This window comes from Mustela erminea, chromosome 17 (assembly GCF_009829155.1).
Source record: "Mustela erminea isolate mMusErm1 chromosome 17, mMusErm1.Pri, whole genome shotgun sequence".
Classification (NCBI taxonomy): domain Eukaryota; kingdom Metazoa; phylum Chordata; class Mammalia; order Carnivora; family Mustelidae; genus Mustela; species Mustela erminea.
Genome location: NC_045630.1, coordinates 3191725 through 3255573, shown reverse-complemented (window position 1 = coordinate 3255573; position 63849 = coordinate 3191725). Strand labels below are relative to the sequence as shown.

Below are 63849 nucleotides of genomic sequence, written 5' to 3'. Positions count from 1 at the left end.
ACCTGTCACTGTATAAATACAATATTATTTTCTATAGTATATATATCAATAAATATAAATAAATCACGGTATATGTGTATATATTTATTTATTTACTTTGTAACTGAAGTTTATACCTCTTAATTCCCTTCCGTCTATTTTACCCATCCCCTACCATCAGTTTGTTCTATTTATGAGTCTCTTTCTGGTTGTTTTGTTGATTCCACATTTAAGTGAAATCATGTGGTATTTGCCTCTCTGTGTCTGACTTACTTCATTTAACATAGTGTGCTCCAGGTCCACCGATGTCATGAATGGCAAGGTTTCATTCTTTCTTACGGCCGAGTAGTAGTCCGTTATTTATACATGCAGGAATATACATGTACACACATACACACCGCCACTTCATTGGTTTTTGTTTGTTTGTTTGTTTAAAAAAAAAGACTATTTATTTGACAGAGAGAGAGGGAGCACAAGCAGGGAGAATAGGAGAAGGAGAAGCAGGCTCCCTGCTGAGCAGAGAGCCCATGTAGGGCTTGATCCCAAGACCCTGGGATCATGACCTTAAGCCGAAGGCTTAAGACTGAGCTCCCCGGGCGTCCACCCCCACATCAGCTTTATCCATTCATCTATCCATGGACACTTAGATTGCTTCCGTATCCTGGCTATTGTAAGTAATTCTGTACTTTTAAGCTTCCTATAGAAAGAATTTCATGTGTTACAAAGTATCAGCAGCCCATGCCTAGTTGAGGTTTTGTTTGAATTAGTTATTTCAGAATTATTTCTTGGAGTTGCTGAGAGTCTCTGTGAGGTGCTTGCTTCACACGGGAATTCATGGACCAATACTCCAGGGACTGGGCCATTTTTAACCTCATAGGGCACAGTCTTAATAGGAAGAAAAGAGAAAAAGGATAGTGATTGAAAGCATTGAGAAAAAATTTCTCAAAGTATTTAATAGTTTCTCTTCATTTCAATATTCAATATTACCTATATGAAGTTTTCAACTGGGAAGCCTTAATCATTGTAATGATTAATAAAACTGTGCTACCTTTTAGGCTACATGTAGCCAGGTTACTTGTCCAACTTAGAGAAGGCACTAGTAGAGTGGGTGACCCATCATCCCAGTCTGCCTGAGACTGTCAAGGTTTTAGTAGTGAAGGTCCCATGGCCCAGGAAACCACTCAGTCTGGGGCAAAATAGGACAGTTGGTCACCTTCTGCGGACTACAAGGAAGGGGGGACACAGATCTTAGCTCCAAGATACTTCCCCAGTAAACTTTCCTTTGGGTCCCTATTATCTGCCTGAGAAGATATCCTTGCTGGAGACCACCAACAGGAAAGGAGCTTTGCCTGATGCCAGAGAAGATTCTTTCAATCCTGGAGGTTAGCCAAGCTGCAGACAACTAAAACGTTAGTCCTGAAGAGCCCCTGACATCAACTGGACACATCATTCTTGTGGCGTTCACCTGGCGGTCACTGCTTTATTAACCCCTTCCATCCTGCTCCAGGTGCCAGTCATCAAATGCGTAACTGAGGGCCAGCAGTGCACAAAGTCCTTCGCATACATCATTTTACATGGCAAACTGCTATATGGATTATATAAAACTGGTTAAATTGGGGCGCCGGGGTGGTTCGGCAGGTTAAAGCCTCTGCCTTTGGCTCAGGTCATGATCTCAGGGTCCTGGGATCCAGCCCTGCATCAGGCGCTCTGTCCAGCGGGGAGCCTGCTTCCCCCTCTCTCTCTGCCTGCCTCTCTGCCTGCTTGTGATCTCTCTCTCTGTCAAATAAAATCTTTAAAAAAAATTTAAAAACCCAATCTGGTATAGTATTTGCAGCTGGTGCTTTCATAATCTGTAACGGTGTTACCAACCTGAGGAACAAGCGTCCTGTGACCCAGTGAGAGGGCTGTCAGCTGTGGAGGACCCTGAGCTGGGGTGCCCAGACCTCCCTCTAGAGAGAAATGACTGATTTTACCAGCTCCTGGGAGTGCTGACTGCCCTCAGGTATGAGCCCTCTTTGGGGATTGCCTTTTCTAAAGAAAGCTGCCTTGCCCAAGGTTACTCCTTCCAGAGGCATCCACCTTCCCGATGTCTGATTGGTGTGAGGGTGTAGGGGTCTGGCTCTCTCATTTTCGTCTCATCTGAGGACCCATTCTGGAGGGACATCTCCGTCCAGAACTCCGCACGGTATGTTGAGACTTCCTTGGGACTGTATGAAGATCAGCTTCTCAGTCCGTCTCACTCTGCTTCCTCCTTTCTCGTCCACTGGTATTGATCCCCAAAGCAGTCTAGTTAAAATCCTGCCTCATTCCTGTGTATTCTCCAGTCAGCGCGACCTGCACTCCTACTGTCATCCACCCGGCTTGCTCAAGCCAGAAATCTGAAAAGCCCCCTAGGTGCCTTTCCTTTACCCCCAAACACCCTCCCCATCCAATCACCAAAGCCCCCTCTCTCTCCGCTCCGGTCGCAGCCATCATAATCCAGTTCACCCCCATCTGTCATGCGCGGAAACTATTTCAGTAGTGGCTCATTTCTTTTCCTATCTTTACCTTTGTCTGGATCAAAGTGACTTATTTTTTTTAAAAGATTTTTATTTATATATTTGACCGGGAGAGAGAGATCACAAGTAGGCGGAGAGGCAGGAGGTGGGGGCGGGGCGGGGAAGCAGGCTCCCTGCTGAGCCCAGAGCCTGATGTAGGGCTAAATCCCAGGACCCTGAGACCATGACCTGAGCTGAAGGCAGAGGCTTAACCCACTGAGCCACCCAGGTGCCCCAAAGTAACTTATTTTTTTAAATAATTTTATTATTTTCAATAGATTTATTGAGTTATACGTTACATACAGTATGCCAGATATATAGAGAGATATAGGTCTATCTATATGTGTATATACTTGTATATATTTGCATTAAATATATACATTTGTATATATACTTGTGCATAAAATTAATATATAATTTGTATATATTTGTATTAAAGATTTTATTTGAGAGAGAGGGAGAAGCAAACTCCCTGCTGAGCAGGAAACCCCACTAGGGCCGACCCGAGGACCCCGGGACCTTAACGTGAGCTGAAGGTGATGCTCAGCGGACAGAGCCAGCCGGACGCCCCTCTGCTGGATACGTGTGAAGTGCACAAGCTGAAGCTGCACCGGCGGCCGTCACCAGCCCAGGTTCCCCGGCTGCACGCGGCGAACGGCGGGTCCCCGAGAACCAGCCCCGCCAGCCGTCCACCAGCGCGCACAGGCGTGGGTGACAACTCAGTGTCCCAGCAACTCTGCGCCAGCCGCACCCCTTTCCGAGGTGACCCCGCGGCCGCTGCAGGCCACCGACAGGCCCGCGCGGGGCATCGTGGGGGCCAGGCCAGCTCACAGGCTTGGGTGCTGGAGCGAGAGGCCCGCCCGCACGAGCACCGCACGAGCACCGCGTGAGCACCGCACGAGCAGGGCGTGAGCACCGCGTGAGCACCGCACGAGCCCCGCGTGAGCACCGCACGAGCAGGACACCAGCAGGACACGAGCAGGGCGCGCAGAACCGCTGCCCCCGCGCATGCGCGACCTGCAGGCGGCGGCCGGGAACCCGCACGCGGTGCAGCACCACGACCCGACCCCAGCGTGGGCTCGCGCGGTGCTGCCTTTGCGGGCTCGAAGGCCGCCCCGCCCCGCCCCTGCCGCCCTGTGGGGCTGTGCTCTGCGCCCCCGCGACTCCCACCTCCAGGTCGGGGGGAAATGAAGGGTTTGGAGGGGGAGGAAAAGAAGTGCGTGCGGGTAAACAAACCTAGATGCGTGTGTGTCCGTGAGAAACTGTTGCACAACCGACGTAATAAAGTATCCACCGCTTTTATTTTATTTTCCAGATGGCAGAGGCTGTGCAGGCTACTCGGAAATGCATAGATAAGCCGTAGGAAGTGGAAAAAGAAATTCTCTCTCTCTTTTTTTTTTTTTTTTAAAGATTTTATTTATTCGTTTGACACAGAGACACAGCGAGAGGGGAAGCAGGCCTCCCGCCAAGCAGGGAGCCTGATGCGGGGCTCGATCCAAGGATTCTGGGATCATGACCCGAGCCGAAGGCAGTCCCTAAAGGACTGAGCCACCCAGATGCCCCCAGAAGTTCTCTTCACCCTCCCTTGGGGTCATCTTTTAAAATTTGAATCCTAACAAGTTTTTTCCTTGTCTTAAATTCCTTTAATTGCTTCAGTTGCCTTTATTATTTATTTACTTATTTATTCATTTTTGTATCCAAAATCTGTTTATTGGGGGGCGCCTGGGTGGCTCAGTGGGTTAAGCCACTGCCTTCGGCTCAGGTCATGATCTCAGGGTCATGGGATCGAGTCCCGCATGGGGCTCTCTGCTCAGCGGGAAGCCTGCCCCCCCCCCCCCGCCTGCCTCTCTGCCTACTTGTGATTTCTCTCTGTCAAATAAATAAACAAAATATTTTTAAAAAACAAAAACAACAACAACAACAACAAAAAACCACAAAATCTGTTTATTGGGATAGCCTTGCTGGTTGGTGCCTGGCTAAAGACGGTGGTGATTCTGTTCCATGGGGCTCACCTCATGTCGGGGAATTAGGAGCTGGGGCTCTGCTCCAGGCCCTTCCTCTCTCGCTTCCCCTTCCCAAAGTGGTGGAGGAGGTCCTTCCTGTGGGGCATGTTCTCACGGGGAGGTGGAAACTGCTGGAAAGGCAACTGCCTTTTCCCCCCCCTAAAATTTTATTTATTTATTTATTTATTTGACAGAGATCACAAGTAGGCAGAGAGGCAGGCAGAGAGAGAGAGAGGGAAGCAGGCTCCCTGCTGAGCAGAGAGCCCCACGCAGGACTCGATCCCAGGACCCTGAGATCATGACCTGAGCCAAAGGCAGAAGCTTAACGCATTGAGCCACCCAGGCGTCCCAAAGCAATTACCTTTCAATAAAGACAAAACATTTACCTGAAGGCTCGGTGCCATCCCCATACTCACCTTTCCTCGTCCGCTCATCTGGTGGGGCTCTCCATTTCCAGCCCTAGAGGATTGGATTTTCAACCAAATCAGTGTTGCCTTGCTCATCTTGCCTCAGGGCCTTCCCCCACTTTGTCCTTTTCCTCTGTTTTCATGCCCCCTCGTTAGCATATTCCTAAATGTGAATGAATATTTTAAATAACTGCTAATTAACAATTATTGAACTCTTACTTTTTGTCAGGTTCTATGCTCTGCACACATTGTATCTCTTCAGCCTTACAAAACCTGTGATGGGTATTATTCTCCTTATTTTGCGGATAAGGAACTGGGACTTTCCCAAAGTTGTGTAATTAAGAAGTGAAGTGGCTGAATCCTTACACTAAGGTAAGTTCCTGTGGATAGCCTCCTGTGGATAGTTTCTTGTAGAAACTGCTATTGCATTCATGATCTGTTTTTTCTGCTTTTTGTGTGTGTGTGTGTGGGTTTTTTTTTAAGATTTTATTTATTTATTTGACAGACAGAGATCCCAAGTAGGCAGAGAGGCAGGCAGTGGGGGGTGGGGAGTAGACTCCCTGCTGAGCAGAGAGCCCGATGCGGGGCTCTATCTCAGGACCCGGGGATCATGACCTGAGCCTAAGGCAGAGGCTTTAACCCACTGAGCCAGCCAGGTGCCCCTGTTTTTTGTGTTTTAATTAGGCTCCATGCCCAGCGTGGAGGTCAACGTAGGGCTTCATGATCCTGAGATCAAGACCTGAGCTGAGATCAAGAGTCAGACACTTAACCAACTGTCACCCAGGTGCCCCTGCACTCATTATTAAATGTCTGTTTTCCCATGTCAACTGGAGACTGTATGAAGACAGAGTCCATGTGTGCTCTACTGGGGCCCTAGAGCATAGTAAACGCTTATTACACCCTTGAGTGGAAGTATAAATGGCTAGATGTCGCCACTGCAATTTGTAGAGTGACTTAGTGGCAATAGCTTGGAGTACCTGGCAGGCTCAGTCGGTAGGACATGCAACCCTTGCTCTCAGAGTCAGGAGTTCAAGCCCCGTGTTGAGAATGGAGCCTACTTAAAACAAAACAAAACAACACAACAAAACAGATTCTTGTGTCTCACTTGTTGGAGTTTCTGATAAAGATCTGGGATTTTCCTGGGAACTTGTGTTTTAAAAAAATTCTTCATGTGATCCTGAAGCACTGCTCTGGGAAAGCAAACATACTGAAGGCGCTGTTTCTATTCACAGAGAAGATCGAGTGGGGGTGCTGGGGGCTCAGTCAGTTATATACCTGCCTTCTGCTCAGGTCATGATCCCGGGGTTCTGCGTGGAGCCCCACATCAGGCTCCCTGCTCAGCAGGGAGTCTGCTTGTCCGTCTCCCTCTGCCCCTCACCCCTGTTCATGGTCTCTCTCTCAAATAAATAAATAAAATCTTAAAACAAAAAAACCAGATTGGGTGAAGGACATAGTTAATAAGGAAAATTTAATCAAGTTGCATTGTTACCAAACAATCTATCATAGTTGCTAATTCAGGAAATGAAGGGGAGCCCTGGCATGCGTGCTGGGCAAATGGAAAGTGTAGCTCCTGGCTGGGTTTTCTAACACTGTTGCTGGACAGACTTGGATAAACTCATCACAAGAGAAGCCAGTAACTCAAGAGATGATGGTTTGGAAAAGAGAATGGGAGACATTCATTTCAGGTGCCAGCAGCGGGGGTGGGGGGTGTTGCAAGGCTCAAGCCTTAATAACTGGCCTCAAGATGGACATCTAGAGCTTGACAGAGAGCTTTCAGGGCTGCGTGTAAGAGAGCAAGGCAGAGAGCGCATGGTCACAGGTGCGGGTCAGTGTGTGTTTGGCCCATAATCGTGGGTGGGGAAGGGGATGTGTGGGGTGTGGTCTAGTAGACATTCCATTGCTATCACGGCTTTTCTAGTCTGGTGGTTGGAATGTTCTGTTCCTTGCAAAACATCTTCGTCAATGTCTCCAGAAAGTGCGATAAGAAATAAGCACAATAGGTTTTTAGTTAGAGCCTGAGTTAAGCAGTCTAGTCTCTTTCTGGTTTTAACTGTGGGGCTCTACAGTGGAGCAAGAGGGCTCACTGACTGTGTCTCAGGATTTCTTTTCCTTCAGTGCCTACGGTCCTTGGTGGCGCCGCTTTGAAGAATGAAGAGGTAGACCAGATGAGGAGTGGTGGGCAGCAAAGCCAAGTTTATTGAGTGATAGTGCAAAGCTCCCAAAGAGGGAGGGAACCAGAGAGGGTTGCCTTTGGAGTTTCTAAGTCTAGGGGCTCTTTTGCAGAACTATCTTAAGCAACCAGGGTGTGCTAAGGCACACCAGTTAGGGCTTTGATCGCGGGTCTACCTGTTGGGTTAATGTTCACATGCTGACGTGTTCTCGGGCTGACATCTGGGGATTTACGTCTTAACTGCCTCAGCTCATGATGATGACATGGAACTATCTTAAGCAACCAAGGTGTGCCAATCAGAGCTTTGATCGTGGCTCCGTCTCCCTTTTAGGTTAATGTTCATATGCTGATGGTCTTGTCTAAGCTGCAGAACAGGGTGTTAGTGCTGTTTTGTCTTAGCTGGTCCTGACTCCATGTTTTCTTGATGGGAATATATGTATCTATCTATGTATATCTTTATTTATGTAGGATCTATTTTATCTATGTATATCTTTATCTATTTATCTAGGATCGATGGATCTATCTATCTATCTATATTATGTGTATCCCTGCAACATAACTGCCCAACTAACTCCTAACAATAACATTAATTTCTTTGTTGTTGTTGGTTTGATTTTGGCTCTGGGTAAGATAAATTTATTTACCCATACCATCCCTCCTGCAATATAGCTGAAGTCTTCATGGAAAGGGTCAAGTGACATTGTTTTATTCATGTTAGCATTGTTGGGAGTAAAGATGTGCTGGTAGAAGAATTTGTGGGCTAATAGAATGTGCCAGTATACGAGCTGGTAGGTAATTAGAAGCTTACATGATAAAATAAAGTCTACTTAGGTCTAGTAAATTCCAGGCCAGGGAAAGATGAAATAAAATTGTCTGAAGAGGGATGACATCCTTACCAAGTAGGCTATCTCTCCAGAAGAATCAGCACTTCACTGATGTGTAAATATATCGATCAGTGCCTCTCTAGCAATATTTAGAAAACACCCACATTACCAAAAATCTACCCCTAGTGAACCCATCCTACGGCTTGTCCTCTGGCTCCCTTCAAAGTTGGGAATGGGAGATAGCAGGGGTGCTGCATGTCTTCACCCGCACACACACAAATTCAGCATGAGCCCCGAGTAGGGGTGTACAGATTTGGAACAGCAGGAAGTGTGCTGAGTGCGGAGCAGAGGCCCCTCTAAGAGAAGACATTGCTCCTACTCAGTTCCAGATGTGGATGGTCACGTATTTGTTGCATTTAACAGGTTGGGAATTTAATAAATGCTATATTCGAAGAGTTTGGTTCCAACGTTAAAAGCGATCAGATATGACTGAATTTCTGTTGTGTATGGACATTCTAGACATTCCAACAGAAGAAAACCATTGGTGCTTTGACTGAGTTTACCCACAGCCAAGCATGTCACAAGCTCGCTCAGACTCCCTGTTATTAGTGTCTGCTTTGAGTGTGGGTCCATTAAGAGAAACAGAGGCCCAAGGTGAAGTCACTTGCCCTCAGGTTAGCAAACCAAGATTAAGAACAGTTTCCAACTCTCCCAAGGGTGGAATTTTAAGACAATCAACCTGGAATTTTTCTGGTGGACCGGCTGAGGTAGTCTCTCCATCCCTCGCCGCCCCCCCCCCCAACAAAGGAAGATGAGATAATCTGCACAGGAAGTGCCCTGCTCTTCCCGGTAGGGGAAGATGAACTGGCCTGACCTGATACTTTTGTTTGGCTAATAATGTTTTGCCCCACCTTCCTCCCTATAAAAATCTTTCTGTACCTATTTTCGCGGGGCCGCTCAGTAGTTGCTGGGTAAAGTACCTCTCGTGCCCGAAATGCTTTGCAAAACCAATTTGGTCTTGAAATTAACTTGTTGAATTTTATTTTTTTAACAGAATGTGGCCTGTCCCCCAATTCCCATTTATTTATATACTTTTTGTGATTTTTGCATTTGTAGCTGTGAGTCTCAGGGTGCTTTGTTCTACCTCTGTGTGGCAGGTGATTGAGTCACAGCATAGACTGTTAACACCAGACCTTCCCAGTGACTAAGTAAGAGCTGCGTCCAAGGTCATGGACGTAGGCTCTGACAGTCACCCTACTACAGCTTGACATTTACCTTCTAAATTTAAAATTTTGGATGATTGACCCAAAAAAGCTTTCTTCCCCCTGAAAAAATATGGTTAAATAAATTAAATTGATGTTGAATTAAAATACCAGGAAGAAATGGCTAACTAAAAATAACAGGATATGATTAATAGTTTTGATTCATAGCCTATTTTTATCCTCTTCTGGAATTTGAATATCCAGATTTGTTTTTGCAGAGCAATAAGAGAAAAATGAGATTGGAATCTTTAGTTTTGAAATTCTCTTTTGAATTAGCTTTATCGAAAGACTATCCCTTGAGAAGAATTTGATCTTTTTTTTTTTAAAGAGATTATTTATTTATTTGTCAGAAAGAGAGAGAAAGCACTCAAGCAGGCAGAGACAGAGAGAGAGAGGCAGGCTCCCTGCCAAGCAAGGAGCCTGATGCAGGACTCGATCCTAGGACCCTGGGATCATGACCCGAGCCGAAGGCAGCGGCTTAACCCACTGAGCCACCCAGGCGTCCCGAGAATTTGATCTTAATTAGTGAATACTCTCAGTTATTTCTCTTGGACTAGAAGTTAGCCTATATAAGAATTCATTGTTAATTTTACGGGGTGTGATTGTGGTTATATTGTTTAACAATCCTCATCTCAGGGTGCCTTGGTGGCTCAGTCAGTTAAGCGTTTGCCTTAGGCTTGGGTCAGGATCCCAGCTTGAGTCCCGAGTTGGGCTCCTTGCTCAGTGGGGAGCCTGCTCCTTCCTCTCCCTCTGGGGCTTGCTTGCTTATGCTCTCTCTCTCTCTGCTGTCTCTCTCTCAAATAAATAAATAGAATCTTAAGAAAAAGTCCTCATCGGGGCACCTGGGTGACTCAGTGGGTTAAAGCCTCTGTCTTCGGCTCAGGTCATGATGCCAGGGTCCTGGGATCAAGTCCTGGATAGGGCTCTCTGCTCAGTGGGGAGCCCGTTTCCTCTTCTCTCTCTGCCTGCTGCTCTCCCTACTTGTGATCTCTGTCAATATAAATAAATAAAATCTTTAAAAAAAAATAAAAAATCATTATCCTTTAGAGATATATATATAGAATATGTGTAGGTAAAGTGATATAACACCTTGGGTTTCACTTCAAAAATATTCTAGCCAAGGCACGCCTGGACGGCTCAGTTGCTAGAACAAGCCCCATGCTGGGCGTGGGGCTTACAAAAAAAAAAAAAAAAAAAAAAACCACCAAAAAAACCCCAAACCAAAACCTTGAAAAATATTCCAGCCAGGGGCACCTGGGTGGCTCAGTGGGCTAGGCCTCTGCCTTCAGCTCAGGTCATGATCCCAGGATCCTGGGATCGAGCCCCGAATTGGGCTCTCTGCTCAGCGGGGAGCCTGCTCCCCACCCCCTGCCTGCCTTTCTGCCTACTTGTGATCTCTGTCTGTCAAATAAATAAATGAAATCTTTTTTAAAAAATAATGTTCTAGCCAAACAAGATAAAGCAAGAAGAAAATGGGGAAATACATAGGTGATAAGAATGGCAGAACCTGTACCCCAATGTTTATAGCAGCAATGTCCACCATAGCCAAACTATGGAAAGAGCCCAGATGTCCATCAACAGATGAATGGATAAAGAAGATGTGGTGTAGATATACAATGGAACACTATGCAGCCATCAAAAAAAAAAAGAAATCTTTCCATTTGCATTGATGTGGACGCAAGCAGACGATGTTAAGCTGATCGAAGTCAGTCAGTCAGAGAAAGACAAGTATCATATGATCGCCCTCATATGTGGAATTTAAGAAACAAAGCAGGGGGGATGCCTGGGTGGCCCCGTTGGTTGAGGATCTGCCTTCAGCTCAGGTCGTGATCCCAGGATGGGTCCCACATGGGGCTCCTTGCTCAGCAGGGAGCCTGCTTCTCTCTCTGCCTGCCCCTCCCCCTTATGCTCTTTCTCTCTCTCTGACAAATAAAATACTAAAATCTTAAAAAAAAAAAAATGAAAGGAACAAATCAGGGGCACCTCGGTGGCTGTTGGTTGGGCTTCTGCCTTCAGCTTGGGTATTGATCTTTGGGTCCTGGGATGGAGCCTGGCGTTGGGCTCCTTGTTCAGTGGGGAGACTGCTTCTCCTTCTCCCTCTCCTGGGTATTTACCCAAAGAACACAAAAACCATAGATTCAAAGAGGTACATGCCACCCCTATGTTTATAGCAGCATTATTTACAATAGCCCAAGTGTCCGTGGATAGATGAATGGATAAAGAAGATGTTATATATATATATTCATATCAAATAGAATATATATGTGTGCATATATAATGGAATATATGGAATATTGAATAATGGACTATTAGCCATAAAAAAATGAAATCTTGCCATTTGCAAGGACCGCAAGGACAATGGATGGAACTGGAGAGGATAATGCTAAAGGAAATGAGTCAGAGAAGGGCAAATACCATATGCTTTCACTTATATGTGGAATTTAAGAAACAAAACAAATGAGCAAAGGGGAAAAAAAAGACAAACCAAGAAATAGACTTTTTTTTTTAAGATTTTATTTATTCATTTGACAGAGAGAGATCACAAGTAGGCAGAGAAGCAGGGAGAGAGAGAGGAGGAAGCAGGGTCCCCGCTGAGCAGAGAGCCCGATGTGAGGCTCGATCCCAGAACCCTGGGATCATGACCCGAGCTGAAGGCAGAGGCTTGAACCCACTGAGCCACCCAGGCGCCCCCAAGAAATGGACTTTTAATTATAAAGAACAAACTCATGGTTACCAGAGGGGAGGTGGGTCAGGGGATGGCTTAAATAGGTGATGGGGATTAAGGAGTGCCCTTGCGGAGATGAGCAGGTGTTGTATGGAGCTGGTCCATCAGTGTATTGTACACCTGAAACTAATCTGTATGTTAACTAACTGGAATTAAGATAAAAAACAAAAAGAATGGCAGATGGTTGTTTAAGATAGATGATAGATATGTGGGAGTTAATTATGTTCTTTCCATGCATTAAAAAAAAAAATCCACAATACTAAGTTCTTAAAAAGGTTTTTCTCAGTAACACACTCTACATTATATTTTTGTTTTGCTTTGTTTTAGCCATCTTTTTATTTTTGGCAAAACTACCACATCTAGAACGTAAACACAATGAGAATGGCCCTGTCCCATTCTTTATTTAGCACCCATTTAATGAATAACCTATGTTTGGTGCAGTTGCTGCTTGAGGCAAAGGGATTTGAAAAGAGCACATGATCTGGTCACCAGAAACCAGTCACATTTCTGCTCTTCAGTTTCCCTATTGGAAAATGAGCAAACAAAATGGGATGACACTAGTAATCCCCTTACAGTTCTGTGTCTTTGAGTCTGGCTTCTTGAGAATATGAACTGTAATCTTTCGATGGAGACAGCATAAAACAATTAGATTTTAAATACCTATGCACTTAATAATAGGTGACTTCAAAGCACATGTCTGTTCCTTCTTGTGATAAGAGGACAACATGGCATTCCCTTCCCTGTGAACTATCCTTTGCTTTTTCTCCTGGTGTTGGTTTCTTTCCAAGAATAATCTGGGATTTTTAGGCAACAGTTGTATGGGAAAACTACCCTTCCAAAATTTATGATATTCTATGATAACATATTAATAAACATTTTTGGTAATTTAACTCAGTTTAGGGTTTTTTTTTAATGAGAGTTAATGCATTTTCAAATTTAATATGATAATTTTCCTTAGCTGTAAGGAAAAGTGAAATCAGAAACACACTTAACAGGATACGCCAGGTGCAATTTGATACTCCGTTATTAGGACATTGGGAAGACTTAAAACTTAAATTTTGACATAGCATAAAAAGAGCAAATTCCAGGCTGTTCTGAAGAAATGAATTTAAAGTAAATGTAGCGATTTAAAAAAAATGTGTTTAGCAGAAGCATGAGAAAAATGTGTTTACAGAGTTGAATGTTGCTGTGGAGAATTCAGAAGTTAAATATATACATATGTATTTATGTATGTATAACAAAAAAAGATAAACGACCTCCTACAAAACCATCTTTTCCTTGAAGCTTTTTGCACTAAATCAGAATTGTTATATCTCTGTATTCTTTGGTTGATTTTTGTTGGTATTGTTAATTACATATAACACTTTTTGTTTGTTTGTTTGTTCTAAGTAGGTGTCACACCCGGCATGGAGCCCAACACAGTGCTGGGATTGATGACCCTGAGATCGAACCCTGAGCTAAGACAGAGTCAGGTGTTTAACAGACTGAGCCACCCAGGTACCCCTGTAAGGAATAGTTCTGTTAAATACTGTCCAAATAGTATTCTACTGAAGGAGGCCTAGAGACATATTTTGTAGCCAACATGAGTAAATGTGTATCTTTTTCTCAATCTCTGCTTGGGGACTGGGAGTATACACTGCAGCTATATGCCTTAGTTAACTTTTTTATTGGTGAGGAGGTGGGATTATGTTCATAGGAACAAACATAGGTAAGTTGGTAACTAGCACTCTTCTTCTGACAAATGAAAGAAAATGCCCATTTTTTACACCCAGCCCCTTTTGTCATTCTTTCTCCCTTCCTTCCACAAACGTGTATTGACCTCTTTCTGTATGTGAACTTTTAGGGTTTAGGGAAGTGGGGATAGGGATGTGGAAGAGAGGAGAATGACACCGAGAAAGTCATGGATTCTAGAACCGAACCATATACCATTGCCTTATGGAGCCATGGCTCAGTGCTCTGATTCTCTCCTAAGCTCTGGAATTCCATTTCCAATTTTTAATTTGATTTTTTTCTAGCTAGCATTTGCTAACAATTATTGTTGAGGTTTACAGGCATTCTTCAAACTCTCTTCAGAAACCCTTATAAGACCGATACTCTGCCCACTTTGCAATAAGGAGATACAGATTTAGATCAGTTAAGTAAATCGCTGAGCTGGGATTCAAATCAAGTCTGTTTGTTGGCAGACACCTGTGTGTGTGTGTGTGTGTGTGTGTGTGTGTTTAACCAGCTCATCACTCTGTAGTACCAGGATCTTCATCCCAAATGTCTGTAGAAAAATTGAGGGTCTAGTGAAGACTGTAGGGGCCCTCAGTAGCTTGGAATACCTGAAGTGTTGGGAGCTGATGATCAGCTCTACCAGCTGAAGCCAGGCCATTGGTATCACATTGGTTTTGATCTTTAGAAAGTAGCTGAATACGGAATTTTATTTTTTATTTTTAAAGATTTTATTTATTCATGAGAGAGGGAGAGAGAAAGAGTGAGAGTGAGCGCAGGAGTCTGGGGAAAGGCAGAGGGAGAAGTTGACGCCCCACTGAGCAGGGAGCCTGGTGCAGGACTCGATCCTAGGGTCCTGGAATCATGACCTGAGCCGAAGGCAGACACCCACAGACTGAGCCATCCAGGCACCCCTAGATATAGATTTTTTTAAACTTTTTAATGTCTTTTCAGCGTAACAGTATTCATTGTTTTTTGCACCACACCCAGTGCTCCATGCAATCCATGTCCTCTCTAATACCCACCACCTGGTTCCCCCAACCCCTACCCACCTCCCCTTCAAAACCCTGAGATTGTTTTTCAGAGTCCATAGTTTCTCATGGTTTTTAAGTGAAATCTCCCAGTTGTTAAATGATGATATTTAATTTTGCACACATTTTTTTAAAATGTGAAGGCCAAACAAAGCATGCCAACCTTAACACTTCTGCAACTGTATTCATCTTTCCCCTTCAAACCTGTTCACATTCCTGCCCATGTCGCAGTAGGGGCATCTCTAGCTGCAGAATGTATGGGATTCAAAACTGAAGGTGTTTCTTCTTTCTCCACTTCATCCCACATTCCCAACCCCAGAATTATCTCTCAAATCTGATACTCCTCTCTGCCCACCCTGCCCCCAGCTACTGTCTTTGGTCAAGTTCTTACTTCTGTCTGCACTGTGGCAATACCTTTTCCCTGGTATCCTTACTTCCAAACTTTCTTCTCTGCAAAACTGCTGGTTAAATTAAAAAAAAAAATTGGCCCCAAATCAATGGATATAAAGGACAAACTGTTAAAAAGATAAGTTGGGGAAAATTGGCTCACTATATGAAGAAAATTAAAACTGGATGCCCATCTAACACCATATGGGAGAGTGGATTCTGGGTGGGTTAAGGATCTAAATGTAAAAGGTAAAATGATAAAGTTAAAAGAAGAGCATGTAGGAGAATATCTTTGTGATTTTGGTTCAGAGACGACTTTCTTAAACCAAATAAAGCAAAAGCCTCAAGCGTAGGAAAAAAATTGACAAATGTGATTATATTAAAACTGAGTATTTCTGTAAATGTTGTTAACAGATGAAATAATAAGAAAATGTATTTGTAGTGTCTAAACCAACCTAAGGATTAATATATAGAATACTTAGTAATACTTCAGCGAAAGATAGCAACGCCAGTGAGGGAAGAAATGGACTAAGGATTAAAAATACAGCCCAAAGGGGTGCCTGGGTGGCTTCATTGGTTTGGCGACTATCTTCAGCTCATTCAAGATCCCGGGATCAAGTCCTCCATAGGGTCCCAGCTTCATGGGGAGTCTGCTTCTCCCTCGGACCTTCTCCCCTCTCATGCTCTCTTTCACGCTTTCCCAAATAAATAATAAAATTTTAAAAAATACGGCTCAAGGAAATTTCTAGAAGAGGAAACTTGAAGCGATAATAAGCATACGAAGAGAAGCTCATCATTGGTGATGAAAGAAATGCAGATAAAAACAGCAATGAAATGTCAGTTTATATTGATGGGACTAGCAGATGTGAGAAAGTGTAGGTGGGGTGAGGGAATTCAGCCACCCTCCTGTAGTCCTGGTGAGAGTGTGAAGTAATGCAGGGGTTTGCGGGCAGCCTGGCACGATCCCATCAAACTAAGTACACGTACGCCCTGTGAACAGTAATCATGCTCCTGAGTATGAATTCCCAAGGACTTGTTCTTCAGATGCGTGATGAGACACCCGGAGATGTTTAGTGAAGTTGTTTTTTGTTCTGTCATATGGTCAGAACTGTAAGGAGCTGTGCCAACTGGGTGTCCATCCACGGGAGAGTGGAGAGTGAGACTCGAGGGATGTATACTCCTAAGTACAATGTAACAATATAATAAACAGATTAAATATACACACTGCCATGTGGCTCCATCTTTAAATCATAATATTTAGTTAAAAAAAAGAAGTAAAAGAGAATGAGTTATGTGACACACTACCATTTAGGTTAATGAAAAATACAGGCACCCTTCTATTTGATGAAGGGTTAGTATCTAAAATATATAAAGAACTTATACAACTCAACACCAGTAACCCCACAAATAGTCTAATTAAAAATGGGCAGAAAAGGGGTGCCTGGGTGGCTCAGGCAGTTAAGCATCCATTCTGAAGATTCTTTCTCCCTCTCTATCTGCTCCTCTCTCTCTTGAATTAAAAAAAAAAAAAATACGGGTAGAAGACAAGAACGGACATTTCTCTACAAAAGACATCCAGATGGCCGAAGACACATGAAAAACTGCTCAATATCACTCATCATCAGGGAAATGGAAATCAAAATAACAATGAGATAGCATCTCACACATGTCAGAATGGCTAAAATCAAAAACACAAGGATAACAAGTGTTGGCAAGGATGCAGAGAAAAGGGAAACCTCATACACTGGTGCTCAGAATGTCAGTTGGGACAGCCACTGTAGAAAATGTATGGAGTTTCCTCAAAAAATAAAAAACAGAAATACTATATTATTTAGTAATTCTGCTGTTGGGGTACTTACCCAAAGAGAACAAAAATATTAATTTGAAAGGATGTATGCACCCCTATGTTCATTGTAGCATTATTTATAATAGTTGAATTATGGAAGCAGCTCAAGTGTCCATTGATAGATGAATGGATACAGTGCATAAAATGGACTATCACTCAGCCCTAAAAAGGAATGAAATCTTGCCATGTGCAGCATGGATAGATCTAGAAAGTATAATGCTAAGTGAAATAAGTCAGTCCGAGAAAGACAAATACAATATGATTTCACTCACGTGGAATTTAAGAAACCAAACAAAGAAAAAAGAGATAAACCCAAACACAGATTCTTAACTATAGAGAACAAACCGATGGTTACAGAGGAGAGGTGGGTAGGGGGATGGGTGAAATAGGCAAGGTTGGCTAAGAGCACAGTTATCACAATGAGCACTGACTAATGTATAGAATTGTTGAATCACTTTATTTTACACCAGAAACTAAATAACACTGTATGTTAACTATACCGTTGTTAAAATAATAAAATAAAGACATGCACATTTTGTAAGAACACACACAAACAAGAACAAAAATACACAGATGAAAATATCATTAAATGTTAGGGCACCTGAGTGGCTCAGTTGGTTAAGTGTCTGCCTTTCGCTCAGGTCATGATCTCAGGGTCCTGGGATGGAGCCCGGCATCAGGCTCCCTGCTCAACTGGGGGTCTGCTTCCCTCTCCCTCTCCTCCTCTGCCTGCTTCATGCTCTCTCTCTCTCTCTCTCAGATAAATAAAATAAAAATCTTTTAAAAAAAGAAAAGAAAATATCATTAAATGTTAAAGGATTTAAGGAGTTAAGGGGATTGAGAGAGACTTTGAGGATAAAAAGAGAATAAATAAGAAAGTTTTGTCCAGAGCACCTGGGGGGCTCAGTGGGTTAAGCCTCTGCCTTTGGCTTCAGTCATGATCCCAACATCCTGGGATCGAGCCCCACATCGGGCTCTCTGCTCAGCAGGGAGCCTGCTTCCCCCACCTCTGCCTGCCTCTCTGCCTGCTTGTGATCTCTTTCTGTCAAATAAATAAATAAAATCTTTAAAAAAAAAATTTTCGACTAGACAAAAAAATGGTGATAGGCCATGCATGACCTGTCGAGTGTGATTAACTCATCCTTGTGCGTCTGAGGGCCAATAAAGATCATACCCACCCCCAGCACACAAACTCACTTTCCCCTTAGTACTCCCCAAATTAACTTTTCTCCATTGACTTTATCACCTGTAATTAAAAGTCAAATTTCATAATAATCTGTCCCTAATGTAGTCTCTTTCACCTGTCCCTGAAATTCTTGCCATTTGGGGTAAGTACCCCAACAGCAGAATTACTAAATTCTTGCCATTCCTGAATGTATTGTTTCCATCTTGAGTTTTTACTCCTTTATTGTATTATGATAATTTGTGTACTGTTTGTTTTCTCGTTAGTTTGTGAGCTTCTGAAGTTTCCAAGGGCACATAAATTAAATACCCTATGGGTTTTATTTTTGTTTCTTTGTTTTTAAGATTTTATTTTTAAGTAATCTCCACACCCAATGTGGGGCTTGAATGTACAATTCCAAGATCAAGAGGCACATGCTCTACCAACTGAGCCAGCCAAGTGCCCCAGTGCTACGTGGTTTTGCTCCTTAGGAAAACGGTGGCTTGTCAGATGATATGTCTGTTATCCATGTAGACAAGCATTTACTAAATGGTTTTTAAATGTTTGTTGAATTAAGTGATTACTCAGTGAATTATCAAATCCAGCTAAATCTGGATCCAGTCAAATCCCCAGTGTCTCCTGGAATTGAGTATTGCTGTGGAGAAATCTGAGGCCATCCTGACTTTTTTTCTCCCATATAAATGATTTAATCTCTGAGTCTGATAACTTTATTAGGATATGCCTTTTGGATGAGTTTTTTTCTGGTACTTAGTAAGTTATTCCAATATGTACACTCATGTCCTCATTCGTTTCAGGAAAGTTTTCTTGAATACCCTGCACTGTTTATTATTGCATTATTTTGATTTTCTTCTTCAAGGATTTCAATTATGTAAATGTTGACATTCCTTGTATTCTAGATGTTCCTCTTTCTTTTAAAGATTTTATTTATTTATTTGACAGAGAGAGATCACAAGTAGGCAGAGAGGCAGGCAGAGAGAGAGGGGGAAGCAGGCTCCCCGCTGAGCAGAGAGCCTGATGTGGGGCTCGATCCCAGGATGCTGGGATCATGACTGAAGCCAAAGGCAGAGGCTTAACCCACTGAGCCACCCAGGCACCCGTGCTCTTTCCTTTAAAATCTTTATTTCACTCTTCTTATTTTTATACTTTAGGAATCTTATGGTATTTTTCTTCTGGGTCTGTTCCCTCTCTGTTCTTTCTTTTTCATTCTCATCTCTCTTGGGTTTACTTTTCCCCTGTACTTCTTTCATTTTGAATTTTATCTCCTAAGATTATCTTATCATCTCTTCCCAGAAGTCTTGTATTTTTGCTTGGAGTGTGTCTTCCAGAGTTGCAATTACTTTATTGACATTTCTTAAATTCATGGTGAAAATTTTAGTTATACCTGTTTCTTTTAATTTTAATTTTAAAGATTTCCTTATTTATTTGAGGGGGGAGGGGGCAGAGGGAGAGAATCTTCAAGCAGACTCCTGAGTGTGGAGCCTAGCTTGGGGCTTGATCCCATGACCCATGAAATCATGACGTGACCCAAAGCCAAGAGTTGGACACTGAACTGACTGAGCTCCTTTAATTTTAATTTTCAAATTTGAGTATGGTTGATGTTCAATGTTACAGTGTTACATTAGTTTCAGGTGAGGAACATAGTGATTTCACATCTCTATATGTGATCCTCACCGGTTTCTTTATAGCTTTTTTTTCCCCCTTGGTCAGTGTGATTTGTTCATTGTGGTTTGTCATTGTTTTTACATTTTAAAAAAGTACATTTGTATCAATGCTGTGCTAGATCCTTCTTAAAAATTTTTATTATATCTTTATTTATTTTTATTAGTTTCAGAGGTAGAATTTAGTGACTCATCAGTTGCATAGAACACCCAGTGCTCATTTCATCAAGTGCCTCCCTAATGCCTGTCACCCAGTTACACCATCCCCCCCCCTCCCCTCCAGCAGCCCTTACTTTCTTTGCTATGGTTAGGAGTCTCTAAAGGTTTGCCCCCATCACAATTTTCATCTTATTTTATTTTTCCTTCCCTTCACCTATGTTTATCTGTTTTGCTTCTTAAATTCCACATGTGAATGAAATCATATGGCATTTTCTTCCTCTGATTTTTTTCACTTAGCATGATACTCTCTAGTTCCAGCCATGTCATTGCAAATGCAAGATTTCAATGTTTTGATGGTTGAGTGATGCTCCACTGTACGCATGTACCTACCTCTTCTTTATACATTCATCTGCCGATGGACATCTGGGATCTTTCCATAGTTTGGCTGTTGTGGATGTTGCTGCTATAAACATTGGGGTGCACGTGCCCCTTCAGATCACTATGTTTGTGTCTCTTGGATAAATTTCCAGTAGTGTAATCGCTGGGTCGTAGGATAGCTCTATTTTAAATTTTTTGAGGAACCTCTATACCATTTTCCAGAGTGGCTGCACCAGCTTGCATTTCTGCTGACGGTGTAAGAGGGGTCCCCTTTCTCCCCCATCCTTGCCATGAGTTGTTAATTTTAGCCATTCTGACCTCTGTGAGGTGTCATCTCACTGTGGTTTTGATTTGTATTTCCCTGATGCTGAGTGTTGTGGAGCATTTTTTCGTGTGTCTCTTGGTTGTTTGTATGCCTTCTTAGGAGAAATGTCTGTTCTGCCTCTTCCTTCCTTCCTTCATTCCTTCTTTCTTAAAGATTTTATTTATTTATTTGAGGGAGAGAGAGGGAGAGCCCAAGGGTGTGGGAGCGCAGAGGGAGAAGGAGAAGCAGGCTCCCCACTAAGCAGAGAGCCCAATGCCAGGCTCGATCCCATGACACTGAGATCATGACCCGAGCTGAAGGCAGACACTTCATGGACTGAGCCTCCCAGGCATCCCTTTCTGCCCATTTCTTTCTTTCTTTCTTTCTTTTTTTAAAAAAGATTTTATTTATTTATTTGACAGACAGAGATCACAAGTAGGCAGAGAGGCAGGCAGAGAGAGGAAGGGAAGCAGGCTCCCTCCTGAGCAGAGAGCCCGATGCGGGACTCGATCCCAGATCTCTGAGATCATGACCCGAGCGGAAGGCAGAGGCTTTAACCCACTGAGCCACCCAGGCACACCCCTTTCTGCCCATTTCTTGATGGGATTTTTTGTTGTTGTTTTGTTTTGGGAGTTGAGTTTGATAAGGACTTTAGAGATTTTTGGGTACCTGCCCTTATCTGATAAGACATTTGTGAGTCTCCCACTCCTTAGGTGGCCTTTTATGTTTGTTGACTGTTTCCTTTGCTGTGCAGGTTTTTATCTTGATGAAGTCCCAATAGTTCATTTTTGCTTTTGTTTCTCTTGCCTTTGGATTCCTGTCTAGCAAGAAATTGCTGTGGCCAAGGTCAAAGAGGTTGCTGCCTGTGTTCTCTAGGATTTAGATGGATTCCTGTCTCACATATAGATCTTTCATCTGTTTTTATTTTATCTTTGTCTGTGGTGTAAGGAAATAGTCCAGTTTCATTCTTCTTCATGTGTCTGTCCAATTTTCCCAGCACCATTTGTTGAAAAGACTGTCTTTTCTCCATTGGACATTCTTCACTGCTTTGTCAAAGATCAGTTGAGCGTAGAGCTGAGGGTCCATTTCTGGGTTGTCTGTTCTGTTCCATTGATCTCTGTGTCTGTTTTTGTGCCAGTGCCATACTGTCTTGATGATGACAGCTTTGTAATAGAGCTTGAAGTCTGCAATTCTGATGCCACCAATTTTTGCTTTCTTTTTCAACATTCCTCTGGCTATTTGGGGTCTTTTCTGGTTCCATATAAATTTTAGGATTATTTGTTCTAGTTCTGTGAAAAATATTACTGGTATTTTGATAGGGATGGCAATGAATGTATAGATTACTCTAGGTCACACGGACATTTTTATTCTTCCAACCCATGAACGTGGAATGTTTTCCCATTTCTTTGGATCTTCTTCAGTATCTTTCATGAGTGTTCTATAGTTGTCTAGTTCAGATTCTTTACCTCTTTGGTTAGGTTTATTCCTCGGTATCTTATGAGTTTCGGTACAATTGTAAATGGGATTGAGTCCTCAATTTCTCTTTCTTCTGCCTCATTGTTAGCGTTTAGAAATGCAGTTGACTTCTGCACATTGATTTAATATCCTGTGACCTTGCTGAATTCTTGTATCAGTTCTAACAATTTTTTTGCTGGAATCTTTTGGGTTTTCTACATAGAGTATCATGTTGTCTGTTAAGAATGAACATTTGGCTTCTTTCTACCAGTTTGGATGCCTTTCATTTCTTCTTGTTGTCTGATTCCTGAGGCTAGGACTTCCAGTACTATCTTGAACAACAGTGGTGAGAGTGGACATCCCTGTCGTGTTCCTGACCTTAAGGGAAAAGCTCTCAGTTTTTCCCTGATGAGGATATTTGCTCTGGGCTTTTCATATATGGGTTTTATGATAAGGAGGTATGTTCTTTCTCTCATCAAGAGAATTTTTAATCAAGAAAGGATGCTATATTTTGTTAAATGTTTTTCTGTGTCTTTTGACATGCTCATTAGGTTCTTATTCCTTCTTTTATTAATGTGGTGTATCACACTGATTGATTTGTGGATGCTGAGCCACCCTTGCAGCCCAGGAATAAATCCCACTTGATCACAGTGAATAATACTTTTAATGTACATTCAGAGTAATAAAAGATATGAATTAGTGCCATTGTATTACCCATAAAGTCACTTTTTTTTTTAAGATTATTTATTTATTTATTTGACACAGAGAGAAAGAGAGAGAATACAAGCAGGGGGAGTGGTAGGGAGAGGGAGAAGCAGGCTCCTGCCAAGCAGAGAGGCTGACATGGGACCTGATCCCAGGACCCCGGGATCATGACCTGAGCTTAAGGTAGACACCTAATAGGCCAAGCCCCCCAGGCTCTGTAAAGTCACTGTTTCTGTGGATTGTCTCTGTTGCTTTCTGGTCTTTGTTACTTCTGAGCTCTCTCTTTGCTTAAAGGATCCCTTTTAATATTTCTTGCAAGTCTGGTTTAGTGTTAAGAAATTCCTTTAGTTTTTGTTTATCCTGGAAACTATCTCTTTTTTCTATTCTGAATGATAGCCTTGGTGGATGAAATATTTTTGGCTGCAAATTTTTCCCGTTTAGCACATTGAATATATCATGTCAGTCCTTTCTGGCCTGCCAAGTGTCTGCAGATAGATTTGCTGCCAGCCTTATGTATGTATCCTTATAGTTTAAAGACCTCTTGTTCTGAGCTACTTTCAGGATTTTCTCTTTTTCTTTGAAATTTGCAAGTTTCACTATTATATGTCAAGGCGATGACCTATTTTTTTGATTTTGAGGGAGGTTCTCTATGCCTCCTGGATTTGAATGCCTGTTGCCTTCTCCAGATTAGGGAAGTTCTCAGTTGTAATTTGTTCAAGGAACCTTTCTGCTGTGGTTCCCTCTTCATCTTCTGGGACCCTATTATCTGGATATTATTTCACGTTATGGGATCACTGATTTCTTGACGTCTCCCTTGGTGGTCCAGTAGTCATCTTTCTTCTTTCCAGCTTCCTCATTCTCCATCATTTTGTCTTTTGTGTCACTGACTCTCTTCTGCCTTCTTTATCCTTGCTGTTAGAGCCTCCGTTTTTGACTGCCTCTCAGTAACAGCATTTTAAATTTCAGCCTGATTAGATTTTAGTTCTTTTATTTCGACAGTAAGGAATTCTCTGGTGTCTTCTTTGCTTTTTTAGAGCCTAGCTAGTATCTTTGTAATTGTGGTTCAGATTCTAGTGCAGATATCTTACTTATATCTGCATTGATTGAATTCCTAGCACTGAGTGCTTCCTCCTGTTCTTTCTTTTGTGGTGATTTTCTCCATCTCGTCATTACCTCCCGAAAAGACAAGGAGAGAGAGAGAAAAGACAGCAATATCAACAACAACAACAGAAAAAAATAACAAAAACAAACCAGGAGAAAACAAAAACAAAGAAAAAAAAATCAAACCAGAAACAAAACAAAATATGAGGTCCGGGATATCTTTTGGTCTGCTTGTTAAAAGACGCTAGATCCCAAAATAGGAAAGAAAGACACTTAAATACATGTGAAAATAAAATGAAATAAAATACAATGAATGGAAACCAAAAATTGAAAAATATATAACATATATAAATAAAAATTGAAAAAGAATTGAAAAAAAGACCACTGAAAAAAAATAAAGCAAAGATTAAAGAGTTAAAGAAAAAAATAAAAACAAATAGCAAAACCCAACCACAACTGCTATATACTGTTTTTAGGAGCCGAAGTTGTAGTTCTCTGTGTTCAGTACGCCTGGGGCTAGCCAGTTAGTCCTGCTGGTCTCAGGGAGGTGCCTGTTACGCAGATTCTCAGGTACCTTTGTACTTAGGAAAGTGCACCTCCCTGGGGCGGGGCTCAGTGTAAGTGGCTCCAGATCGTGCTGTGCAACACCGAGCATGTAGCCGATGCCAGCCTGGCTGTTTTCAGCTAGTTTTCCCCCTCTGATGCCTGGGAACTCTGATGCACTCAGGCACCCCTGTTCTTCTTATGACCCCAGTGATCCCGAGACCACGCCGTCCCATCTGGGATTCCGCCCTGCTTCCCCACCTGAGCACCTTTAAACCAGGGACATCCCCTACTGGAGCCGACTTCTTAACGTTCTAATTTTGTGCTCTGCAGTAACTTTGTGCTTTGCAGTGACCTCCTTAAGTTCCCTCCTCTTGCCATACCCTCCACTATATTGCCCCAGATTCAAGTCTCTGTACCTCCTACTGTCTGAAAAGTGGTCCCTTTTTAATTTGTAGCATTGCAGGATTTCTTTTTTTCAGATCTCTGATTTTGCAGGTGTTCAGAATGATTTGATAACTGGTCCAGGGACCAGACAAACTCAGGGTCCCCTGTTCCTCTCCTATCTTAACACCCACTGCCAGCTCTTTTTTTTTTTTTCTTTTTAACTGCCTAACAATGAATGAGTTAGATTTTCATAAACCACCTTTTTGCAGATTATTGCACAGCAAGAGAGGGACAGGTGAGGGGAACATTTGAGGACTTATAACCCAAAGACTCTCTATTTCTCTGTTCCTATAGGAACATACCACTCCCAAAGTTTTGGGTTGTTTTTGTGATTCTTTGAATAGTCCCACTCTGCCCCTGAGCCCATGATAATCACTGTTCTACTTTCTGGCTACTCTAGGTATGTCATATAGGTAGAATCATACGATATTTGTCCTCTCATGTCTGGCTTGCTTCAGTTAGCAAGGGTCTTCAAGCATCCATGTTGTAGCATGTATCAGAACGGCATTCCTTTTCAAGGCTGAATAATATTCCATTCCACATATATGACCCCTTTTGCTCATTGGTTCATCTTTCAGTCTTTCAGTGGGCGTTTGGGTTGTTTCCACCTTTTGGCTATTGTGAATAAAGCTGCTATGAACATTGGTGTATACTAATTCCATATTTGTTTTACTTAAAAAAAAAGATTTTATTTATTTATTTGTCAGAGAGAGAGAGTGGGCTAGAGTGTGAACACAGCAGGGAGAGCAGCAGACAGAGGGAGAAGCAGGCTCCCCACTGAGCAGGGCCTGGATGCAGGACTTGATCCCAGGACCCTTGGGTCATGACCTGAGCCAAAGGCAGTCATTTAACTGACTGAGCCACTCAGGCATCCCTCTTTGTTTTATGTTTGCTTTTCTAGTTGCTGTGTGCTTTCTAGGAGGGTTAGGATGCTGATCTATACATCTGTGATTATTCTACTCAGTCCTTGGAAACTGCATTTTATTTTATTTTTCAATTTAATTTAATTTTTATCTTTATCTTTTTAATTTTTTTAAAGATTTTTTAAAATTTATTTGACAGACAGAGATCACAAGTAGGGAGAGAGGCAGGCGGGGGGCGGAGGGGGCGGAAGCAGACTCCCTGCTGAGCAGAGAGCCCCGATGCAGGGCTCCATCCCAGGACCCTGGGATCACGACCTGAGCCGAAGTCAGAGGCTTTAACCCACTGAGCCACCCAGGTGCCCCTATCTTTTAATTTTTTAAAAAGATTTATTTATTTCAGAGAGAGAGAGTGAGAGCACAAAAGCAGGGTGAGAGGCAGAGGGAGAAGCAGATTCTCTGCTGAGCAGGGAGCACTATGGGGGCCTCGATCCTGGGACTCTGGAATCATGATCTGAGCCAAAAGCAGATGCTTAATTGACTGAGCCATCCAGGTGCCCCAGAAGCTGCATTTTAAAATAAATATGGCAGATATTCTTTTGGTCAGCCAGGTTTGGAAAACACTTTTTTACCATTTCCATTTGAGTAAAATCAAGTCAAAATAACATCAGATAGTCTGTGAGAAGAGGAAAAAGTACCCAGAAATCTGGGTAAGGTTGGTACCAGGAGAAGCACTGCTGGTAAGAGGGAGCACTGGCATGTATGAACAGGTTAGATACATAAGAACCAACTGTTCTTTTTTTTTTTTTTTTTTTTTTTTAAAGATTTTATTTATTTATTTGACAGAGAGAGATCACAAGTAGGCAGAGAGGCAGGCAGAGAGAGGAGGAAGCAGGCTCCCTGCTGAGCAGAGAGCCCGATGTGGGACTCGATCCCAGGACCTTGAGATCATGACCTGAGCCGAAGGCAGCGGCTTAACCCACTGAGCCACCCAGGCGCCCAAGAACCAACTGTTCTATTGGCCGCCATCTGCCAGAGCTGGTCCTTCTTCTGTGAATCTCTGACAGGCACCGAGATAGAGGACATGACATGGATGGATTAGAATCGCCCAATTCCACTCCTGGGCTGACCGTACCTACGGAAAATCCCTGTTTGGCTCTGCTTTCAAGAAAGCCAGGCTTAGCTCAGCATTTCCTCTGTGTATCTGTTTGTGCTCATATTTTGGACGGGGGGTAACCCAAACCATGTTAGAGTAATTGTTGGTTCCTGGTTTTAACATCATAATTAAGAAGCTTGTAAAGGTTTCCGAGAGCTGTTGGCTGGTCTGAACTCACCTCTTGTGCATGTCTTAGATTTGCATCAGGGGAATAGCGTGAGTACCCTGAGGGATAACCTGGATGACATAAGCAAACTGTAGTCACGGGAATATTTTTGAGGCTGATTGTTAGTGAACTGTTGTTTGACTTCATCAAGCAATGATCTAGTGACTCAGGTAAAACAGTTTAGGATTTTATGTCCAGCAGAGAGACACTGGGGTAGCTTTCTAGAGGGAGAAAAACATTTTGTGGGGTGCCTGCTGGCTTAATTGGACAATATGCAACTCCTGACCTGGGGATTGTGAGTGTGAGCCCCATGTTAGGTATAGAGATTGCATAAATGAGTTTTTTTTTTTAAAGATTTTATTTATTTATTTGACGGGGAGATTGAGATCACAAGCAGGCAGAAAGGTAAGCAGTAGTGGGGGGTGAGGGGAGCGGGCTCCCTGCTGAGCAGAGAGTCCAGCGTGTGGCTCAATCCCAGGACCCTGAGATCATGACCTGAGCGAAGGCAGAGGCTTAACCCACTGAGCCACCCAGGCGCCCTCCCCACTTTAAAAATTTATTTATTTATTTATTTATTTGACAGACAGAGAGAGCGTGATCGGGGGGTGTGGCAGGCAGAGGGAAAGAGAGAAGCAGGGAGCCTGATGTGGGGTTTGATCCAGGACCCTGGGATCATGACCTGAGCTAAAGGCAGATGTCCAACCGACTGAGCCACCCAGGTGTTTTTTAAGTGAACTTAAAAAAAGTAAAAAAAAAATTATTGGCTGTTGGCATGTTTTTATTCATTCAGCAAGTATTTATTGAGCTCCTGTTATGTTCTAGGTGCAACAGATAAAGCAGAGGAAAAGATAAAAAAAAATGTCCCTGAAGTTACAGAGCTTTCCTTTTGTTGTGGGAAACAGATGATGAGTGAACAAATACCGAGATCTTCTCAGACAGCAGGGTGTACACTACCAGCAGACCTAATTAAATAATAGTCATGATGGAATGTATTGCAAGAATCCTGTAGATGCTGAAGGCCAGTGGTGTATTTCAGCTATTGCCTAAAAAAATAACATTTACAAATGAACTTTCCTGACACGGAATTAGTTTGCAAAGGTCTTCCTCTTTTTTGAAGACTGAGAAAACGTGAAGATTCCCAGGTAAAGAGAACGAACAGTAGCAATTAATAATGTGGTCACGTGCCCACCGGCCAGTACAGAGTCTCGGGACAGAGGCATTTCAAGTGAGAACCGAGGGTTTCCATGGTTTTGGGGTCTGACGGTGTGGAAGCTTTGCATCTTCAAACAGATTTCAAACTTCACCCACCATTTCTTAAATTGGCTTATCCACTTGTTCCCTTTCTTGGGTGTTCCGTCCCTCAGCAGAGGGAGTGGGAGGTGGGAGGAGGAGAAGGTGATTATGTGCTTCTCCCTGTGGGCGGCTTGGATGTAAAAATGGCTCCCCGAGGTGGTTCGAATGGTGCGTGTTGTGTCTAACTGGGATGGTGGTGTTGTGGTTGTAGTTGTTAAGGAAAATATGCAAAGATTCCCAAGGGCCCCTGAGTGGGTCAGTCAGTGAGGCGGCCGACTCTTGGACTTCAGCTCAGGCCATGATCCCAGGGTCCTGGGATGGGGCCCCGGGTGGGGACTGAGCCCCGAGAACGCTCTGTGCCCAGCAGGGGGTCTGCTGCGTATTCTCTTCCTTGCTCTCCCTCTGCCTCTCAAATGAAGAAACCAATCTTTGAAAAAGATTCCGGGTATTAGAACGCCTGATTGGTTGTCCATACCGTGTAGTGGGAAATGGTGCTGTTGCTCTGGGATAGGGAAGGTCCCTTCAGGAATGAAACGTTGGTCCCTTGGGCCCCATTTGAGCAGGCTAAGGCCCTGAATGTGGCTCACTTCCCTTGGTAAAACCACAACAAGCTCTTTCCTGAAATATTTAAGTTGAAAGAATTGGGGACTCTGAGGGGCTCAGTCGGTTAAGTGTCCGACTCTTGATTTCAGCTCAGGTCATGATCTTGGGGTGGTGAGACCGAGCCCTGCGCTGGGCTCCGTGCTGGGCGTGGAGCCTGCTTGGGATTCTCTCTCTCCCTCCCTCTCCCTTCCCTCCAACCAAAAAAGGGGAACGAGTGACTAATTACAGAAAAAGAAAAAGGAATGTTGTCTAAATGTCAGAAAAGAATGAGACTCTAAAGGGTTAGAGGCAGAGGACATTAAATTGGTGCTGATCAGAGCATTTGGTGGGGCTAAAATCATTTCTTGAGGCGACATGTCACCGTTGAGTGTAAACTGTTCTTACACAGATGGTTTTTGTGTGGTGAATAAACAATGCATTTTGGAACACTGAAAAAAATTAAATTTTAAAGAATACAGATGTTTTTTCCCCTCTAGATGACATGTAAATATGAATGGAATCCCTCCTTTAATCATGTCTGCACATAAATTTTTAAAATTTTAATTTTCTGGTGTGTATTTATGCCACTTCCAAGCGTACTTCCTTTCTAATCGCATCAGGGCAAAAGGATTTTTCTGCCAAATATTAACTCGAGGAGGCAGGAGGAAACATGTAGAAAATAGGAGCCTACATCCAGATTTTACACAATTAGCAAACAGACTTGATTTCATGTCATTCCAATTTATGTCAGACAAACAGAATTGCATTTTCCTGATGAAAGAATTTACAAATAAGAAAAAAAAGACCTACCTAATATTTAGTCAAGTATTGTCTGTGGGATGTGTCATTATCTGTTTATATAATGAACTCCCAAGTGGATATGGGAAATCACTACACACAAATTTTCTATCCCTGCGGGACTGAAACAATGAGGCCAGAAACTTTTTAAAAGATTTGGCTTTTGACTAATCAGTGCCTCACAGACTTACTTATATGGGCTTCCCGCTGCCTTGTAGGGAGATGGGAAAAAGCTGTCAACAGCAGGGATGATTTCAGTGTCAGTAAAATTTTTATTTTTAATTTTTTAAAGATTTTTATTTTTTACTTTTTTGAGAGTAGGTGTGCAGGTGTGCTAGCAGTGGGGGAGAGGCAGAAGGATAGGGAGAGAGAGAATTTTTTTTTTTTTAAGATTTAGTTATTTATTTGACAGAGAGAGAGGGAACATAAGCAGGAGGAGTGGGAGAGGGAGAAGCAGGCTCCCCCTAGAGCAGGGAGCGTGATGCAGGGCTCCATACCAGGACCCCAGGGTCATGACCTGAGCGGAAGGTAGTTGCTTAAGACTGAGTCACTCAGGCGCCTGAGAGAATCGTAAGGAGGCCTCCCACCCAACACAGAGCCCGACACAGGGCTCAAGCTCATAACCCTGAGATCATGACCCAAGTAGACATCAGGAGTCCGACACTTCACTGAAAATTAAGAGTCCCACGCTTAACTGACTGAGCCACCCAAGCACCTCAAGATTTCATTGTTTTTTTAAAAGATTTTATCTATTTATTTGACAGAGAGAGATCACAAGTAGGCAGAGAGAGAGAGAGAGAGGAGGAAGCAGGCTCCCCGCTGAGCAGAGAGCCCGACTCGGGACTCGATCCCAGGACCCTGAGATCATGACCCGAGCCAAAGGCAGCGGCCCAACCCACCGAGCCACCCAGGCGCCCAAGATTTCATTTTTAAGTAATCTCTACACTCAGTGTGGGGCTCAGAGCTTACAGCTCTGAGATAAGCCAGACAGGTGCCCCTCAGTAAAACTTTTGAAAATCAAAAGAGAAAAATTCTTCTTTATATTAAAATGTAACTATTAATTATGTTAATACTTAAAAATCAAGCTTCAAATGTTCACTTTCAATATTGCTTTTAAGCTATGATTTAAGGGGCGCCTGGGTGGCTCAGTTGGTTAAGCATCTGACTCTTGATATTGGCGCAGGTCCTGATCTCAGGGTTGTGAGTTTGAGCCCCATGTTGGGCTCCATGCTGGGTGTGGAACCTGCTTAGGATTCTCTCTCTCCCTCTCCTGCCCTGCTTCCAGCTGTGTGAGTGCATACCTGCTCTCTCTCTCTTTCTCAGAAAAAAAAAAAAGTAAAATATGATTTAAAACAAAATGCTTCACATAGTTTTCCGTTTGCACTTACTTGTAAGCATTGATGGACACCAAACCAATCAAAATTGACTTTTGCTTGTTTGGTTGAAAAAATTGAATTTCTTTAGGATAATATGTTCATGTCCTTCTTTTCTTCCCTTAGCACATTGCTTGAATATGTGACCATTTTTCTTTTTACATTATTTTTTAATTGCAAGGCACTATTAACCAGATTAGAGACGTCTTGAGGTAAATTATATTTACCTAAGACCTACATTGCCACTAACGGTACTAGAATAAAAGTTGGTAGTCTATGAAACAGGCCTCTGAGGCTTCTCTGGTATATCATTTAGAAGATTTTCTTCTGAAAGAGTTGAAAAAGCTTTTGAGAATGAGGATCATCTTACAATGAGTTGTTATGGGGGTCAAGTCTGTATCATCAGTACACTAGAAAATAAGTTTACACTAGCAAGAGTATGACGACTCTGGAAATCTCATGCTATTAGCGGTATTATTAATAGAAATGTCCTGGAAATCTTCTAAATAATATTTATGAACATAAAATGTACATAGTGATGATTTTTTTTAAAGATTTTATTCACCCATTTGACAGAGAAGATCACAAGCAGGCAGAGAGACAGGCAGAGGGGAGGGAGAAGCTGACTCCCCACTGAGCAGAGAGCCCGATGCGGGGCTCGATCCCAGGACCCTGAGATCAGACCTGAGCCGAAGGCAGCGGCTTAACCCACGGAGCCCCGCAGGCGCCCCGACACAGCTGTAACCCGTGGGCTTTTACTCTTTTCCCTGCTCTTCCTTCTGTTTGTCTTTTCAGCTCCAGAGAGTTGAAAGTCACTTTGTCATTCACCCAGCACGTTCTTTCAGCGCCTATTTTGGGCACTCTTCTAGGTTTTCGGGATCCAGCAGTGAATGAAATATACAAAATTCCCTTTTTGGAGAAATCTGTTGGATGTAGGACATGCAAGATAACATCGCCCACGTTAGGACAGACCATCATCTTGTATCTCCTGATATGATGCTCTGAGGACATACCACTTCGGTAGGGTTCCTGCCAAAAACGCATAATCCAAATCTGATCATGAGGAAATAGACAAGCACGAGTGGAGGGACATGTGCCAAGTAACTGGGCTGAACTCTTAAAAAATATCAAGGTCAGGAGAGAACACCACCACAACCAATGAAAGACTGAGGAGTTTTCCAGATTACTAAATGCAGCGCATAATCCTGGACTGGGCTCTGGATTAGGGAAAAAGAACTATAAAAAACACTCCTGGGACAACCGATGTTATTTGAAAATGAACTCTGAATTAGATGATAGTATTGTATAATTGTTTAATTTTGAGATTTGGGTAATTACAGCTATTACAATTAGATGTGCTATATGTAGAAAAAATGTATAGAACAGATGATATGGAACTAAATATATATGTATATATTCATCATGTCTTTTCTACATATCATATATATATATATATAAATGTATCTTATGTTCTTTATATATCTTTATATGTACATAAGAGCATTTATGTAGACATACGTAAGCGAGATGGACAGTGACAGCAAGAGAGACATGAAGCCACTGCAGCCAAAGGGGCAAAATATAGGGGTGCCTGGGTGGCTCCGTCGTTAACCATCTGCGTTTGGCTCAGGTCATGATCCCAGGGTCCTGGGATCGAGCCCTGTATTGGGCTCCCTGCTCTGTGGGAAGCCTGCTTCTCCCTCTCCCACTCCCCCTGCTTGTATTCCCTCTCGCACTGACTCTCTGTCTCTCTGTGTCAAATAAATAAATAAACAAACAAACAAATAAATAAAATATTTTTAAAAAGAGGGGGTTTTAAACAACAACTGATGAATTTAGGTTAATGATATATTGGAATTTTTGATCTATTCTTGCAACTTTTCTTTAAATTTAAATTGCATCAAAATAAAGCATTAAAATGTTTTTTTCTGGTGGATCTCGCTTTTGCGTGTTAGCATCTGGGTAAGGGAGGGGTGGTGTTTCAGGCAGATAGTAACAAAATAAATCAGTAAAAAATACATTATGTTAAATGGTGATAAGTTCTCCAGGGAAAAGTAAAGCAGGAAAGAGGCATAGGAGGTGCCTGTGGGAATAGCTGCAATTTGTGTCTCACTTAAAATAATTCGTTACTGAAAAACTGAGCAGGAAGTACAGAGTTCCCATATAAATCTCTTCCCAACAACTTCCCCTGTTACTCACATCTTGGTTTAGTGTGATACATTTGTTACAGTTGATGAGCTGATATTAACACATTATTATTAAGTGACTCCGTAGAGTACAATAGGGCTTCCTGTTTGTATTGTACAGTCTTACGGGTTTTGTCAAATACACAGTGTCGTGTCTCTACCGCTGTGCTACTGTATAGAGCGGTTTTATTGTCTGAAGTTCCTGTTCTCCACCTCTTCATCTCGGCCTGTCCTCGAGTCCCTGGCAATCATAGGTCAATCCATCTCTGCAGTTCTCCCTTTTCTAGAATGGCGTGTAGTTGGACTTACACCACACGCAGACGTTTCAGTTAGCTCCTTTCACTTAGAAGTACACGTTTAGGTTTCCTCTGTGTCTTCTTGTGGCTTGGCGGCTCCTTTGTCCTTACCGCCGAGTACTAGTGCATTGTACAGAGGTATAGTTGGTTTACCCATTTGTTTATTGAGGGATATCTTGCCTGCTTCTGGTTTTTGGCAGTCGTGAAGAGAGCTGCTCTAAGTATCCACGTGCAGGTTTTTGTGTGGACCAAAGTTTCCAACTCATTTGTAAATAACTGAGTGCAGTTGCTTGTGTTGTAAGTCTGTTTAGTTTTGCAGGAAACTGTCAAAAGACCTTCCACAGTGGCTGTATCATTTTAACGAGATTAGGTGTTTTGGCCTGCTGCATTTTTTTTTTTAAGATTTTATTTATGTACCTGTCAGAGCATGTGAGAGAGCACGAGCAGGGGGAGGGGCAGAGGTAGAGGGAGGAGCAGGCTCCCCACTGAGCAAGGAACCTGATGTGGAACTCCATCCCAGGACGCTGGGATCGTGACCTGAGCCAAAGGCAGATGCTTAACTGACTGAGACACCCAGGTGTCCCGTGACCTGCTGTATTTCTGACCTGGGCCGATTCACCCCTCCTTAGGCAACTTGATGGTCCCCCCAGCTCGTGGGAGGCCACTATGTTGATGCCCAACTTAGTGCCGATGCCCAAATGGCAGAGGGCACCATAGCCCAGAACTCCTGGGATCAAGGCATTCTCCTGCCTCAGCCTCCGAAGTAGCTGGGACTCCAGGCGTGGGCCACTGCCCCCAGTGCTCCTGGCTGGGCTTTTGGCGTTCCTGCCTGCAGTGAATGAGAGTCCCTATTGCTTCACATCCTTACCAGCATTTGGTGTTGTCCATTATTATTATTACTAGTTGTTTTAATTTGCATTTTCCTAATGACATATGATGTCGAGCATGTTTTCTTGGGATGATTTGCCATCTGTGTATGTTCTTTGGAAAGTTGTCTGTTGAGATCATTCGCCCAGTTTGTTCAGATCTTTTATCCGAGGGGTTGCAGTCTTAGATAGTGTGGTCCGGGATCTCACTGAGGCTTCTGAATGGAGAGCTGAACGAGCGCGGGAGCAAGCTGTTTGCAACTCTACGGAAGGAGCATTCTCGACAGAATAAACCCCCATAGAGGCATGAAGGAGGGGTGCACTTGGTATCTGCTAGGTTAGCAAGAGGCCAGGGTGACAGGAGGGAGTGGTCAAGACGAGAGATGAGCAGCTAAGCCCAGAGAAGCTAGGTGTGCAGCTCGGGTGGCTTGTGGGTCGTTAGGCCCTTGCTTTCATTCTGAGTGAGAAAGGAACCAGAGAATCGTAAGCAGAAGTTGATATGATCTGACTTTGGTTCAATAGGCTCATTCTGGTTGCTGTGTCGAAAGCAGACCAAAGGCAGGAAAACGTAAAAGCAAAAGAGACTGGTGAGGAGACTGGGGCCAAGGTCAGGGAAGAGGGTTTGGTGACCAAACCCGTGGTGGTATCGCTAAAAAGGAGGAGAAGTGATTGAATTCTGCATGTGTTTGGAAAATGAGGAATTTCCTACTGGACTGGATGTGGGGTGTGAGAGAGAGAAAGAAGCTGCGCCTGGTCTCTTCAAAGGTAAACACTCTGCAGCCAGTGAAGCCCTTTGTGCTCTTTCCCCGTGGGGGCTGGTGTGCCACAGCTGCCAACCGTAACCTCCTTAGCAGGGTATGAAGTCTGTTGCTTATAGGGCTTGCCCTAAGGGACCTTGGAGACAGATCTTCCAGTGGACATTCATGTCTGACCTCATGTTATCCCCAGTTTAGGCTCTGGACAGGTATGTATGGTGCCTTTGGAAAGTCCCAGGGCACAGTGGCCAAGGTCAACATTGGCCAAATCATCATGTCCATCTGTGCCAAGCTGCGGAAAAGGGGGCATGTAACTGAGGCCCTAGACAGGGCCAGGTTCAAGTTCCCTGACTGCCAGAAGATCCACATCTCCAAGAAGTGGGGCTTTACTAAGTTTAATGGGGACGAATTTGAAAACATGGTGGCTGAAAAGCGGCTCATCCCAGAGGGCTGTGGGTTCAAACGCACCCCTAATCAGGGCGCCCTGGACAAATGGCTGGCCCTGCGTTCCTGAGAACCTCCGTGCTGCCTCCTCCTCATTCATGCCCACTGGTGAAGCCTACTTCCTGTCAGCAGTAGCAAAGGTAAACTGAGGTGTATTAAAATTTTAGGAGTTTATTTGTTTATCTGAGCCAACACGGATTTGAATCAGGCAGTGCCAAACTAGCAGCAGTTCGGAGCAGTCTACAGGCAGGAACGAAGGGCAGGGTTCTCACAGAGGAGCAGAGCAAGGACGTTATTTCATTGGCTGTTACTCAGGGATGCGATATTTGGGAAAGCCTTGTTGGCTGTTTGTGATTGGTTGTTCCTCTTGACCTTGAGGCATTTGCAGAATTGACTCTGGCTTAGGTTTCACTCTGCTTGCAGAGGCTACCCAGGCCACCCTCTCCCCCAAAACCCTCCTGTTTGATTACTCTGAGAGTTCTGCGTTTCCTCTCCACAAACAGCATTGATTCCTCCATGAACAATGATGTCAATGCTGTCGTCCTGGGTTGGTGTCGTCTTTTTCCTTTCTTCCTGACCCCACTCTCATTGCTTCAGATTTACATGGATTTAGAGCGTTTTAAATGGGCACTGGCTTGTGCGATCGCTTTTATTTTGTTTCTCACGCTTTTTCCACTTGACACTATGTCTTAAGAGCTCCCCACGTGGCTGAACGTGTGTATCTCCTCGTTATTGCTGGCAGCTGCTTGGTTTCCCCCTGAATGCCTGCACCACGCCTAAGAGAGCTACATACTTGACCCCCTGCCCCCAGGTTGCTTCCGACTCCCTGCCTGTGCCAATAGTGCTGAGATGCACCCCCTCAGACAGACTCCAGGAACGACCTGTGTGCGAGTTTCTCTGGAGTAAATTCCCAGCAGTGTGATTCCTGGGACATGTTTAGTTGCCTAACAACTGGTTTCATTGGTTTACCATTGCAGACCAATAGCCTTTGAGGGTACCTTTCCTTCCTATTCTTTTTTTTTTGTTGTTTTAAGATTTATTTTATTTATTTATTTGACAGAGAGACACAGATAGAGAGGGAACACAAGCAGGGGGAGTGGGAGAGGGAAAAGCAGGCTTCCTGCAGAGCAGGGAGCCCGATGCGGGGCTTGATCCCAGGACTCTGGGATCGTGACCAGAGCCAAAAGGCAGACGCCTAATGACTGCGCCACCCAGGCGCCTCACCTTTCCTTCATATTCTTACCAGTTCTTTTTTTTCTTTCTTTTTTTTTTTTTTTAAAAGGTTTGTTTATTTATTTTCGAGACAGAGCGAGAGAACTGGAGAGCGGGAGCACAGGGAGGGGCAGAGGGAGAGAAAGAGAGAAAAACTCCAGCAGACCCTGCACTGAGCTTGGAGCCCGCAGCGGGGCTCGACCTCACCACCCTAAGATCATGACCTGAGCCAAAACCAGGAGACAGATGCTTAATTGACAGCACCAGCCGGGAGCTCCCATATTCTTACCAATTCTTGATATTAAACTTTAAAATGTTTATAATATAGTATCTCATTGTTATTTTAACTGCATTATTTGATTACTGGAGAGCTTGAGCATGTTTTCATGGATTTACTGGACATTCATACTCCTCCTTCCGTAATTTGCCTGTTCTTTTTTTTTTTTTTTTTAATTAAAAGATTTTATTTATTTGTCAGAGAGAGAGAGAGAGCGCAAGCACAGGTAGAGAGAGTGGCAGGCAGAGTCAGAGGGAGAAGCAGGCTCCCTGCGGAGCAAGGAGCCCGATGTGGGACTCGATCCCAGGATGCTGGGATCATGACCTGAGCCGAAGGCAGCTGCTTAACCAACTGAGCCACCCAGGCATCCCCGTAATTTGCCTGTTCTAATTCTTTGTCCAGTTTTCTTTTTGCTGGATTTCCTATGTCTTGGTGATGTATAGAAGTTCTCTCTATAGTCTATATTTTTAATTCTTTTTAAAAATATTTTATTTATTTATTTGAAAGAGAGAGAGAGAGTATCTGAAACAGCCTCTTCACTGAGCACAACACCCGATATGGGGCTTGATCCCACAACTGCGAGATCACGACCTGAGCTGAAGCCAAGAGTCAGACACTTAACCCACTGAGCCACCCAGGCACCCCTCTCTATTCTACATATGAATTTCTTGAGTTTTGGAGGTGGCAGATATGTTCTTCTAGGCTGTCACTTGCCTGTTAACTTTGTCTATGGTGTCCTTCTTTGAAAAGAAACCCAATTTTTAGGGGCGCCTGGGTGGCTCAATGGGTTAAGCCGCTGCCTTCGGCTCAGGTCATGATCTTAGGGTCCTGGGATCGAGTCCCGTATCGGGCTCTCTGCTCAGCAGGGAGCCTGCTTCCCTTCCTCTCTCTCTGTCTGCCTCTCCATCTACTTGTGATTTCTCTCTGTCAAATAAATAAATAAAATCTAAAAAAAAAAAAAAAGAAACCCAATTTTTAAATACTGAAATCTACCCATTTCTTCACTGATGGTTTGTGGTTTTGAGACTTTCCTTACTAACTCCTCCAATTCAAGGTCACAAAGATACTCTTCTACACTTTCCTTGTCTTTATTGGTTTCCATTTCAGATTAGAGTATCTGATCTATTACAGTTAACATTCCTGTGTGGTATGAGGTAGGACTCAATTGGCTTTTTCTCCAGGAAGCAAGACAGCCTCCCTGCATCAATTCCTGACTAATCTATCTTCTCTTCGTTGTTGGAGATGCCCCTCTATTGTATCTGAAGTTTCCACGTACATGTGGGTGTGTTTCTGGATCCCTGTTTTATCCCATTGATCTGCTTATTCCTGTGCCAGTATTCAATCATTTTCACTGCTGGCTTTGTGGTGTGTCTTGATGTCGATAAGAGAAGTCCTCCTCCTTGGCTCTTCTTTTTCAAAACTGCCTTAGCTACTTGTGTCAGTGTTATTCTTTGTATTTTTTAGAATCAGTTTGTCACATTCCTCTCAAAATTGTGCTGGAATTTTGACTGAAAATGTATGATAGGAATGTGTTATTTTTAGAAGAATCTGTAGGGGTGCTGGGTGGCTCAGTGAGCTAAGCGTCTGAATTGTGGGTTAAGCTTATGAATTGTGGGTTCAAGCCCCATGTGGGGCTCTGCACTCAGTGGAGAGCCAGCTTGAAGGTTCTCTCCCACTGTCCCTACCCCACTCCTGTGCTGCACTCTCTCTCTCTCTAAAATAAATAATAAGTAAATCTTGAATAGGAAAAAAAAAAAAAAGAGCCTGTAAGTTTCTTTTCTCTCTTTCTTTCTTTCTTTCTTTTTTTTTTTAAGATTCTGTTTATTTATTTGACAGAGAGGCAGGCAGAGAGAGAGGGAGAAGCAGGCTCCCTGCTAAGCAGAGAGCCCGGTGTGGGGGCTCGATCCCATGGCCCTGAGATCATGACCTGAGCCGAAGGCAGAGGCTTTAACCCATTGAGCCACCCAGGTGCCCCTATAGATTTCATATGAACACAGTATTCTATGTTTTCTGGCTCTCTTTTATGCTTTATTAGCATTTGTAAGATGGTTTTTAGGACTCGAGTATGGAAATCATGACAGATATATTTAAAGATACATTTACAAGAGTATCATGAATATTTAGGAGCTGTGTGTTCAATAATAAATGGCTAAAATTTTGCAAATAGTTTGATGTATGCATTAACAGAATATTGCATCAAAAAAACCCCCATACTTTTGGGGTGCCTGGGTGGCTCAGTCGGTTAAGGCATCTGACTTCAGCTGAGATCATGATCCTGGGGTCCTGGGATCGAGCCTTGCATTGGGCAACCTGTTCAGCAGGGAGCCTGCTTTTCCTTCTCCCTCTACCCAACACTACTGCTTGTGCTCCTCCCACAAATAAATAAAATAAAATGTTTAAAAAAAACCCAAAACAAAAAACCCTGTACTTTCAAAGAATCTTTAATGATGTGAGAAAATATTCTTGCTAAAATATTACATCATTAATTAAAGAGATTACACAGACTTCAGTTCTCTTTATTGTATTTTTGGGTATGTTCCAAGTTCTCTAAAATGAACACGTTGATCTTTGTGATCACTGTGTTTTTCTTTTAAAACGTTGGTGGAGGGGTGCCCGGGTGGCTCAGTTGTTAAGCGTCTGCCTTCGACTCAGGTCATGATCCCGGGGTCCTAGGACCAAGCCCCACATCCGGCTCCTTGCTCAGAGGGAATCCTGGTTCTCCTTCTCCCACTGCCCCTGCTTGTGTTCCCTCTCTTGGTGTGTCAAATAAATAAAATCTTTTTTAAAAAAGTAAAAAGTTGGTGCAGGCAAATAAGGTTTGCATTTGCCGTCTGACTATTCAGAAACGTTGGGGAAAAATGGTTTCTGACTCATCTGATGAGCTCATCAGGCAAGAAACGATAACGTATGAAAATTTCCTCGTTTGACTGCCTGCCCACCCCGTCTGCTGGCACTCCTCACAGTTTGTTAGGCTCCCTGACTCACTGAGCTAAGCATGAATAAATGTAATTTCACACACTGGCTTTTTCATGTAACAAATATTTCATAATCTGCTGCTGTGTGCAAAGCACTCGTTTAGAGCTGTTGAAGACAAAGGGTCAAATTAAAAAAAAACTCAGTCCTGAAGGGGCTCAGCGTGGCATATTCAGCGTGCCTCTGCGCCAACTCTCAAGTCTTCTCGGCTCCACGCGTTCCAGACTTTTTTCACCGTCCCCATGCGGTTCCCTCATTTGAAATTTCTCTCTGTCCCCGTCCGCCTATAAAAATGCGACCTTGCACCTCTGCGACGACCTCTCGGACTCTTCCACTTTCTCCGACGTTCTGCCAGCACTTCTCACATGGCTCACACTTGGCATATTTTGCACATTCTTGTCTTTTTAGTCCTTTTTCCAAAAGCAAAGTTGGAGGCATGATTGTTATCTGCATTAGAGGCTGCATTTCTCAGTCGTAGTGGACAGGAAAAATGGAAATCCAGCACGGTTATTTTAGAACAACACACCCCATAAGACTTTTCCGTTGTGGTAGTGTTAGCAGACAGATAGGGAGATCAGGGCGTGCTGTCCCGGAAGCCTTGGGCGAGTACAGGACCCCGTGGGTGACAGTTCACTAGTGACTGGAAGTTTTAATCAGAAGTCATCTGATAGATTTCACTGAATCAGAGGGAATGTTTATTAGGGAATTGACAGACCTTGACAATTCAGAGACCAAAAAAGAGTGGTTCCATTAGGAGCTGAAGAAACAGGGCTCAGCAGTGTCCTTGTGGGCCCTGCTCTGGGCTCGATCCGTTTGCAGAAGATGTGTCTTGTTCTGATTCCCAGAGGGCCCCTTCCAAGAACTGAGCTTTGCTCTCTGGAGCTGTGTTTCCCTGGGGACGTTTCTCCCTTGACTTCGAGGGAAGGAACTAGAGGCCCAGCTGGCCGCGTGAGCCCGGCAGGCTCGGTTCCTTCTCCCAGACTCCCCCAGCAGCTCGTTCTCCTCTTCTGCGGGAGGAGTGAGTGTGGGGCCGAAGACACTGCTCCTTCCGCGTGTCTCTCTCGAGGGATGTGGAGTTGAAATCCTCCCCGCAGCGCCGTCCCCACCATGGAAGCGTGGCATGTCCCCACACCAGCCGTCTCGTGTGGTTCTTACAACTCCTCTGGGCTGTTCTTACTCTGATTTTATAGACATGGTGAACAAATGGAGACAGCACAGGGCTGACAGGTCACTTGGAAGTTTTGGAGGAAAGAGAAGGGAAGAATTCGATGTGCGAAGTCGTACGCTTTCATTTTTTGAAAGCAGAACTTGCTTATAAAATAAACAAGGAGGGGCGCCTGGGAGGCTCAGTGGGTTAAAGCCTCTGCCTTCGGCTCAGGTCATGATTCCAGGGTCCTGGGATCGAGCCCCACATCGGGCTCTCTGCTCAGTGGGGAGCCTGCTTCCTCCTCTCTCTCTCTGTCTCTCTGCCTTCTTGTGATCTCTGTCTGTCAAATAAATAAAATCCTAAAAAAAGAAAAAAAAGCTATAAATTTTTTTTTTTTTAAATAAACAAGGAGGGCTTTGTTTGTAGGCCGGTAGTTCTCAACCTTGAGTATCCGAATTGCCTGGAAGGCTTGTTAGGACACAGACTGCGGGTTGCACGCCCAAAGTTTCTGAATTAGAAGGTCTAGGGTGGGGCAGGGAAACTAGTATTTTTAACAAGTTCCCATGTGGTGCTGATACGGCCCATAGTCTGAGAGCCGCCCCCCACCCCCACCCCACACAAGCTAAGGCAGGGGTTGGCAACACATGACACATGGCCCATGGCCTGTGGGTTTTTTTTTTTTTTCAATTACGCATGAGCTAAGAAAGGTTTCTACATTTTTAAATGGTTGAAAAAAATACAAAAGAGAATAATATTTTATTGCATGTGAAATAAGAAACTCAAATTTCATTGCCCATAAATACGATTTTGTTGGGATACAGCCATGCTTTTTCATTTCGTATCGTCCAAGGCTGCTTTAACACTACAACAGCAGAGTTGAGTAGTTGTGGCAGACACTGTATGGCCTGCAAAGGTCCTTTACAGATGAAGTTTGCTGTGTACCCCTCTCCCCCCAGCAAGGAGCTAGTTATGATGGAGAGGTTAGTAACGGGAGAGGGATAGCTGATTGACGGGGCAGTGTGCTTCATGACGCAGGAGGGGACACAGGAGAGAAGGATTTCTTACCCTCTGAAATTGGAAGGAAGTTGGTGAGAATTAGGGTAAATCTAGGTAAAATAGAAGATATGCCAATTGGTTAGAATTTGATAAAGATCAATTACTAGAAGAGGGGAAGGGAATTGATAAAATTTGTTAAATTCAAAATACATGAGGAGACATAAGAGATATCATAAAAGCTCAGCTGAGGCTGAAGAGTGATAACTTTTGTGGTTCCTTATACATGATGTGTATCGTTCTATCCGAGTTTGCTTATTGTCCCAATGTAGGAGGTAAGAGGATAATCATAGTCTTGATCTAGAATGTGAAGATAGGGGGCGCCTGGGTGGCTCAGAGGGTTAAGCCTCTGCCTTCGGCTCAGGTCATGATCTTAGTTAGGGTCCTGGGATCGAGTCCCACATCGGGCTCTCTGCTCAGCAGGGAGCCTGCTTCCCCCTCTCTCTGCCTGCCTTTTTGCCTACTTGTGATCTCTCTCTGTCAAATAAATAAATAAAATCTTAAAAAAAAAAAAAAAAAGCCTTTGCCTTTGGCTCAGGTCATGATCCCAGGGTCCTGGGATCAAGCCCCACATCCGACTCTCTGCTCAGCGGGGAGCCTGCTTCCTCCTCTCTCTCTGCCTGCCTCTCTGTCTACTTGTGATCTGTCAAATAAATAAATGAATATCTTTAGAATGTGAAGATAGGTGTGCCTTGGGAATGATGGTATTCACGAAAGAACTGTACATATCATCAACCACATGAGTGTCCTGGGTTCAGAAGGAGAGAAAAGTCAAGAAAAGGCTGACTGAGAGAAATGAAAGGTTCAAGAAGTAGCAGGCTGTCCTCTGGGATCAGAAATAATGGTGCTTGAAAGATGGGCGTCCACAGTCAGAGGACGAGTTACTTAGTTCATTGAATCAGTGGAATAATTCCAGGTGGTCACCGCGTCCGGTGTGATCACCAGGATGGTAACTGGATGAAGTGGAAGAAGCCATCGCTGAGTTATCAAGACAATAGGACACCCCAGTGTTAGAAGGGTTATCCGCTATGGATGTTGAGGACTCCCAAGATGATGCCCCTTTACCAAGTCGTCCAAGAATGTGAGCATGCCAAGGAAGCAGATGTCAGAGATAGAGTAACTCTCAAAAGCAGAGCGATACTTCAAGGACAGGAAAGGTCTGGAAGTGCTCTTGGGAATGAGGAAGAGCTTCACCTTGGCTACACCTTTAGGTCATCAGCTGCAGAAATGGCTAACTCCCACCAGGCTACAGTGGTCTCAGGCCAGAAGCAGGCCTTCATTATGACTAAGGAACTGAAATAACGTTCTATGAGTTAGGGATGCAAGGAAGCCACAGGTATGGGAGGGAAAGAAACAGTGGGGCCGTATGGGAATGAGGGTCCTGGGGACAATCTATGTTGGTTGCTGGCCCATTTAGTCAGCACGGGGAGCCTAGCATGACCAACAGCTCTAGAGCTGGTCCGTGCAACTCTGTTTCGTGTGGTCCCTGAGTCTCAAGCACAGAGATGAGGCCTGGATGCTGAGTCTGGTACATTTAAAGCCTTAGATGGTAACTTGGGCCCCTTATCTCTCAAAAATGTTAGGCTCATGCGGGCCGAAGCTTGGTAAATGGATTTCAGAGGGAAGAATTTCCTCCCTCGTCCATTTGACAAACGAATAAATATGTTCCAGGCAATGTGAGACACTTAGGGCACAGAGACAAATAAGAAAGATTCATTATCTTTGTGTCTGTGAAAAGCTTGTGTAAGAGTGTGGTGAGTGGACACAGTGGCGTACCGTGGAGGGTCGCGTGGGAGCGCCGAGGGGCACGCACGCCGGTTGAGAAGATCAGGAGAGCTTCCTGATGGAGGTCTTCACTGAGACTCAAGAGATGATTTGGATTTAGGCCAAACTGGGCAGAGTGGAGAAAGAAGAAGAAATGGGGGACAGTAAGCAAACCCAAAACACACAGGCCAAGAGGCTTAGAAGAAGGGGCCTGTGTGTAAGGGGCTGAGAATTTGGGGATGGAAAGGCTGATGCTGGAGGAAGCATTTGCTGATGCTTCAGGTGCCCTGTAAGCCAATTCTGGTCTTTCCGTGAGGGTTCTGGTGTCACTGAGGATTTTTAAGTCAGGGAATGACATGAGGAAATAAATCATCGTTTCAAAAAGTTCATTTGGTGGTGGCGCGGAGCATGGATTGGAACTTCCTAATTCCTCACAGTAATTGGCACTATAATCATAGCAGCCCCTGTGACCTCCCTGGTATTAAGATATTTGCGAAACCTGTCTTCTCTACTATTTTATGAGCACCCCACTGCCAAGGAGCCTATTTTATTCGAAGGCATAATATTCCCTCCCATCACTTAGCGTGCCCTTGGATCTACGAGGTTCTCAGTGAGTGTTTATGTGAAGATTCATATGCTCTCCTGTAGACAATCATCTTTCATATTTTGATCCTTGTTTCCTTCTTCCCCCTCCTCATTGATGCCCCACACTCGGGAACCAGCGCGGCCTGTTCTAGATGGGGGACCCAACATCAAGTTAGACAATTTGGCAAAGATGTTTTTCTTTAATTTTGAATTTATGTATATAAAACGTGTGCAAAAAGTAAATTACATTTAGTATATATGATTGCCTTCATCAAAAGGAAATTCGATAAAACTGGGACTACTTTGAAATCCCAAGACGGATGGGGTCTACGCTTGTGTCCATCAGGCACCGGCAGAGAATGTAATGAAAGCATCTGTCTTGCTTGGGGGACCCCAGGGGCTTGTGGGTTCCCGGGGACCTCGGGAAGAGGGAAGAAGGTGGGTTCTCTGGGGCTCGTCTGCTGGGACTCCCGAGAATAACCCTGAGACACGGCTTAGCCTCTGCCTGAAAAATGGAGGCAAGGTGAGCACCCTGACCGGCAGCAGGAGCCATGGAGACAACGGATGGTCTGGGGCGAGAGAGGGGACGGAAAGAGAAGATCTTCTTGGGCAGGGCTGCTGGCTCACAGCCAGGCTCCCATGAAGTAGTCATGGCAGGGAGGGGCGCAGGGTATGCACAGAAACCTAAAGATTGAGGCCATTTGGGGGCACCTGCGTGACGCAGGTCGGTAAGCATCTGCCTTCAGCTCAGGTCGTGGGATCGAGCCCCCGAAGGCTCTCTACTCAGTGGGGAGCCTGCTTCTCCTCCCCCAGCCTGCCGCTCCCCCTACTCGTGAGCTCTCTCTCTTTCTCTGAAAAATGAATGAATAAAATCTTTAAAAAAAGGAGTGAAGCCATGTGTAGTGATTGGGAAGCAGCAGGACAGGCTCGGGGAGTGGGACACACGGTGGGAATGTCACCATCTGCTAAAGATTTCAGGAGAGAGCAAAGGGCTTGGAGGAGGTAGGGAGTTCGCAGTATGGGAGAAAGGATACAGGGTGGGGTGGGGGGTGTGCGGCGTAGGGCTGGTGGAAGCAGCAGAAACCCCATCTTCACTTTATCCGTGGGTTCTTGTGGCCTAGGGGCAATTACACTGTGACACAGTCAGGAACTAGAGGAACAGAAGGGAATTACGGTTATTGTTACATTTGTACCTAACTTGTATCTGGGATTTCATCCTGGCTGATAGCACAGCAGGAAGCTTGGGCTCACTCTCCTGTACGGGAGAGCTGAGGTTTACTTCTAGCTTCTAGAATGGAGGTTTGAATACTAACAATAGCCAACATTTATTGAGCTGTTACCATGCGCCGGGGTCACACTTAATTATCAACTTTCAGGTAGATACATCCTTTTACAGATCGAAACCGAGGTTCAGAAAGATTTATTAACAACTTGAAAGTGGTTAAATCAAGACTTCGACCTGAACAGTGGGTGTCTGAGCATGGCTCCTAATGCTGGGCTCTGCTGTGCCTTTATGCTCGCAGAGTCAGGAGTGGCCTCTGTCCTGTCCTGCTCCGGGTGAGCTTTGCTGTGTGCAAGGTGCTCTGACTTGGGACACAGGTTTCCACTGGCTGTTTTTTTTTTTTTTTTTTTTTAAGATTTTAATTATTTATTTGACAGACAGAGATCACAAGCAGGCAGAAAGGCAGGCAGAGAGAGGAGGAAGCAGGTTCCCTGCTGAGCAGAGAGCCCAATTCGGGGCTCGATCCCAGGACCCTGAGATCATGACCCGAACCGAAGGCAGAGGCTTTAACACACTGAGCCACCCAGGTGCCCCTTTCCACTGGCTTCTTGAAGGGGAAGGCCTGGGATGCAGTCCGCAGAGTTCTGACTCACATTGTCCTGAGGGGATCCTGTACCTCTGGGGATGGGAAGTGGGCAGGGAGAGAAAAATGGGGAGGGTTTTGAGAGGAAACACTGTTCCTCTCAGTTGTAATTGTTCACCCTGTAAGTGTGGTTCCCATAAACCCATCTTCCTCTAGGGAACCCCTCTGTCTTCCTCGTGTCAAACTAACCCCTCCACACTCATTCCAAAATGCTGATGGATGGCACTGTGTGACATGGGAAGGCATGGAAGGGTTTTAAGCAGGAGAGTTTACATTGTTATGTTTTAAAATATTCACTCTAAAAAATAGTCACTCTCTCAGACTGAGAGAAAAGCAGCTCAAGATTTCTTAGGACCAACTCCTTTCCCATTCTCTGTGACCCAGGGTAAGGTGAGAGAGAAAGAACAGGTTCAGTACCTCCTTGCTTCTACTGTCCCTTTGTTCAAGTTCCAAGATTTCCCAGAATGCTTCTCTCTTTGCTCATTTCATCACTTTGCCCGTCTCATTCTGGGATCTCAGCTGACTTAAGCTGTACTGTGCACCTGTCCTATGGCCCTTAGGAACTTAAGAGAAGGCTCAGTGCAACAGTAAGCCATTCGCTTGTATGGATGTATCATCAGATAAATGGTTTTAATAAAATTTTAATAATTGGTGGTTTGAATATCCTGATCGGTAGAAGCATCTTGGTGCAGAGTGCTTCTGTGGAGACAAGAAAGGGAATTTTGCCCATGGGCTGTTGGGAGAAGAATTTTTTTTTTAGATGTTTCTTAATCTTATTAATGACTCCTCAGGATAAACATAGCAAGAATAGAAGCTAACGCCCACGTGAACTCTTTATCTCATGCCTTTCACTATTCCACACACATGAATCATTTATTCCTCATTGCATCCTTCTGAAGTAGGTGCTATTACTGCCCCATTTTACAGGTAAAGAAACAGAGGCACAGAGTCTAAGTTAAATAACTTTCCCAAGATCCTTGGATAATAAATACTCTTGACCACTATGTTATGCGAAGAATGTGCCAATGTCTATATATATATATATATATATATATATATATATATAGACATGTGCCAATGTCTATATATATATATATATGTATATACATATATACATATAATATCATTCATATATATACATATATACATATATATCATTCATATATATACATATATGTATATATACATATATGTATATGTATATATGTACATATATGTATATGTATATATATGAATGATATTACTTAGTATAATATAAATACATTTTAATATATAAAATACTATATTATATACTATATATTAATATATAAAATACTATATTATGTATATTTAAATACAGTGGTAAAAGCACATAACATATGATCTCCTTCTTAACAGATCTGTGGTGTATAATACAGTATTGTTGGCTACAGGCATAATGTCGTAGAGCAGATCTTTAGAACATATTCATCCGGCATAATTGAAATTCTATATGGTTGACTAGCAACTTGCCATTTCCCCATCTCACCCTGAAAGCCACAATTCTTTTGTTGGCTTCCATTAGTTTGACTATTTGAAATCCCTTCTTCTAAGTGAAATGATGCAGTACTTTTCCTGCTGTGGCTGGCTTCTTTCACTTAGCATAAAGACCTCAAAGTTCATTCATGTTGTTGCATATTGTAGGATTCCCTTACTTTTTAAGGCTGAATAGGATTTCATTGTATGTATGTGCCACATTTTAAAATCCACTTATTGGGGTGCCTCGATGGCACAGTAAGTCGAGTGACTGATGCTTGGTTTCAGCTCTGGTCCTGAGCTCAGGCAAGGTTGAGAGATTGGCCCTGCCGTGGGCTTTGCACTGAGCATGGAGTCTGCTAAAGATTCCCTCCCCGTTTCCCTATGCCCTTGCCCCTCCCCCCTCTCAAAATAAATAAATAAAAATCTTTTTTTTTTAAGATTTTATTTATTTATTTATTTAAAACACAGAGATCACAAGTAGGCAGAGAGGCAGGCAGAGAGAGAGGAGGAAGCAGGCTCCCTGCTGAGCAGAGAGTCCGATGCGGGACTTGATCCCAGGACTCTGGGATCATGACCTGAGCCGAAGGCAGAGGATTTAACACACTGAGCCACCCAGGCACCCAATAAAATCTTTTTAAAAAAATATTTTATTTATTTATTTGAGATTGGAGAGTAAGTGGGAGAGCATGAGGGGAGGAGGAAGCAGAGGGAGAGGGAGAAACATACTCCCAGTTGAGCAGGGAGCCCGGCGGAGCTTGATCCCAGGACCCCCTCCGAGCCAACAGTAGGTGTCGGAGGCAGGTCCCTGGCCAGGGCGGCCTCCGCCATTAAAAGATGGCGCCTGGCTAGTTGCCAGGTTAGGATTGCCTCGTGAGACTAAGCGGAATGCCCGAAGAGGAAGTAAACAGCATTGGTTGCTAGCGAAGTTGTTCGTTTAGGTGCACAGCCTGATTCGCTCCCTCCTGTACCCTGCTCGCTGATTGGTCATGTAAGCGTATATAAGTGTGTAGACTTGCGGAAATAGAAGAGAGAAGATGCATCCGAACCAGGGCGTCTTGTCGTCCTTGCGGGGCGAGGGCGATAAATGGCCCCGGCACCTGGGAACTAAATAAAGGAATCTTGCAAGGTAATCCGCAGGAAAGCGGGGAGTAAAGGTCCGCAGGTAAGCGGGGACATTAGCCACGTTCAAAAGTGGGAATTCCGCGGTAAAGCGGGGAGTAAAGGCCACGTTCAAAAGTGGGAATTCCGCGGTAAAGCAGGGAGTAAAAATAGAAAAACCTTGCAAAGGAGAAGTCCGCAGGTATGCGGGGTAAAACCATGACAAAGGTGGTGGGAAACTTGTACAAGACCGCAACAAGAAGCGGGGCGGCCATAGAGCCGAGATTTTCTTATCAAAACTGCAGGTAAGCGGGGAAGGGACCACGATCAAAGTGGTGGGAATCTTGTACAAGTCCGCAATAAGAAGCGGGGCGGCCTTAGAGCCGGGATTTAGCGGCGAGTCTTTAACGTCCGCGTCTGTTGTCTGTGTGTTCATAATGGGATCTGAAGTATCTAAAGTGCGGTTGGAAGGGTCTTTTTAGAAGACCTGCTGAAAGCCAATGGAACTCCACTAAAAGCAAAAACTGCTCGGGCCTTCTTGAATACAGTGGAAAAGGCAGCTCCATGGTTCCTAGATGAAGGCTTGCTAAACATACCTCAATGGGACCACTTAGGGGAGGATTTGAAGAAACAGGATGCTTTAACTCTTCGCCTCAAATTTAACATAACAAAAGCACAGGCACGGGACATAGTAGTCTCCTGCAGAAATTGCGTGATCTTACTACCTGCACCGTCCTTGGGGGTTAATCCTAAGGGTTTGTTACCTAATCATATATGGCATATGGATGTCACATATGTTTCAGAATTTGGAAAGTTAAGATATGTTCATGTCTCTGTAGATACCTGCTCTGGAATAATTTTCGCCTCAGTGCATACGGGGGAGAAATCCAGAGATGTTATCGCCCATTGCCTACAGGCTTTCATGGCATGGGGAAAGCCATGCCAATTAAAGACAGATAATGGTCCAGGCTACATCTCACAACCCGTTAAAGCCTTCCTACAACAACTTGACATTCACTTGATACATGGAATACTCTATAACCCACAAGGACAGGGTGTTGTGGAGCATGCGCATCTTACAATAAAAATGCGCTTTATAAACAAAAAGGGGGAATAGGGGACACCTTCAGGTCCCCTAAAGATAAGCTCAACACCATTCTCTTTATTTTGAATTTTTTAACGTTGGACAAAACGGGTAAATCAGCTGCAGACAGACAGGCAAGTGATGCTGCTGCTTCCCGTAAGCCTTTAGTACTTTGGATGGACATCCTCACAGGAAAGTGGAATGGACCAGATCCAGTGTTAGTATGGAGTAGGGGGTCTGTATGTGTTTTTCCACAGGAAAAGGAGGCTCCCAGAGCGGCTGGTGCGTGCAGCCTTGCCTCCGAACACCAGTCATGATGCTGAAGATGCTGATGATAACTCTGGGGATGCTACACCTCCTGCGGCAGACTCAAGCCAGAGAGCTGTGAGCAGTGGTTAAAGCATGGCTATATCCTTTACCAGTGACTAACTCTTCTCTCATATTCCCTCCTCTCCCTTTGATGCATGGCAGGTCTGTAACTTGCTAGGAGCATGTACTGATATCTCAGCAGTGTCCATGTTAAATGGTGGCAAATTCCTCAACTGTTCTTATAAACAAAATGACTCTAGTATCTTTGAGACAACAGTTAATGTGTCTTGTCCCAATAATATTACTTATCAGCCCACTCCCATATGCGTCTGGCCACCGTTCCTTTTCCTCATAACAAATGCTAGTGAGCTGTATGATACGTTGAATTGCACTAAGAATTGCTATCTTTCTTATCTCTCACGGCCTTCAAGCTGGCTGTGATTATGCGTATCCCTACCCATGTTCCTATCCCAGTTTCCATTCCAGAGGACAAGTTACCGGTGGTGCTATCCAGAAAGAAGGGAGATTTTGGTATCACAGCCGTCATTTTGACAGCATTGGCTATATCTACAGCAGCTGCCACGGCAGCTGCAGTCTCGCTTGCTGCAACTATACCCACTGTGGAAGCTGTGAACACCTTGCAGAAGGAACGGCGGCTGCCCTTCAAACATAGACTCAGATCAATGCACATCTGCAAGCAGAAATCCTGATAGTCAACCAGAGAGTGGATTTGGTTCAAGAACAAGTGGACATATGGGGGGCTCTATTGGGACTCGGATGTATAGTACCCTTCCCGGCAATTTGTGTAACTCCCATAGCTTATACTAATATGAGTGACTAACAGAATGTCTCCCGACAGCTCTCCCAATACTTGCGGGGGAATTAGTCCGCAGAATTCCAAAACTATACTCAGCACCTGCTACTAGGCATAACAAGGATAAATAACACCAGAGTTGAGCTTGCAACCCTCCCAGAGATAATCAAAACATTGCAAGATGTGTTAACCTTTACGAAACAATGGGCTAGCATAATTGGTCTGATGACAATCCTCGTAGTGGGCTTGATTCTGCTAGTAAGGAAACTGCAAATTTGGAGGCGACAGCAACATAGGCAACAGCAAGCCATGGTGCAGGCCTTGTTAGCCATTGAGGCTGTGACATTCCCCCAAGTGTGGCTAAGTATGCTGGATTGGTAGTCAACGACGGGTAAGATTGGTGGGGGAAATATACCAACCTAAGACAGGACGCAGATCATTGATACCTGCCGTCTGATGACGGGTAAGGATATTCCCCACCACTGACAACCTAAGACAGGCACGATCCCTGCCATAAAAGAAAAAAGGGGGAGATGTCGGAGGCAGGCCCCTGGCCAGGACGGCCTCCGCCATTAAAAGATGGCGCCTGGCTAGTTGCCAGGTGAGGATTGCCTTGTGAGACTAAGCGGAACGCCCAAAGAGGAAATAAACAGCATTGGTTGCTAGTGAAGTTGTTCGTTTAGGTGCACGGCCTGATTTGCTCCCTCCTGTACCCTGCTCGCTGATTGGTCATGTAAGCGTATATAAGTGTGTAGACTTGCGGAAATAGAAGATGCATCCGAACCAGGGCGTCTTGTCGTCCTTGCGGGGCGGGGGCGATAAGTAGGTGCTTAACGGACTGAGCCACTCAGGTGCTCTAGTAAATAAATCTTAAAAAACAAAACAAAACAAAACAAAACAAAAAAAAACCAAAAAATACTTATCCACTGACGGACATTTAAATTGTTTTTAGTTTGGCGATTGTAAACAATGCTGGAGTAAACACAAAGGGGTTGAGAGCTCTTAGAAGTAGTGCATGAAAAAGTGCTCAACATCACGGCTCCTGAGAACATCACCGCTCTCAGAGAAATGCGGATCACAACCACAATACAGTAGAGCCACAGTGAAATCATGTCCCACCCCTTAGTATATGTGCTGCCAAAGCGAGCACATGTCCCACCTCTTAGGATGGCTATTATCGGAGAACCTCCAAAGACCAGTGCCGCCAGCCCGTGGGCCCAAGGGAACCCTGTATGCTCTCGGAGTGAATGCAAAATGTGCAGCCAATGTGGAAAGTGTGGCAGATCTTAAAAAATTAGAAATAGGACTGCCACATGGCCCAGCAGCCACACTGGTGCGAGTTTGTTCCAGAAGGCATTTTCTGGTCAGTGTCACATCGTCCCCCTCTGTAGTGCTTTGACCACCTGGGTGGTTCTTTCTGCTCTGCTCACCCCACGCCCCTCTCATGGAAGACCGCATGAACGCAGCTGCCAACTCTGAAATTCCCGAGTCCCATCATACACATGGACCACACTGAAGTAAAACATTGTGTTAAAATACTGGAGGAACCTGAAAGTCCTGTAGATGTTTTAGGAGAAATTACTGTTCCGGAAAGACCCTGGCTGGTTTCCAGACACGGTCTTATCACCTGTGGGTGTGTCCCTGACCCTTATTATCATAATGATTTCCTGTTTCACTTTGCTCTCACTCACCTGAAGTGCGTCACCCTGATAACTCAGACGCTTCCCATTACTGCCCCAAGGCTCGAGTCAGGAAGGAGGGGACCGAACCCTGAGAGAGACTTAAAAGGAGACGCGCCGCTGGAACTTGAAACTTCGATTCCAGGAGAAGTCAGTAACGAAATCTGAGAATAACCCGGGGCGACACTGCCCAGCACTCCCACCGGCTCCGGATCCTCTCCCAGCCAGGGCACGCCGGAGTTGGGCGGGCACAGTGGGCAGGGCCGTGCTGATCCTGCGGGGACAGGTCTCCGCAGCCCGTTCAGATGTCCTGTTCGCTGTCGCAGGGGTGTGAGCTGAGAGCCGGACTGATGCTACTCGTCCGTACCAACAATTTGAACTTGTTGCCAGAACGTCAAAGCTGGAGTGGACAGGGTCTCCCGCGTCACCTAGGTTAAAAGGTCGCTTCTGTCAGCTGGGGCGGCTGTAACAAATTACCCGACTTGGGGTGGTGTGGGCAGGAAACGTTTATTTCTCACAGAGCTGGATGCCAGCTAGACCAGGGTGCTGGGCAGTGATCTGGTGAGGACCCTCTTCCTGGTTTGCCGATGGCCCTTTTGTGGAGACTTAATGACCTACCTGCTTCCTGAAGGCTCCGTCTCCAAATAGCATCACTTTGGAGATGAGAGCGTCAACAGGCGAATTTGGCGGGTTGGGGGGGGACAAGAACATTCGGGGGACAAGAACATTCGGTCCACGTCGGTGATGGTAGGTTTATTTTCTTAAATTTGAGAAGTGGAGTCCTGTGTTGTTGTTTTTAAATTTTTTAAGGATTTTATTTATTTGAGAGTTAGAGGGAGAGCATGAGTGGGGGGAAGGGCAGAAGGAGAAAGGCCAGCGGACTCCACTGGGAGCAGGGACCCTGATGGGGGGCTGGATCACGCGCTGCGCCGAAGGCAGCCGACTGAGCCACCCAGGCACCCTCGGATCCTGTTTTTGAATAAGACTTTACATGGACTCCTAATATACAGAGCTCACAGTTTGGTTTGCCTGCCTTTCCTTCTCCTGCATGGCCTGCAGAAGCACATACACCACAGTAGGAGGACCTTCGATCTAGTTGAAATCTCTCACCGTACAAATGAGAGGGTTGAGGCTAAGGGAAGAGCCCCAGCCTGTCGAAGTCAGTCATTGTGTTAGCAGCAAACTTGGGGCCGTGCACCTGCCCGCTTAGGAAATGGAAATTCCATTTTTCCAGTTACCTTGGTTAGACGTATTGTCATCACCCTTCATTCTTCTCTTACTTCTACACCCACATCTTACGGTCCATCACCAGCTGCTTTCAAAGGAGATCCAGAATCAGACCATCTTTCGCCCGGACTCTGCTGGGCCTTTGATCCTAGTCACCATCATCATTCTCCACAGTAGTATCGCAGCTTACCTGTCCGCTTCCTCTGGTGCTGACCTCACCGGCCCCACCGCTTTCCCAGCTTGGCTCAGCAGAGCACCCAGATCAGTCCTTCAAAAAACACTGCATTTAAGTGAATCTGAGATGCTACCAAGTTGAAACGCATCATTATCTTACGTGCCTCTGGGAAAGAAACGCTTCCAGTCATATAATGACATCCTGCTCTCCATGGCTTACCAAGTTTAGCTTTTTCTTTTGTCCTTCCCTCTAGAAAAACTACCCTGCCCTCTGACGGCTGGGTTAGGTACTCCACCCATGGACTCACAACTTCTTTCACTTAACACTATTCTGGTGACCTCTTCCTTGTCTCTGCTTTTAGCGTGCTAAGGTACTTGAGGGCAAGAATTGTGCCTCCTTTAGTATAGGATCTTTATAATGTTAGTGTTGGGAGTCTCCTCCTCCAGTGCCCGTGGTTCTTGGTCATGCCACTTTGAGGAATGAAGAGGTAGACCAGCAGAACAGTGGTGGGCAGCAATGCGAGGCTGATTGAGTGATAGTCAAGTTCATTGAGTGATAGTACAAAGCTCACAAAGAGGCAGGGGACCCGAGAGGGTTGCCACCTGAGTTTCTGATTCTAGGGGTCTTTATGGGCTTGTTGGCAGGAGCTGTTTTAATCCGATTAACCTTCCAGGTGCCTGTCACCCAGTCAGGTGATCTATCATGTGGGAAAAGGTGGAGGGCTCCTTCCAGGGTGGTGTAAAATCATTTTGAGGGTGGTTTCTTCTTAGGGCAAGGGACCCTGTCCCTGCCTGCCTTTCTTCCAACTCTCCTCCATCACTAGTACACAGCAGCTGATCAATCAATATTTGTTACGTGAATGAATATTATAAAGGCTGGTTGTATCGTCAACGTCTAGCATTGTGTGACCACCTGTGCCCTACAAAGCTTTATTTACTGCTTAGATCAGCAGTTACTCTGTCAAAGCTTGGCTAAAACAGTTTTTTTTACGAGGGTCACTACCATGTTGGGTGACTGTTTTCCCGAACAAGCCACTATGGTTGATTGTCCTGTCATCATGATATAGCACATACCTTCCTAATTTTCTCACTGTCCCCGGGGCTTCTGTATTTGTGCTTGCATATACGTAAGAGTTCAAAGACAAACTTTGTGTCCTTGAGTTTGCTTAAAATTAATTTTCCTTAAAATTTCCATAATTTTTCTTAAAATTATGCTTTTTATTTTTAAGTACACATAGTGGACATGATAAACTACAGTCATCTTTGACTCCCAAGAGGGTTCCTTCTACATAATTACTGTTTTTAGTTTGCATGTAGCTTTTGGGTATTCATTTAAGCACGTACGTGCATGTTTACCAAAACAAACTTATGGAAATGTACAGTATTATTTTAGGGGTAACTTATTTCCAAATGTATTATGCAAATTGCCTTTAAATTTTAAAATTCATTTTTAATGAGAATTTTCTCGCATTTATCATATATAATTAAATGCAGCTGAACATAAAGGACAAACCAGCATGACTAAGTACCCACTTACATTTATTTAAATTCTGAGCAGTCTGGACACTAAAAAAATACAGGTTCTGAAAAAGAGATCAGGAAGTCCAAGTATTAATGTAAAAATAAGTTATAATTTGGAACCTGGGAGAAGAATGTCTTTTTTTTTTTTTTTTAAAGTGATCTCTACAGTCAGCATGGGGCTCGAACTCCCTACTCTAAGATCAAAAGTCAGATGCTTTCCCCAATGAGCCAGCCAGGCACCCCAAGGAGAATGTCTGTTTAAACTATATCCTTCTATAGAGAAATTCGGGCAATTTTGTAATGCTGTTCTTTGGTTCTAAGCAACATAAATAAATTTGACTAACTTAAGACATAAAGGGGGAGGCATACTGTATAGTCTGTAGACTTGATGGAAAACTAGAAAATCAGGCTTAGGAACATCTGTTGTCTCAGTGTTGCTGCTGTAATAAATGTCCTCCAAATACATTTTCAATCCTTTCAGTCACAAATCTCCATGTACAAAGTCCTGGAGGGGAAAAAAAAAATGTCGTTATTCTGACTTGTGTCATAAATCCACCTGTTAGCTTGGAGTGTGTGTGTGTGTGTGTGTGTGTGTGAGAGAGAGAGAAAGAGAGAGAGAGATTGGGAGAGAGGTCAGGGGAGAGGAATAGAGGATAGTATGGTACCGTAGAGTGACAAGGGAAGCTTCATTTCCAGTCCCCTCAAGATTATACACGATAGGGAGCATCCTTTCTCTGTAAGAAATGAGTTTTTGTCAGGAAGAGGGAAAATATGCTGGGCAACCAACATTTTTGACAATTGTCTCTGTGAAAATAATGTGTCCTTAAGCAAAATTTTTCCAGATAGTCAAAATGCTCAGCATAGGCTCGTTTCATGCAGTTACGAAAATTTTTCTAGAAGGGAAAGTAACTTTTTCCTAATAAAAAGGTGTCCACATATTCTTTGCCTGATAATGACCCATTTCTCTAAGTATCGTGTATCTGTTGAACAGTGCAGCTATCAGGCACGGTTGTAGGTGCGGTGACGGTAGCTCACAGGAGGCCAATGCTGCCGTCCTGGAGACTACATTCTAGTGGGTGACTTCACAAAAAATAACGAGACCCACATGATAATTTCAGATAATAAATCAGGATAAAAGCAACGGGGATATTTTAGATGTAGTGATCAGAAAGGACCTCAGTGGAGGTGACATTTCAGGGGAGAATTTAATGATGTAAAAGATCATGGCAAGCAAAACTTGGGGAACAGTCCAATGGGTGAAAACAGTAAGTACAATATTGAGGAGCAGGAAAAGCTTGGCAGGTGAAGGAAACCAGGTTATGCCCCCCTGAAATGTGCTACTTTGGCATAAGGGATTATTTTGAGTTGAAGGCATTTGAGAAACAGCAGACGCAGGGGAAGCTGTGTATCCACCTGCTTCGTGTCTAAGACGGAGGATACACTTCTCTTAGTGAAAGTCTACCCCTCTCCTTCCGAACCAGAAAGAAGAGGACTCTCATCACTAGAAACAGTCTCATTGCCAGTGCCAGAGGCTGTGTGAGATTGGGTCTGTGTAACAAATCTCCTAATAGCCTTTATCTTCCATTTGCTTCTATCCTAGATTTAACTTCTCGTAACTTACCAGTCCTTGAAGCCATTTTCTTCATCTCATCACTGCTGCAGTTCATTGCTCTGCGTTAAACGGTGTACAGCCCCCGGTTCTACCCATGTTCCACCCCCTTACCATAAAGGCTTCTGTATGAATACGTAAAATACTTTCTCTGATTGATCTGTCCTTTGTCAGCTTGTGGGACCCCAGGCTCTACACCTAAGAGAGTGGGGGGAAGAGTGATTTTCTTCCCGTGCGCATGTTCAGGTCACCGTGAGAAGAACTGCGAGGCCAGAGCTGGTGATAGAGCAGGAGAGGGGTAGGAGGTGAGGCCAGGCATTACACGGGTTGCTGGAACAGAGAAGGTTTTCTGTGGAGTCTAGAATCCATTATAAGTGGGTACAGAAGCTATTGAAGGTTTTCAAGTAGGGAAGTGTGTGTATGTGTGTGTTTTAAAGATATTTATTTATTCGGCAGAGAGGGAGAGAGAGACACACAGCGAGAGAGGGAACACAAGCAGGGGGAGTGGGGGTGGGGGGAGAAGCAGGCTTCCTGCTGAGCAGGGAGCCCAATGCAGGGCTTGATCCCAGGACCCTGGGATCATGACCTGAGCTGAAGGCAGTCGCTTAACCCACTGAGCCACCCAGGCGCCCAGGGAAGTGTATATTTTACGACAGCCAAAGGGAGAATGGAATTCAGAGGGTGAGGGTAGAAGCAGGGAGAGTATTGGTTTTTTGTCCAGATGAGACAGTAAGGGGTGGGGCTTGGGCTCACATGGCAGCTGTGAAGGTTTTGATGAGTCGGTTTCCGTTCCTTATTTACGAAGTACCCAGAGCCTGCTGGCAGATTGGGTGGAGGGAGTGAGTGAAAGAAAGGAACCAGGGATAACTCCTATGTTTTTGGCTTGAGCAACTCAGGAAATGAAATGGAAATAATTGGAGGAGAGGCAGAGTTTTGGCGTGGGAAACAGGGATTTTGGCTGTGGTAAATTTGAGGTGCCTGTTGGACATTCAAGGGGAGCTAGCTGGTGGTAGGATGGCCACATCTCGGGCCTCAAGGAGAAGTAAATCTTGGTGTTCACTGTACACTTGGTAATTAAATGCATGGCCTGGATAAGTTTTGGGGAGAGTGTAGGTACAAAGAGAAGAGAGCTGAGAACTGAACCCCATTGAGGGAAGAAAGACACAGCTAAGAGGGGCTGGGAAAATGGGCTTTGGAGAACTTTGAAGAGAAAGAAGGATGAAACAGACATTTGGGTGAGAGGAAAGGTGAATTTACTAGGGTACAACGTGCGATTGCTCCACCCTGTCAAGAACCTCACTGAGACCCGTGACCATGATTTTATTTTACATTATTATTATTTTTTAAGATTTTTAAAAATTATTTCTTTATTTGACAGACAGATCACAAGTAGGCAGAGAGGCAGGCAGAGAGAGAGAGAGAGAGGAAGGGAAGCAGGCTTCCTGCTGAGCAGAGAGCCCGATGCAGGGCTGGATCCCAAGACCCTGGGATCATGACCTGAGCGGCAGAGGCTTTAACCAATTGAGCCACCCAGGTGCCCCCGTGACCATGATTTTAAAGTTAGAACCAGTCAGCACTGCTGTATGTTCATTAATTGAACCACTTTTGGATGTCTGGGTGCAGGTGCTGGGTAGGTAGAGACTGGGTTATCACCAGAGCAAATTTTGCTTCCAACTAAGAAAAATAAAGAGAGGGGCGGGGCACTTCATGGTGCGATCAAGGGGGTGATTATAATGATGAACCATAAGAGGACAAGCTGGAGAAATGGGTAAGGAGAGTAAAACTGGACAGTAGAAGTGCTGGATTTCTGGGGAGGCTGAAGGCTTCCTGAGGGGAGCAGGCAATCTGGAGACCTGGAAAATGGTGGTCTGAGAATGGGAGGGCCGGTGTAGCATTTCAAAGACAAGAAGTACTCATCGGAGATGAAGGGGTCAAGGACCTGAGAGGCCAAGTCGTTGGTTGGCTCAGACTTGGCTGTGGGGTCACCAAGACAGGTGACAGCAGTTGATGCCAATGAGGGACATAGAAAAGCAGGAGCTTTAAAGCCTCCAAGAGCGAGGGTGAGCAATGGGAGGTTGACAGATGGTTGCGAAACCAAGAGGTAGTGGAGTTGAGATTCCAACGGCATGTTCTTTAGAGAGCTGAATTTTTGTGGGAGCGGGGAGGGGAACCAAAACCCTGGCATTGTGTTCTGTTGAATGTGGAAGAAAAGAATCTCACTTGCATGAGAAATCTCCAGGAGGAGCCATGTACCCTCAGATACGACTGGGGAGCACACAGTAGGGAATGCTCGGAGAAGTATTGGAAAAAAGGAGATGTTTGCCAGTGACCTCAGTGAATTCCACAGGATGTAGTAGAAAAGTCTGGGTGCTTCAGGAAGATTGGGCCGGTCAGGTAGTACAGGGCTGTATGGGGAGAAGAGTCTGGTGACGGTAGATGATCTCCGGAAACTTGGACTGTCATGGGTCACTAAGGCAAACGGAGAGTTGAGGCGGACTCACACTGGTCCCGGCAATCTTCGGAGAGGCTGGGCGGTCAGTCCGTGTACAGTTTCTTTCTCTGGTTTGCACTCCTCGGTAGTTTGGATGGTCAGCCTGTGGGAGGACCCCTCTCGTCTGGAGCTCCAAGTGTTTCCCAACCCCCAGCCTTCTGATGTTCTTGACAGACGAAGGATCCTCATGCCTCACTGTCCTGACCGCCCTCTTCTGATTACCTTCCACGTTATCGGTACCGTTGTGAGCATGTGTTTCCTAGAACAGAATATGGGATTCTGAATGTGGATGGGGAAGTACAAAGTGGCCCTAATGTGTCGCCTCTTCTGTTTCAGGTGCTGTTCTTATACTCATCAACCTGTTCATGTTTCTCAGTGCACGGTGAGCAGTCCTTCTGGGAAAGGTTCCCCTTACCGTTAGAAGTGCTCTCATGTCAGTTCTTCCTACGATCCCACACTTAGAGAATCATGGAAGTTCTTGAGCCAGATGGGTTCAAGATATTGTTCAAGTCAACCCATTAAAAAAAAAAAAGATTTTATCTACTTTTTGAGAGAGATGAGAGAGAGAGAGGGAGTATGAGCAGGGGGAGGGGCAGAGGGAGAGGGTGAAGTGGACCCCCTGTTGAGCAGGGAGCTTGATGAGGGGCTGGATGCCAGGACCCCCGGATCCTGAACTGAGGAACTGAGCCAGAGCCAGATGCTTAACTGACTGAAGCACCCACGTGCGTCGCTAACACATTTTATGGATGGGAAACAGACTTCTGCTTAGAGTAAGTGAAGAGTATGATTTGATATTCTGAATCAAATACTTGGCTGGCTTAGGAAAACAAAGGATTAATGAAATCACTTGCAACTGTCTCAGTTTAGGACTGTGACTCTAAACCTCTTCCTCTGGGACGAATTGGAGCTATTCTTTAGGGCAAAGGGACATTTTCCTGGTGGTAGGGGGGCTTACCTTTGCACATCGGGATGCACAGACAGCCTTGACTCAGGTGCCTAACTTGGAAGCGGGGCGGCTGGTCCCCCCACTTCACAGAAGGTGACCTGCCTTGGTATTTTGATTTATTTATTTCTTCCATCCTCTTAACAGTTAGTCCTTGATTTTGTTCTATCTTTTTAAAAATTGTCTCACGCAGGAAAGTACCCATTCAGTACTTCTTTTTCCACCTAATAGGACTTTTAGTTTTTATCAGATGCCCTGAGCATATGCCCTGATCCCTCCTCTGACCAACATAGCCTGACCTGGCCTATTCCACACATTGGTTAAGGCTTTACTGCCCATTAACTGTTGCTTGTTTGATCACAAAACCAAGTCCCAGTACTATAGATTCACCTATCTTTAATAACATATAAGAAGATGTGCTTAAAATGAATTTAATAGGTCTGCCAACATTAAATAACAACATTAATTTTGAGAAAATCATTGGCATCTTAGGCTGGGTTAGTGAGCCTGCCTTTTGTTGCCCAAGAACAAAAAATACAACAATAAATTGAAAGTCATCTAAATTGCTAAGTATCAACTTCTTAAATAAGGAACTGTCGTTGAAGAATGATTTATGTACCTGGGTTTATTGAAAACAAACACTGCTGCTTCCTCTCATTTCTCGGTAGAGGAATTTAGATAAAATCCATTTTTTAAGAAAGATTTTATTTTTAGGGATGCCTGGGTGGCTCAGTGGGTTAAGCCTCTGCCTTTGGCTCAGGTGATGATCCCAGGGTCCTGGGATCGAGCCCCGCATCGGGCTCTCTGCTCAGCGGGGAGCCTGCTTTCCCCTCTCTGCCTGCCTCTCTGCTTACCTGCGATCTCTGTCAAATAAATAAATAAAATATTTTTAAAAAAAATATTTTTTAAAAAAATATTTAATTTTAAAATATTTTTAAATATTTTAAATATTTTAAATATTTTAAAATATTTTTAAAATATTTAAAATATTTAATTTTAAAATATTTTTTTAAAAAAAAGATTTTATTTTTAAATAATTTCTACACCCAATACAGGGGCTTGAACTCAACAACCCCAAGATCAAAAGTTGTACACTCCACTGACTGAGCCAGCCAAGCACCACTAAAATCAGTGTTTTAATAGTTTCTTTGCCACATAAGGAGAACATCCTACTTAGTGAACATCTATTGTCTTAGCCCTTCCATCCATTCCCTACCTACTTTAGCTGGTGTGGAATCAGCTGAACCAAGATTTCAACCATGGTCATGCCATACCCTAATTTTATGTTGTTTAACTTCTTGGAGTCTCAGTTTTCTTCCTTCTGACCTTCCTTCCTTCCTCCTTTCTTTCTTTCCTCTTCCTTCCTTCCTTCACTCCTTCTCCCTTTTCTGTTTTTCCTTCCTTTTCTTTCTTATGTAAGCTCTATGCCCCATGAACTCACAGCCCAGAGATCAAGAGTTGCAGTCTCTTCCAGCTGAGACAGCCAGGCACCCTGAGCCTCAGTTTTCCTCATCTGCAAAAGGGAGACAATGATACTTATCAGAGCTATTTTGATATCATGGATTTTGAGAAGAAAGGATTTAGTAAATTGCTCTGCTTTTGAATAAAAACTTCGGAAAAACTGATTCAACTCAAAATCTTCATTCTTACATTCTTAGGAATAGAATAATAGAAGAACTTCAAATAAGGAAATCAACTCTAAACCTTTTTCTGTCTGAGAACACCCTCCTAGTGGTGAGGAAGCAGAAGGCTGGGGAGAACAAAGCACAAGCAGTCACCCAGCAGCCTCCCCCACCCCCACTCCTGGGTGGACCACGTGTGGTGTTCTTCCCAACATCTTAATGTTAATGCGTTTCTAGAGGGAAAAACAATCTTAGCTTGATAATAGCCAGGCCTCCTGCATCCGGAGGGTCTTCTTTAACATATGAAAATCCTTTTGAAACCTCCCTTTTCCACTTTCTCCCCGTTTAGGGGTATATACTCAGCCACTTCTCAACACCCCAGGGCAGCCACTCTTTCTGCCCACGGGTGGTGTCCCCATGCTTTAATAAAACTGCCATTTTGCACCAAAGACGTCTCAAGAATTCTTTCTTGGTCGTGGGCTCCAGACCTCACCCACCAAACCTCACTGTGTTCCAGAACTACATCAACAGAGCAGGGCCCTCAAATAAAGGTGGGACTCTCCCTGCCTCCAGGATTTTCAAGACTCAGTGGTTTTAATTCACAGCACTTATTTGTGTTTATCCCCATTAGAATGGTCCCATCCGGCTGGATTTAAACTTCAGTCTATTCCATTTCTTAAAGGCCAATTTCCCATTTCCCACAGATTATAGACCTTGGACTCACCCGTTGTTAAATCTAAAATACTGGCCAGTGAGTCTTCTCCTGGGTAAATTCCAAGTTGGGGTCTCTCAGGTAAATGGTTTACAAGACAAGGCAGAATTAGGCACTGCTTTTCCATTATTGACCAACATCTTATTCACTCCCTTGTGCTAAAATCTCTTTTCTAAGCACACAGTTATTTGCAGTTTTTATTGATCTTTCCTTGGCCTTTGCCTCTGTGGTCAGGAGTCTGTTCTGAACCTTGCCGTTCAGCTTCATAGAATCCCCAGAGCTATTGAAGCTAATGTAGAATGTGTACTTTAATAGCATCATGAAAATCTGGGTCAATAGATAAATTTAATTCAGTTGGAAGTAAATGTAATGTAATGCAGTCTACACCTTCCTTTTCAAGTAGCTCTTCTGTAATGGCTTGACGTCATCTCCCCCTGAGCTGGGCGATGACCCCTAGCGAAGAAGTAGGTAAGCACTCCTATATGCTGATACCTTGATTTTATTATCAGGACTTACTGTAATCTCTTACTGTAAAGAAGATTGTCTAGATCTTCTTTAGAGAATCCGGTAACAATTGTGTATTTATGGGAATTTAGTATAT

At 44.1% G+C, this 63849-nt stretch overlaps 1 protein-coding gene and 1 non-coding gene across 2 annotated transcripts; both read left to right on the top strand.

Annotated features, from left to right (window-relative positions):
• Nucleotides 1-35167: 35167 nt before the first annotated feature.
• On the top strand, nt 35168-35300 carry LOC116576828. The gene has a single exon (XR_004280291.1). It is a non-coding gene; the product is annotated as a small nucleolar RNA SNORA70 (small nucleolar RNA).
• Nucleotides 35301-35359: 59 nt separating this feature from the next.
• On the top strand, nt 35360-35662 carry LOC116576760 (60S ribosomal protein L10-like). The gene has a single exon (XM_032319263.1). The coding sequence runs from the start codon at nt 35360-35362 to the stop codon at nt 35660-35662; it is 303 nt and encodes a 100-aa protein (XP_032175154.1).
• The last annotated feature ends 28187 nt before the right edge of the window (nt 35663-63849 follow it).

Coding starts and splice junctions, on each gene's coding strand:
- LOC116576760 (XM_032319263.1), top strand. CDS start 35,360: ATGTATGGTGCCTTTGGAAAGTCCCAGGGCACAGTGGCCAAGGTCAAC.